Raw genomic sequence first — 56,499 nt, 5'->3', positions numbered from 1 at the left:
TCGACTGTAACATATAACCCGATTTTAAATCATCAACTTGTTGATATTTGTTGTAGATTGTTGTGGCGTTTGAAGAAGATCAACCCGAAGATGTATTTGTGTTGGGACCTGATACCTCTACCCACTATTTCACCGATTTGGAATGGGAAGATAGAAACGATGCAAAGCAATGATTTAAAAACAAGGGAATAGACATCAAATGTGCATTAGTTTTAGGCCGCCATTCAAGTCAAGACCGTTTGGAAATTGTTTGTGAGAGAGGTGGAAAGCGAGAAAGTCACCGGGCAAAGGAAAGATTGTACGTGAAGAAGAAGACAAGGGAATACGTTACTAAATCAAAGAAGTATGGTTGCCCGTTTAAGATTATAGTTAATAGACCCGAGAAACACGACGGTAGTAGGGTTTACAAGTTCTCTAAAGTGATGAATGGTTGTCACAATCATGATGATACGGAATCTCTTGTTGGAAACGCGGCCGTTTGTGGGTTGAAACCACATCAATTGGAAATGGTGAGGTCAATGAAAGCGTGTAGACCAAGTGACATCCTTAGGAAGATTAAGGAGGATAATAAGGATAATTTGTCCACTTTGAGGCAAATTTACACGACAAGAGCAGCCTTTAGGAGGATTTCATGGTATGGTAGAGTGGTAATGAAACAATATCAATGGTTAGCCGATCAACACGGATATACAATAAGGAAGCAAGAATTGGAAGGAAAAGTGACTCGTATTTTCTTGGCGCATCCGGAGATGATAAAGTTGGCACAATGCTTCTATCAAGTTTTGTTAATAGATTGTACATACAAGACCAACAATTACAATATGTCGTTGTTAAACATTGCTTTCCATACTTCCGACAAGCAAACTTTCACGGTAGCATGGGGGTTTATGGATCGGGAGAATGATGCGAGTTTTACTTGGATGCTAGAGACCTTGAAGGAGAGATACCGTGGCGATCAAACTCCGAGGATCATAGTAACGGATAAGGACCAAGCACTAATGAATGTCATTGGAGTGGTTTTTCCGGATGTTAAGCATTTTCTTTGCACATAGCACATGAGGATCCAATCGCTCCTACTCAAGAGAGTGAAGCGCCAAACAATCTATTCGTTCCTTCTCAAGAAAGTCAAGCGAGTACAGCAAGAGTATCAAGGTTACGTGCATGGAAGGGAGAAGCAAGACAAAAGGTTTCTATGGTAACTCTAAGGGCCTCTCTTGGTGATGGAAACACGCCCAGGGATGAACGAGGTAGACCCCATCCAACGTGTTACACCATATTCGAGGAGTTTTACTCTAAACTTCCTGAAATCATCAAGCCCTATGTGTTATCCACCGACAACGTCGATGCGGATGAGAATTGTGGTTATCACGTTGCGACGGAAAAAATAGGCCATATAAGTTTGGCGGACGATGAGAACCTAACCCAATGTCAATACTTTAGAAAGATGATGGCCTTGCGCCTACAAGAAGACAAGGAATTACATATCGATGATGAAGGAAGGAAAAACAAGAGAAGACAAAGAAGTGATTTTTGAAAAAATGGTTGCTAGAGTACAAGGGCCAAAGGGGAATGGACCAATTACCCGAGAGCATTGGATGCATATGCCTCTATGTGGTCATCTCTTGGCGGAAACGTGGAGTTGCGTTGTTCATCTATTTGGTAAGGGATCATGTTATACATACACACCAAAATACACCATTTGGGATGAATCGCTTAAGGATCGGAGAATTGTTTTATTCAACTATAACAACATACATTATATCGGTCTTAGAGTACGTGATGATTGTCCATTACCACCGGTAGATAAGTTAAATGAGGTCTCGGAGTTCACCAAGGAGTGTCTTAAAAAATACGATGCCAACATGAGGCGATGAGGAGAATTGATCGAGCCGGATCAATTCGAGGGTCTCCATTTGTTCGAATGAGTATTTTCCTTATGTTAAAAACTTGATCTATCAGATGCTTATATTTTGTCGCTTTCTTATATTGCATTTTGCAAACTTGAACCAAGCTTAATGAATGAAAGTGGTTTTCTTTTTTGGGAAACTTGGACTCATGAAATTTGTTCCAGAATCGGACTGTAAGTTTATTTATGAAATCCGATTCTTGAAGTAGTTTGTTGAAGCTTTTTCAGAATCGGTTTATATGGAATATAATGTAATCCGATTACTGGATACAGAGATTTTTAACTAAACAATCGGATTACATGTGGTACAAAATGATCCGAACATGAATCAAGAATCGGTTGATTTTTGTGTTAACATCATTTGATTATAGTTGATGTTCATCACATCAACTCAGAATCGGGGTATGTAGGTTCACAGTAAAATCCAATTAGCTTCACAATCGGATTACTGTGGTTTATATATAAACCGATTCTGGGTGATTTTCAGATACCTTGATGAGCGAATTTCAAAGTATTAGAGGTAAATCATTGTAGAGTATCTCTTAGAAGGAAGGGGTTAAAGGGATTTAACTCAATCACTTGAATTGTCTGTTTTTGGTTGTTGTTTTTTTTTGTAAACTAAAAGGAAATTAGATTATAATTGTTGTTTGTGATTGATTAGGATTTAGTTTTCATTTTTTTGGAAGTTGAGTTTTGATTAATAATTTTTTGTATTTGTTAATTAAGTTATGATTTTGTATTTGTATTTGTGTTAGAATAATTAAAGTTTTTTTAAGGTTAATCTAGTATTTTTACACAAAATTAGACATCCCTCATCATTCTCTATTGGGTGGATGAAGAAATCCATAGGCCCCAATTAAGTGGCATATGCCCCAATTTAGCCAGGTTCTACAACCCCACTGCAACCAAATACTTAACGACAACGACTTCTAATACTTAAATCGGAAAATGGGTCATTTGTCCAAATATTTTTAAAACACGGTTTCAATGGACGGGTACAAATTAGTATGGGTGAAATGGAGACAAAAAAAAGCAATGATGAAACTGGATTCATCCTGGCTTAAACTTAAAAAATAGCGAGGATGAAACTGGATGCATCCTGTGTAAATTAAAAATAAAATAAAATATTTGAAAATGGGCAGGATGGAACTGTTTACATCATGGCTATTTTTATATTTTTATCCATTTAAACAATATCTAAATCTAGATGTCTTTTTCATCTAGAAATTGTTGACTTTGGTATTTTTAACCAATTTTGTGTACTTAAATAAATTAAGTTCTAAACAAGATGCTCATCGACAAAGATTAAGCAGGTTGTTTTGGTTGTCCAAGTGATTTTTTTTAACAATGCTAGGGTGGATAGCTGCAACTAGGCAATATGAAATGTAAAAGACCATACTCTAGTAGCTCATATAAGGATAACTGGAAAAAAAAAAAATATCCTAATGGCCAGTTTCCGTAGGGATTGGAACAAATAGTTAAGCCATCATGATAAATTGATTTTGTTAATGTCTAATATGTCTTAACCAAATTTAGCTTGGTTACACTTTCAACACCAAGCATGTGGCCATGTAGAGTAAGTGCAACATAATAAGAGTAACAGTAACACAACGTCTTATCAACATTATCTTTAGGAGCCGATGCGACTTTCCAAATGACAACACAGTGGAGTAGTCACAAGATTTATTTCACAAGTGATTCGGAGCTAACTTTGCTTTTGCCGATAGGAATATATGCGAAAGCTTAACAATAGAGATCCAAGATCAGTGAAGACTTTCACAACAAATAACAATTTGATATATCCAAGACTTTATTTTGGCGAAGAGAGACAATGTGATTTGTGGTGCAAAACTAGCTGATTTTTGTAACAAATATATGATCAAATATAACTGGGTAGATCACAGCCTTTGGGCAATGCTAAATTATCTAAATATTCCGAACTGGAATGAAGATGTAATGATGTGTCGCTGTTCCAACTATGGAAATAATGATACTTTACTATCAATATACTGAGGGTTTCCTCTTTTCAGGAAAAAAAACAACATTATCCTTAGGATCGGGTATACAACAGAAGAGTGATGTTCCACCAGTGTCCAAATCGTGAGAACCATGGGTTTCAAAAATCCATCCTTGTCCAATCCGCCAAGAAATGAATCGGGTATCCATTCGTCAAAAATGTGTGCTTGATTGGGTAAAATCCACGGATTTTGGTATTTTGCTCGCCCCTATTAAATACTCATGAAACATGCCAAAAACAACTCACTAACATTTTTATTATGCGGTAAATCTAGTATTCTGGTAGTTTTTTTTGGACGGTTGCAGGTTATGCACAAACCACTACATTATTTTTTTGGTCCTACCAGTTACCATAGAAGCAAAATCTTACTTTCCCGCATACTACTCTTTCGGTCCCTTTCCAAACCGCGTCGTCTCCTACCTCGAAGGTGTCCGACTCGTTTCCTTTGACCCGAAATGTATTCTTAAATTCTAATAACTCAAAACAAGTTAAAAAACGTGAAAAAAGTCCTACATTTGCACAATACTATAAATTCTAATGCCCCCCTTCTAGGGAATGCACAAAGTTCCCAACTGAGTACCTTTTATGTCACTATATATACTCCAGTCCACCATTACCAAATCCCACTTGCAAGTTGCAACAATAACGAAGAATCACCATTATAAGATCCTTTCTTAGATTTTTGTCCAGAAGAACACCAAAAAAAGAAAACAGAGAGCTAGCATTCATTCATTAATGGCTGGTGTTAAAGAAATGATGAGTGGTGGTAGATCAGTAATGGTGATGAATAAATCATCATCTTTAACACCAATTTCAAGATTTCTATATCAAAATGTTGAGCAACAGTTTTGTTTTAGTTCTTCTAAAAGATTAAATTCAAATAATAAGAACAAGGGTTTGAGAATTAGTTGTGAGAGTATTAGTGGCAGTAGTAGTAATAGTAGTCCATTGGCTGTTATTAGTGAGAATTTGTTTAGGATTTCTTCTAAAGAGAAAGCAGTTGAATTCAAAGTTAGAGGTGTTATAATTGTTAAGAAGAAGAATAAAGAAGATTTTAAAGAGACATTTTTGAATCATGTAGATGATTTCACTGATAAAATTGGAAGGAATGTTGTTCTTGAGCTCATTAGTACTCAAATTGATCCAAGTAAGAACCCTAAATATAATTTCATTTTTTTTTTTTTTTTTTTTTTGAAAATTGATTCAGACCCTTTGTTAAGATCAATCTCAAGAACAAACCCAAGTTCTTAATTCTTCATCCTGGGTCTGAATAAAATTTTTTGTTAGGTTTTTTCTTTAATCAAATGTTTTGTGTGTAATTGCAGATACTAAAGAAGCAAAGAAGAGCAAGGCAGCAGTGATTAGAAATTGGTCAAAGAAATCAAAAATCAAAGCTGAGAGAGTTACATATACAGTTGATTTCATGGTGGATTCAAATTTTGGTGTTCCAGGAGCTATTACAGTAACTAATAAACATCAGAAAGAGTTCTTCTTAGAGACTATAACCATTGAAGGTTTTGCTTCTGGTGCTGTTCATTTTCCTTGTAATTCATGGGTTCAATCTACTAAAGATCATCCTAACAAAAGAATTTTCTTCTCAAATATGGTAAGAATCTTTTTAAGTCAAGTTTTTGATTTTTCTTAGAGATTTTTTTTTTTTGATGAATTCAAGGTTTCAAAGGTCAAACAAAGATCAACTGTTTGATAAAAGTCCTCACAGTTGAAAAGTTTGAACAAGGTTTTATTAAGATGAATTTTTGTCCCTTACACTGAAAATCATTGACTATCATTAGTGTTTGATGAATTTGAGCTTTATTATACTTTCATGATTTAGTTGGTACTTTCATGAAATTTGACGTGCACTCATGAGAACTAGTTAATGATCATTTGTTTGTTTTGTATAGCCGTATCTGCCATACGAAACACCGGAAGGAATGAAAGAACTAAGAGAGAAGGAGCTTGAAGCACTTAGGGGTGATGGGACAGGAGTTAGAAAATTGTCTGATAGGATATACGATTTTGCTACGTATAATGACTTGGGTAATCCAGATATGGGAATTGATCTTGCTAGACCGGAGTTTGGTGGTGAATCAATTCCGTATCCTAGAAGATGCAGAACAGGACGTCTTCCAACCGATACCGGTTAGTTTTCTGTTCTTTCATATCAATTTCTTTAAGTTGCAATTGGTACAAACCTTATCCGGTTTAAACTGTTTGATGAAGACATATTCATGAGCAATTCATAAATATAGTAGATCAAATTGAGAATAGTAATATTGACATTTGAGGACCATGGTTTGCCCACCTTTGTCCTGTTGATCTTTTCATTTAAATGTATTGTAATATAGACCACTTGATAAGGTCATAAAGTAGAAACAATAAATGGACCCTGCTGTTTTCTATCTTTTGTGTTTGGTTGTTCTGTTCCTTCTTTACAACCGTCACAGGCAATATAATAGTATTTGTTTGGTAATAGATGCGTTTACTTATCTGATCTTGTCATATCTTAGATATGTCCATTGACATATAACAAATGTACTGACAACATTATTTCTTTGCTGACCTCACTTCAAGAGTTTGCAAGCTGGATTTCACTTAAGATGAGCTTGTTGAGGTTACATACTACTACCATGCCATAAGTACTAACTTTGATATGTTTAACAGACATAAATATGGAGTCCCGTGTTGAGAAGCCATTGCCAATATATGTACCTAGAGACGAAGCATTTGAGGAAACAAAGAAACACACATTTTCTGCTGGGAGATTAAGAGCTGTTCTTCATAACTTGTACCCGTCACTTGTTGCCAACATTTTGGCTCACCATGATTTTAAGGGGTTTGCGGATGTGGATGATCTTTACAAAGAGGGTCTCTTGCTTAAATTTGATGAGTTTAAGAAACTTCCCAAAATCGTTCACAAAATTCAAGAATCAAGTGAGGGTATTCTAAAATATGATACACCAATGATCATCGCAAGTAAGTAGTCGATTGTATATTATTGTTAATGCAGTTATAGATTTATGGGTTTAAGTAGGTCCATATCACTAAAGATGTTAACAATATGATATTTCGATTTGCAGAAGACAAGTTTGCTTGGTTAAGGGACGATGAATTTGCTAGACAAGCACTTGCAGGGATTAATCCAGTGAACATCGAGAGGCTTGAGGTGTGCAAAGGATGACAAATTTTGTTTTAGTTTCCATGAAGAACTTTCATAATTCAGGATGTTTAACAAATATGTTTAATTCGTCAGGTTTTTCCACCAGTGAGCAAGCTGGATGCAAATATCTATGGTCCACAGGAGTCGGCCTTAAAAGAAGAACACATTCTGCGCTATCTCGAAGGGATGTCCACGCAACAGGTAAGGATCGATATAATTTCAAAAATAAAAAATGGTCGTTGTTGTTTTTTACTTCTAGTGGACTTCAAACTTGCTTTACTGGTACCAGACTGAATTTTTTGTTTTCTCTTTCAACTCTGTTTTCAGGCACTGGAGGAAAATAAATTGTTTATGATAGATTTCCATGACATATACCTTCCATTTGTTGAACGAATAAATGCTCTTGATGGGCGAAAAACATATGCTACACGAACTCTCTTTTTCTTGAGCTCAACCGGAACCCTAAAGCCCATCGCCATTGAACTTAGCCTCGCATCCGAGGCTTCATCAAAGAAAGTACTTACACCTCCTAATTGTGCCACTTCGAGTTGGATATGGCAGCTAGCTAAGGCCCATGTCGGCTCCAACGATGCTGGTGTGCATCAACTAGTTAATCACTGGTAAGAATTATGTTTTTTTGATTAAACATGGCCATCGCTACTTTCAAATATTTGTGATTCATGTACGGCCAAATCACTGCGAGCCAATTACAAGGATATCTTCCTGATTAAGAGAAATGAATATTTTTGGCTGAACAGGTTGCGCACTCATGCTGCCTTGGAGCCTTTTATACTAGCTGCACACAGGCAAATGAGTGCTATGCACCCTATTTTCAAACTCTTGGATCCTCACATGCGCTACACTTTAGGGATCAATTGCATAGCCCGTCAAACTTTAATCAGCGGAGGGGGTGTCATCGAATCTTGCTTCACTCCTGGTCCATACTGCATGGGGATTAGTGCCGAGGCATACAAAACCTGGCGCTTCGATCTTGAAGGTCTCCCTGCAGATCTTATCCGCAGGTTTGTTGCACTCTATCGCCTATGCTCTGGAATTGGTCTTAATGTAGTTTTCGAGCAGGAATTGAACCATATTACTTATCACACAATCTTGTAGTTCATTAGATAATTCATTCCTACGCACTTGACATTTCGTGACTGAAAGGTGTTTAAGTACCGTTTAAATTGTCACTACTAGAGAAGAAGGTCTTGGGACACAGTGATATGCCAATTTTAGCTAAATATGCAGCATTGCTCTATTTGTTGTCGGTTTGGAAAGCTTAAGATTGATTTGAATTTGAATTTTGTCAATGCAGAGGTATGGCAATTGAAGATCCATCACAGCCTCATGGACTAAAACTCACCATTGAAGACTACCCTTATGCAACAGATGGTCTTCTCATATGGTCAGCTATAGAGAAATGGGTCAAAACTTACGTGACACATTATTATCCGGATCCAGATCTGATCCGTAATGATAGAGAGCTTCAGGCCTGGTACAGAGAATCCATTGAAGTGGGTCATGCAGACCTACGGCACGCAGACTGGTGGCCCAAGTTATCCAATGGTGATGACTTAGTGTACGTCCTAACAACACTCATCTGGCTCGCATCTGCCCAACATGCTGCCTTGAATTTTGGCCAGTACCCATACGGTGGTTATGTCCCAAACCGCCCAACACTCATGCGGAAATTAATTCCGGATGAAAATGATCCGGAATATGCAACTTTTCATGATGATCCTCAAAGATATTTCTTTACCTCGTTGCCAAGTTTACTCCAAGCAACAAAGCTGATGGCAGTGGTAGATTCGTTATCAACACATTCACCAGATGAAGAGTATTTAGGAGAGAGGAGTCAACCTTCTACTTGGTCTGGTGATGCTGAGATTGTTGAAGCATTTTATGGGTTTTCAGCAGAGATCCAACAGATAGAAAGAGAAATAGAAAAAAGAAACAGTAACCCGAATCTGAAGAACCGGTGTGGTGCAGGTGTTCAACCTTACGAGTTGCTTGCTCCTAGCTCTGAACCTGGCGTCACCTGCAGAGGTGTACCTAATAGTGTATCTATTTAGATGATCGAAGAATCGGTTAGGAATTCTTTCAGGATCTTAGAGAGTGTTACTGTAAATGTAATTAGTCGAGGGTCGTGTTGTTGCAAGTGTTGTATCATATGCACATATAAAGGAAGTCCGAGTCTTAGCTAGATAATGCTCTTTAGGACTGCTTATTAATGATGTTATATACTACTAAGTTGATAAAGAGAATAAAATCATCTAAATTTTTTTGATATAATCAGCTTTTTCTCTGTGACTGGGTGTCAATCAAAAGACATGAGCAATTCTGAAGAATAAAAGCTAAAATGACCTTAATATGCCGTTTGGAGCTAATTTAGGCTGTTGCACGATGAGCCAGCGACCAAGTGTGTGGCCTGAATTCCCCTGGAGCTGTAAAACAATGGAGAAGCCAAGATCCAGCAGAAGGAAGACTGATACTGAGTTGACAGGAAATACAGAACTAGAAACTAAAAGAACAGCATTCATGGTATTATTACAACTGGATATTGTTTAGATGACATGTCCTGTGGGATTAGACGTTATTGACAAAGTCATACAAGTGTAAAACAATACCATGAAAGATCCACTTGAACAAATTTGTTTTTGAGATGGTAAAACTATAAATGAGAATTTGATTGAAATCTTATAATCAAAGATTTTCATGTTTCAACTTGGCAAATGACTTGATTCAAGTGGGCATTCAATGAGTAGTATGGTTTTGACTTCTGACTAAGTTAGCTTTTGTTTGACCAAGTTTTGACTGATTTTGCAGAAAATGGCGTTTAAAGGTATTTCTTTTAACATGCTGCACAATGAGCCAGCGACTCACATGCATCTGGCCTGACTACCCTGTTCTGGAAGCGAAGATGCAAAGATGCAACACTGGAAGATTGGTATTGAGTGTAAAAGAAGACAATTAGTTGGAATTTTTTACAACTGGACAATGCAAAAATTACGATTCAGTCGTAGAAATAGAATCCAAACTAAAAAATATTAAAACAACGAAGAAGATGAACATGACAAGTAGAAGAACAGATGCTACCAAGCGTGGATAAGAATTACAGTGTTTATACTCATCCCCTCCTTTTCCACCATCTTTCTTTCTTTTCCGTTGATGCTCCTTTCGTGGTCGAAGAGGCTTGTCTCTAAACTGATCTCTCCCCGGCATGATATAGATAATTAAACAGTCCTCTAATTTTTTTATGGGAAGATGAAGACCGATGAATCTCTCCTGTACCTGTTTCTGTCTGAAACAATGCTTTTCTCACTTTCTCTGGCAGTAGACGTCTTCTCTCCTGTTTTGCTTGCTGTACGTAGCGAAAGGCGAAGCTCATCCCAAACAACACTGAAAGACCGTCCGAAGCAACGACGACGTTGACTATTTAGAAGAGAATATATAGCAAATGAGCTTAGGTTATTCAGAGAGAATGTATACTGAAATTTCGTCTCATTTTCATGGTAATGATATATGAATTGCTTTGACTTGACCAAGTTGGCTTTGACTTGACCAAGTTTGACTGGTTGTGCATACTTAAGTGATATGATTCAAATCCAAGTACTTGCTTGGACCAAGTTATGGCTGTGGTTAAGTCATTCACTCAAACTTGATGTCGTCGACTTTGAATGACTATTCAAATCGGATTTGAGGTTGTTAGACTCGCAACAATTAGAAATCTCGTACCAATTTATGACCTTTGGGTATTCTGTCTGTGCTTACCCACTTGTGTCGGTTTTGGGTACAGGTAACCTTTTGTTGAAGCCTTGAAGGTCGATTGTGTTTTCTAGGAGCACGGGATGAGTTACTTCAGCGTAGGGGTGTAAATAATACCCGAAAATACTCGGCCTGCCTGTATTCGTCCGAGCCCGCCTGTACCCGAAGTAGCCCAAAGCCTGTTATGGCCCGTCATGGACCACCCGGTCTGGCCTGGATTAATTTATTGGGCGGTCTCGGGCTTTGCGATTAATTATGATGCCCGGCCTGATACCCGGCCTGGTGCCCGGCCTGAAAGCTTTCTATGTGCCATTAATCATTTAATATCCTCTTAAAAAGACTTAAAAGTTACAATTTTATAATTGTCAATTTTGTGTCAAGAAAAATAAAATATATAATTGTTTTTTACTTATAATTAACCTTTTCAAAACATTAATGGTAATATATTTTCTTATTAGAAAGTTTATTGTACTCTAATTAATTATTTATTATAGGCTAAAATTAAAAATTTGTCAGTGATTTAAATATAAAATAATAGTATCACTTACGATATGCGATGTTGGAAAGGAAAGGATATTGTATTTAATACCGTTCATTTGAAAATTTAAACTTAAAAAAAAAAAAAATCAAAATAGTGGCCTGTCCGGCCCGATCTGGCCTGCCCGTATAAAAAGCGGGCTTTGGGCGGTCTTTGGGTAGCAAATTATCTACTTGTGCCCGGCCTGTCCAGCCTGAATTTATTTACGGGCTCACAAATATTAAGCCTGGCCTACCCGGCCTGTCTTAGTTTTTGGATCGGGCGGCCCGGCCTGCCCGAATTTACACCCCTGCTTCAGCGTCGCGCTTCACCACGGGCTCAAGGCATGTTTTCTAGCCCTTTCTCACCCTGTGGCCTTAAACCGATAACGGTCCTTCTACCAACCTAGTCTCCTCCCGGTGGCGAAACAAAGAAATGGGTATATGATGGGCTTGACAATATATTTGGGCTTCAATTTTTTCTAAACTGGCTTATAAGCGTATAGAATAGGCAGTACAAAAAAGCTTGGTCCGGATTGGTTTGGTTTCCGCCTCATCCGTATCCAATCTGATGTACGGAAAATTTTCATGGGGTTTCCCAGGACCAGATGAGTATCCGCCTGGTTTTTCCAAACACATTGGAATCTGGTTGAAACTGATGTGGTAGATTTCGTTAAAATGTTTTTCCAAACAGGAAACTGCTAGATACATTAAATGAAACTTATATTTCTTTGATTCCTAAAGTGGAAAGTCCAGTTACTCCTGTGGACTTTAGGCCGATAAGTTTGAGCAATGCCCTTTATAAACTCATTTCAAAAATTCTAGCTTTGAGGCATAAGAAGGTTCTGGATAAAATCCCATCGCCTAATCAGTCTGCATTTATACGCAAAAGACAGATTGTAGATAATGTGGTCATGGTGCATGAAATGTTACATAGTATGAAAAGTAACAAATCTAAAAAGGGTTACTTAGCTCTGAAATTAGATTTATCCAAGGCCTTTGATAAAATGGAACGGAATTATATCATTTTCATGTTTCAAAAAATGGGTTTCTCACAGAGATGATATGAATGTATCTCTTTAGTTAAGTTCACGGTCTTATCGAATGGGATTCCTGGTGATCAATTTTATCCTACTAGATGGTTACGTCAGGGAGATCCACTCTCTATGTATTTGTTCATCACTGCTTTAGAAGGCTTATCAAGATTATTCTTAAATGTTGTGAATCAAAAAACTTTTTCAGGAGTCAAAATAAACTATAAATGTCCAACTATTTCACACTGCTTGTTTGCGGATGATTGTTTTATTTTCTGTAAAGCTAGTATTGCGGAGGTTAGAAGTTTGATGAACATTCTTGATATTTTTACATCTTCCTCTGGACATACAATAAACTTTCATAATTCAGGAGTATACTTTAGTAAAAAGGTTCACAGTAAGCATGAAAAAAATCTAGCTAGAATGTTAAGGGTGCAACAGATATCAAAGGATGAGAGATATCTAGGGAAGCCATTATTTTTTAATAGAAGGAAAGCCTTAAATTTTGAACCTTTATTGGACAGGGCCTATACGGCGTTAAATGAGTGGAAAGCAAAACTGTTGTCACGAGCAGGTAAAATGGTTTTGATGAAATCTTCTTTATCTACATATCTTATTTATCAGATATCAGATTCAGTCTTTTGAATTTCCAAAAGTTGTTTTAGATGAGTATGATAAATTGCAGAGAGATTTCTGGTGGGACAAGGATAATCCTAAAAAAGCATTCTACCCGAAAGCTTGAGATAGTATAAGAGTGTCAAAAGCTGCAGGTGGTATTGGAATTAAAGATCCTCACAAGGTTAATATGTCCCTACTTGCTAAATTAGCTTGGAGGTTAATTCATAACCAAGATGCTTAATGGGTCAAGTTACTTAAAGGTAAATATTTTCCTAGAACTCATCCTTTGCACAAAAACAGGGAGTATAATACATCTTGGGTTTGGCATAGTATCAGAATAGGGTTGGAAGTTATTAAAGATAATAGTTTTTGGAAAGTTGGTAATGGTAGAAGCATTAACATAACTTTATATAACTGGATACCATGAATGGGTACTTTGTCTTAATGGCATCATAATAAATTGAAATACAAGGATCTTATCGAAACGCAATAGCTACGGGTGCAAAACATGCATCCTCTATGAGTGTTACTGTAAATGTAATTAGTCCAGGGTCGTGTTTTTGTAAGTGTTGTATCATATGCACATATAGAGGGAGTCCGAGTCTTAGCTAGATAATGCTACTTAGGAGTGTGCTTCTAAATTGGGGGTAAGTTATATCATTCTTATGTATGTTTAATAATAATGTGATGTATATAAGTTAGTAATGATAATAATAAAATCATCATAATTTTTGGATATGATCACCTTTTCTCTGTTAATGGGTGTGAACAGATACAAACTAATGCAACACTGAAGAAGAAAAGCAGTATGATATCTCTGAACAGTCTGATGAGCTAAAATGCAATTTAGAACTAATTTAACGTGTTGCACTATGAACCAGCGGCTAAGTGTGTGTGGCCTGAATGCCACTACTGGAACTGTAGTGTCTTCATAGGAGCTTGCTGGTGCAAAACTAATTATGTCAACAATCTTCAAGATGTATATAAGATGATAAAATCTCCGCAGTTGCTTTATTTCTTCAGAAAAGTGGATGAAAATTGAGTGAGGTACCTGCAAAGACACTCCGATGCATAAGTTAGAGAGAGCTCTACACAGATTTTTAGAAGTGAAAAGTTATTGTGATTGTGTCCCTTTTGAGTTGGATTAAATCTAATTGTTATGATTTGTAGTTATCTCAAATAACCACCAAGATTTACCTCTAGCTTATGAGATTTGTAGTTGTCTTAAATAACCACTTCGATTTATAATTATCATCCCAATATTTGTATACATCCTGGAAAATTCATGCTTATCTTCACTATATTTATACACATCTTGAAAGATCCATGTCTATCTTGTCAATATTTGCATTTATCCAGGAAGATCTATGTCTTATACATCTGAATATTCTCCAGATTTATAGTCATATCTTTTTTTTTGCTAGGAAAAACAGATCTTATATTATATTAAAAGAAAGAGAATTACATTTCAGAGTTGAGAAAGTCAGGCACATTACTCATCCATTCTCCTGAGGTTCTAGACCTCCTACTAAACTTAGCTGCTTGATCAGCTAGAATAATATGATTTCTTTTAAGATATTCAAAATTAACCAATTGAAAACAAGAACTAATTGTTTTACAGTCTTCTAAGACTGATTTATTATACTAAAATATTTAATTGCTAGTGGAATTAAATGCATATATTACTGTTTTAGCGTCACTGATAAAACACACTTTCTCAAGTCTTTTAGCTTTTGCCCATGTCACTGCCTCTAATAATGCTAGACTACCAGCTTCTTCCGCATTCCTCACTGATCCAGCTTTGAGTTTGCATCCAATGAAGGAACCTGCAATGTTTCACATTATCAAACCAATACCTGAAAAGTTAGTATTTTAATCATATGCAACATCACTGAAAACAAGCACACAATCATCTGCCAAGGAATTAGTGATCATGGAAAGATTTTTCTCTTCAGTAGAGACTACAAGGACAGACTCTTGTGAGATAACATCATTCAAAAAGTTCTCAGTGTCTGTGACCAGTTTCATTGCTAGTCTAGCGGTAACATGGTGATTCAAAGTTTTTCCTTGGAAGATACAAGAACATCTATCCTTCCAAATACTCAAATCAATAGTGAAAACAGCAGCAGCCTTATCCTTCAGTCTGTTCTCAGAAATCCATTTGACAACCCAGTTTTGTAGGCTGAGTAAAGAGTTACTATATTGCGCAATAATGTCATCATATGGGGTTAGAGACCAAACTAACTTGGCAAACTGAAAATGTAAGAGAATATGCTCAGGAGTTTTAAGAGAATCAGAGTTACACATACTGCAAGAATTATTATGCCTATCAACAAACCTAGCAAGCACTGAATTGGCAGGGAGAATGTTCTCATGGAACTTCCATATGAATATCTGAACTTTAGGGAGAACTGAGAGACTCCAAAGGGATTTATAGAAAGGATTACTTCTTTGAACATTATTCATGTAAACCATCTGACCAGAAATGACTTTATAAGCAAACTTAACAGTGAAATGGCCATTTTTAGAATTAGGCTAAATAAATCTATCACACCCTGAAAGAGGGATCCTAGAATCAAGTATTTTCTTAGCATTGTTAGGAGTGAAAAAATCTCTAACAAGCTCAGTATTCCAAGATTTAGTGTCATTATCTATGAAATCAGAGACAAAAAGGTTTGGATTAGGATTAGCAATAAACATGGGCTCACAAGAATCAGGAATCCATTTATCTCTAAAGGCAGAAATACTCTTACAATCCTTAACTTCCGAAACATAGTTTCAAAATGAAATCTAGACCATGACTAATACTCCTTCAAGCCCAGGAACAATCATCCTTCTTAGAGTAGTGAAGAGGGTGAATGTTTTTAAAGTATTTGCATCTAAGAATGACCACTCACAGAGCCTTAGGATTGTGAATCAACTTCCAAGCAGTTTTAGATAAAAGGGATAAGTTAACATGCTTAAGATTTCTAAATCTAAGCCACCTTGATATTTATGAGTACAAATTCTAGGCCAAGATCTAAAGTAAATACCCCCATTTTTAAACTTACCCCACCAGAAATCCCTTTGGAAAGCTTCCATAGTATTAATAATACTATCAGGAATTGTGAAAGTATTCATGTGATAGATAAGAGAAGATTTTAGCACATTTTGGACCATGACAGATCTACCAGCCTGGTTAAAATATTTACTTTTCCACTTAGCAACCCTTTTATCAAAATGATCATTAAGATAATTGAAAGAATCAGTTCTAGACCTAGTTATAAAAAGGGGAAGGCCTAAATACTGTTCATTCAAAGAAATTCTCTTGATTTTTAAGTCATTGATAAGAGAGACAGCATGATCAGGATGAACATTATTACTAAAGAAACATCCATATTTTTGAAGATTAATTACTTGACTAGAAGCCATACTAAAGTCCTTAATTAATCCCAACAGATTATTAGCTTCAGCATGAGAGACTTTTGCAAAAATGATGCGATCGTCGGCAAAGAGAAGATGACTTATACTAGGGGCATCTTTACTAACTTTTATGCCATGAATAAGGTTATTCTCCTCAGCATGTATGAGATATCTGGAAAAAGATTCCATGAAAATTATGAAAAGGTATGGAGACAAGGGATCTCCTTTCCTCAGACCCCTAGTTGGTCTATAAAATTTGCATGGAGATCCATTTAACATAATGGATATTCTAGTGGTACTAATGCACTGATGTATTAAGTCACACCAATGCTCAGAAAAACCAAAAGCTTTAAGAATATCTCTTAGGAAAGGCCATTCGACTCTGTCAAAGGCCTTAGACATGTCGAGTTTAAGGCCCATGACACCTCATTTATCCTTTTTCCTTTTCCTTTTCATTGTGTGAACCAGTTCATGAGCAATGATGACATTGTCTTGAATATTCCTATTAGGAACATAAGAAGTCTGGTAAGGGCTTATCATTTTGCTCATAAAAGATTTCATTCTATTTACAATAATCTTAGAAATGATTTTGTAATTAGAATTACGTAATGAAATGGGTCTAAAATCAGAGGGACTAGAAGGATTATCTATTTTTGGAATCAAAGACGAGAAAGTATGGTTCATCTCCTTTAATAGATGTTTAGACTCAAAGAAACTATTGACTGTTTTCCAAACATCATCTATTAAGAGATCTATATTTTCCTTGTAGAACCAAGGTGGAAAACCAACGGGCCCTGGGGAGTCCAGGGGATCATTTGGTTTATGGTAACAATAATTTCCTGCTTAGTAACATGTCTAAGCAGTGCCAAATTATCAATATCTGAGATACAAGGGTCTATGCAATTGAGAAGTTCAGTATTTCTATAAGGATTTGAAGTAGTCCCTATAAAACTGAAATGGTTCACCATGAGGGTTTCAAGATCAACTCTATCATTAACCCACTGTCCATTATCTAATTTGAGAGCACTAATATGGTTAAAGTGCTTTCTTTTATTGGCATAATTATAGTAGAATCCAGTATTTCTATTAAAAGATTTAAAGTACTCCTGTCTAGATTTCTGGGCATACAAGTCTTCTTGAACTTTTTTCCAGTGTTCTAGGTCAAACTCTACTTGTTTAATCAATTCCATATTCTCAGAGGAATGAGGAAGATTAGTCAGATCATTGAGTTGATTATTGAGATTCCTAACCTTATGATCAATATTGCCAAAATGTTGGGAATTCCAGAGTTTAAGATCATGTTTAACAAATCTAAGTATGTTAGCTAATTTGTATGGAGAAGAACCTCTAACACCTTTAGAGTAAGCATTATTGATTACTTCCCTAACAGATGGATCACTGCTTCAACACTTGAAGTATCTATAGGGCTTACTACCTTGGTTAGACATGAGATTAGTCTCCAAAATAATTGGTATATGATCACTGCCTATAGTGTCAATATGGTGAACAACAGAGGAACCATAATGAGTTAACCAGTGATTCTTACCAAGCGCCCTATCAAGTCTGGCGTAAATACAATCATTGCCAGACTGTCTATTGTTCCAAGTAAATTTATTTCCAATGTACCCTAAATCTGAAAGCTCATCATTGTCTATAATCGATTGAATTTCAGGATACTCTAAATTAGTGGTAGTTGAGAAAGTAGATCTTTCATGGGCATGCATAGTAATATTAAGATCACCTATGATTACCCATGGAAGATTGACTCTACCGCCAATTTCTCCAATGTATTTCCATTGTTCCATTTTCTCTTTATGGTATACAGAACCATAGAGAAAAGTGGCTAGAAACAGGCTTACTTGGATTATCAGAAATCATGACATTAATCATTTTATCCGTGTTATGGACTATTTGACATTTAAAACATGTTTTCCAAAGTAGAGAAATACCCCCAACACGACCAATAGAGGGAAAAACCCATGAGTTCGGGTAATTGAACCTTTTAAGATATTGATTCATCTTAGAAGATTCATTTTTAGTCTCACATAGGAATATCATATCAGGGTTTTAACCTTTGATCAAGTTCCATAGAGAGTTTCTAGTAGTAGGGTTGCCGAAGCCCAGACAATTCCACGACAAAATCCTCATGATGGGAGTATTTAAGAAACCAAGACTGCAAATGTAAAACTTGTGACAAAACACTGAAGTTGAACAGGAAAATGTACTGAATTTCACACACTTTAACTAAGCACCAACAAGACCAGTAAACAATGATATTTAGTAAGTAAACAACATGATACACACCAGCAATCAGGTCAAATAGTTGAGTCTCAACAGGCCAACTGAAACTATTAGGAACCAACAAATCAGAGAACCGATTTTTATGAATAATGCAATCAAAAGGCAGGTTAAACAAATGCAAGTCAGCAGAGGAAATTAATAGGCTAGAATCACTCAAAGCACAACTACCCAAGTATGTGAATCTAACCAGAATTTCAACAAATAAATCAGTGGGAAAGATAATCACACAGCACTGGTTTAACAACTTAAACTAAGATATTATGTTATAAGAATGCAGGAGGTAACAATAAAAAGTGATACCTAAGTGATCTAAGTAACAACTAAAAGACCTAATTAGGGTTTGAGAATAACAGTAATTTGAGAGAGAAAGGGATAGACAAAAAAAGAGTTAGGGTTTGAATTTTTAGGGGAATTAAAATCAAAGATTAGGGGTACCTGATTAGCATCCCCCATGTTCTTAATTAGTGCAATTTCTTCCTCAACAACTGGATCTACTTCAATCTCCTCCATCTCCACACCTTCCATTGGTACTGTTTGATTGTTAGCCAACTCAGACTGGTTGTTTTTCATCATTGCATAAGTGAGTTTCAGATTGGCAACGTTATTTGAATTTTTGAGAAGAGTTGGGTTAGATTTCTCCTTGATTATATTGCTTTGAGAAGTTTCAGCAGCTCCATTTCAAGACCTTTTGGTTTGTCTCTCTTAAGAATTATCGATATCATCTCTAGCAGTATCTACGTATAGGGATCCGTTTTCTATATTGGCACCCATATTAGGCATAGGAGCACCAGAAATGTTAAAAGCACCCAAATCTCCATCAGCGGCAGCTACCACTTCATAATCTTCTTGTTCCAGACTCCATATTTCATACTCCTCTTGGGACATTGAATCTAATTGATGTTGGAGTGCAACTTGATCACAATTATCATCTGAATGATCAACAACCCATCATTCATCACATGTATGATATGGATGTTTTTCCCAGTGATATTTAACCCAAGCTTCTCCTCCAGATGTTGTACGTAACTAGGCACCTCTCTTCGATGGGGATGTTAAGTTCATTCTAATTTTGTCCTTCACCATTCTACCAATTCTAGGATGAGCACTAGGAGGATCAATCGCAATTTTCTCTCCCAAACCTTGAATGATCTCGTCTATCAACAACACGATTAAATGTTCCAACTAGAGATTTCTGAACTTGACAGTCCAGTTTTGATGAATGAACTTTGCATTATCCAATGAAACTTTGGGATTATAGATGTACACAAAAAGTAAGTACCCTTTGACAGTCCATGGAGCTTTCATAACTATATCTTCTTGTTCTTTGTCCGTACTGAACTTGCAAACAAAAAGATTAGGACCCATAACTTTGGTTTCTCTGTTTTTGTATTTATTCCAGATAACATTGATCTTTTCTGGAACTTTTCTGACTTCAAAAACTTGAGGGCAAATGATTTTTCCCAATACACTGTTATACCATTCATCAACAGCTTTGTTAACCACTTGAGAAGATCCAAGGGTTCTTCTTTGAAGTTTAACAACCCGGATATTGGTATATTGCATTTGGGAAGTGATATTGGAAACTTGAGGATGAGAGTTATTCTCCATAACAGGGAATTGAAGGTAGAACTGAAAAGTTTGTGCAGAGGTAAGATGCTCTGTATGCTTAGGTTTTAGATGAGGATGAAGAGACGGAGGGAGGGTATAATTTATAGTAGGAATAGGATTACTATGAAAATCTATATTTGCATTTACAAAGATATTTTTTCCCATAAATAATTAAGATATATAGGGAAATGCAGATACTTAGGAGGATTTTCCCACTGTGGCGCTAACAGTTTGTAAGGTAATTCCTTGCAGCTAAAATTATGCTGAGAATATCGGTGAAAGATGTAATCTCTTAACTGCATTGAATAATTCCTGCGACAGCTGTAATCTTGTACCGAAGAGGGGGAAAAATTCAAATTTTGAAATTCAGAAAATCGATCTAGAATTTCTTAAGATGGATCTTGAAACTGAATGAACACCTTGATTGTTGATGAAAATTCTTTATCAATATTACAACTAATTTGATAGGAGACAACTCTGAGTAACCTTGCTGACACCATCTTGGATGTGATGGAGAACACCACTATTGGAATACGCACTACTTCCTTAGAATATACCATGGCAAACATTGAAACAGGAACTAGTGTTGAGGAGGAAACCATCACTGGATCAAACACCACTGCTTAGATTTGCAACTGATTAATAAACATAGTTACTGCTTCAAAAGATTAGTTATCCATGAAACACACAAAAAAAGAAGAAATCTTTAAAAGGATTAGAAGAAAGAAACAAAAAAACGAAGAAAAGAGAAGAAAGAAATTAAGTAATGAAGATAAATAAGAGGTAAAAAAATCTATGAAAAAGAAAAAGATACTAAAACAGATAGATGATCAAATCCTTGTCCATGGAGTAATCTCAAATCATTGTATGTAAGCAGCATGAAGCATTTTTTTTGGTTTTCAACATGCGTGATGTTTACGAGGACGTCAACATTTACGTTACAGATTTACCACCCAAGAGAAAATCTTAGCATCAATTAAGGTGTTACTTACTGTTGATATTTTTGATTTATAGTCATATCAAAAGATCCATATTTATTTCTTTTAAGATTTGTAGTTGTCTTACTGCTTTTCATAATTAACAATTGGGCCCCAAAATAATCCTAATTGGGCTTCCATAATAAGCCAGAACGGGTTTCTATAATAAACCACTAGGATTCCTTAATAAGTCTAGCTAGGCTTCTCAATAACCTAGAATTGATTTCTTTAATAAACCACTGGGTTTACTTAATAAGTTCAGTAGGGCTTCCTTAATAAGCCATAATTGGTTTCTTTAGTAAACCTCTGGACTTCCTTAATAAGTCCGGCAGGGCTTCCTCGATTAGTTATGGGACACTTGTGCACCCCATACGTGCACCATTTTATGAGTGTACGAGTATCACCCCTATTAATCCTCAACTTGTTGATGGGTTAAGAAAGGTGACATTTTATTGTCTCGGAATATGAAAGAAACTCGCAAGCCTGTATACTTAATCCTGGTAAAGTAGCTTTTGCTATCATGGCTATGCCGTGTGTTTGATACTTAAACCGGAATTTATGATGACACCAAACTCGTTATAGAGACTTGTTATGGTGGGTCCTTGGACCGTTCCATTTTCCTTATTGTGTCTACGAAAAATGTACGGGAACCCCTGTGTCTACAAACAATATATGTTCTACGGGTTGACTGTCTCTAGATTTTTGTGATAATTTTGCTTTTTTCTCGCTCATTTCTTATTCTTGAAGTACCTTTATCAAAATACTTTGTCTTTTTTCTTTTCTCTTTATTAAAAAAACATTGCAAGTATTTCCTTAGTAAATACATGCAAAAAGTGTTCCCAATTCTGATTATAACCTTGATTTCTAACATAAAAAATTGGCGAGGACTTACCTCCATAGGCGTTGGTAGGTTTTTGAACCCTAGTCTCCCCCATTACTTGCAATGATATAGAAAAGGATTTCCCCTATTATTCGACTTCTGAAACATGTTGATTTTGGTTACATGCTAGGCGATTCCATCATCTTATATACTCCCCCATGACGTTGGTAGGTTCTTATGGGAGTATATTTCCTTTTGACACAATACCAGTCTTTCTTCAGCATTTTGAGGGGGGTACCTGCAAAGAAACTCTGATGCTCAAGTTAGAGAGAGCTCTAAGAAGGTTTTTAGAGGAGAAAGGTAATTGTGATTGTGTACCTTTTGAGTTGGACTATAGCCTCTAGGAAGAAACCAAATCTAATTGTTATGATTTGTATTTATCTCAAATAACCACCAAGATTTACCTTTGTCTTATGAGATTTTGTAGTTATGTTAAATAACCACTTGGATTTATATTTATGTCCCCAATATTTGTATACATCCTGGAAGATTCATGCTAATCTTCACTATGTTTATGCACATCCTGGAAGATTCTTGCTTATCTTCACTATGTTTGTGCACATCTTGAAAGATCCATGTCTATTTTGTCAATATTTGCATTCATCCAGGAAGATTTATGTCTATCTTTATAGATATGTATATATCTTGGAAGATACATGTCTATCTTCTCCAGATTTATAGTCATCTCAAAAGATCCATATTCATCTCTTTTAAGATTTGTATCTATAAACTGGTTTCCATAATAAACCATTGGACCCTAAAAATGAGTCCAGTTAGGCTTCCATAATAATCTAGAGATGGTTTCTTCCACAAACCATCGGGCTTCCTTAATAAGTCTGGTTGGGCTTCCTCGTGTAGGGGTGAAATATCGCACAATACAGAAATATAAATTCTCTCTAGATAAAACAGTCCTAAGCATGCGGCAAAAGAGATAATAATCATTAAGAGATGGGACGAAGAGTAATCATGCGGCAGAAGAAGAAGGACGCGAAGGGAATATACACGATAAAGAGAAGGCGATGATGAAGAAACCCGAAGAAGAAAGTAGCAGTGTGACAAACAAGGACAACTCCCAAAAGTATGGTGAATAGGATAAACTGATACAAAATCCATTAGCACAGATCCTACACGTGAAACCTAGTTTTCTTCTATTGAGATATTTGCCTATATAAGGATTCAAATATAAGAGAGAGAGAGAGGAAGATTGAAATAGAATTCAGTTGAGTAAGATTAAGTTATCAAGAGAGAAAGTAAGCCTTAAAACTTAGTTTCACCTTGTATTTCCACATTGTTATATAAAACCCACTTCAAATCTCTTGTAATAGCATCATACTGACAATATGTGGTGTTTATAAAGATCATATCAGTGTCAAAGTGGTGAATAATATCATTAATGTTTGGTTGATTCATATAACTTAAATTTTGTGTTATTATCATTACAACGGGTGTAGTTGTGGGGTTTTCAGCAACTACACCTCGATAAGTCAAAAATGATTTCTTTAATAAACCACACCGGGCTTCCTTAATAAATCCGATTGGGCTCCTCAATAAGCCAGAATTAGTTTCTTTAATAAACCACCATGCTTCCTCAATAAGACAGAATTGGTTTCTTTAATAAACCACCAGACTTCCTTAGTAAGTCCGGTTGGGCTTCCTCAAAAAGCCAGAATTGGTTTCTTTGTTATGTGCACCATTTTATGAGGGTACCGTTACGAACAAAGCTTATAGACCCAAGATGAAAAGAATGGAAAGGACAAGATGCATCAAAAGGAAGACTGATATATTGAGTAAAAAGGAAATACATAGATGAAAACTAAGAACAACATTCATGGTATTATTAGCTTTGGGTAATGCAAGACATAACGTTCAGGTCAATCATATATTTCAGACTAAGAAAACATAAACAAAGAGGCAAATGAAGATGATGAGGATGACGAGTACAGACAGAAATGTTGTAGTTGTAGGAAATCCCACAACTAACACCCCTTAATAATTTTTATAGATCTAACATATTGAACATGAAAATGAAGATTAAAGTGCTAGAATTATAAATGGACACAAGGATTTTTTACATGGTTCGTGATGAGTGCCAAATATTGTATATATTTGCACCCTTTTTATTGGCATTTAACTCATCTTTTGTGCACTAACGCTCCATTTTATCCCATATTCTGTGTTTTCGTTGTTTTCGAGAATAAATACTTTTCTCAATTAATATTGCATTTTTAGGTACTAAATAAAGCCTGGTTAACTCACGGAGCGAAAAGAGCAAAGAAACGGCAAAGACTCCGCAGAAAGGCAGCGAAAAATGATGTTTGCAAGAGCCAGATCAACTAGAAGTGGGCTTGAAGAGGAAGAATTGTCCTTAAAGAAGATATGGGCTTGGCATACCCAAGGCCCAAAACCCTTACCCAAATCCATTTCCAATATCCATACCCATTTCCAAGAGAGCCGTCAGATTGGATCCATCACATCATCCAACGTTCTCCTCATCACCGAGCATCAAATCTTGAAGCTCCTGTCAAACATCATAGTACCTAACTCCAATATAAGCCGTCAGAATTGTTGTATCACGCATCCAATGGTCGCTGCAAGTTTGTTCCATCTTAGCCGTTCGATTCAATCCAGATGTGATCATCCAACGTATCATCTTCGCTGGACATTGAATTTGCTACAACCTCTCAACACTACAACACCTAACACCTATACCCGCAAAACAAACGCACCCTTATCCAATTCTATCGATTTAATCTTCTCCCTCACCGTCTGCAGAGAAAACTCTGCCATCACCACCACCTTACGCCACCTCGAGCTCAACCACCACCTTCCTCAACCACTCCATTCAAACAACTACCAAAACCCATCATCACCATCACTTCCACCAACCCTATAGCCAGATATTTTATTTCCTTCTCCTCTATTCAGAAAACCCTAGGTGAGGAGTTGATAAGATAGCTCGAGCTAGAGACGCACATGGAGCAAGAGAAGAAGAAAAAGCATGGGTCAAAGGTCTCAAGTGTTTTCAGTGATTAGGTAAAACTTAATTTCAATTTTTGGTAAACCCTAATTTCACTGTTTTAGGGGTTTTTGGGGGAAAGTTGTTATATGTATAAATTGACGTCTTGGGTGTGAAATTGGGTATGCCCGGATTAGCCGGTGCACCAAGATGTAGTAGTATATTGTGTTGATCATGTTCTAATTACTTTTGCTAGGGTTGAGATGAAACCATTAATTTACTGCTAAGTTTGATTCATGTTTCTGATATTGTTCTTGTTGTGCTTTACTTGTTTAGGATAAATATAATCTGAGCTCTTCATCATTTTACTTTCACAGTGTATGTCATGCATCCATTGTAGTTAGAATACTTCTGTGATGATTGTGCTGCAATTCATGCTTCATTGTCTGTTATTGATCCCTTGACTAATTGTGCCCTGAAAAGACAGTTAGTGCTTTGGAAAGATACCCTAATTGCGATTAGAATATCCATCTTAGGAAAGGTTTAATTATCTAAGTTATCAAATTGATATGTGATTAGTTGTACTGTGAGAAGACAGCTAATACTAGGGATTAGTTAGTTGGCTTAGTTGATATTAATCCATCCATTGAGACCCTGGATAAACGACAGACTTGCATCTTGTCCGGTGTTCATAAAAAGGGACAAGAACATTATTGAAACTGGACTGACTTAGATGAGATTAGGTGGTGGATTCGACTGCCCTAGTGCCCTTTAATATGCATTCTTGTTTTCTATTTTGTGTTACATAACCAACATCTAGCCGTATCGGCAAACAAAATCCCCTATTTGTGTTACTTCTTGTTCTGAAATTGATGGTTTTTCAAATAGTAATTGTAGTAGTGGTAAAAACTGGGTCTTTTCAGATTTGTGAAGAAACCAATTTTTATAGATTTAAATTAAACAGGCAACTAAATAAAATAATTCAAAGTTTTGGAGAAAAACACCAAGACTAGGATTCCACCAATGACCATTTTAATAGTAAACTCTAAATAGTTCTTATGCAATTTTATCTTTAAAATCAATTCTAATATTTGCCTCAAATAAGTTTTTGAAGTAATAATTGTAATTAAAAAGTATAAAACATCAAAAGTTACTAAAACCCAGCATGCTTCATCAAGTCAATTCACAATTACTCAATAAAAACTATTAATTCAATTTTAATTCGTGCAAATAATCAAATAATAATATTGCAAATAAATATAAAAATTAGAATTATACCAATAAATTACCGATGGATTCCTCCGTCGTCTCGGCTAATGGGTTTAGCTCCTAATCCCAAAAACACACTCACAAGATAAATTTATGGCTAAAATAGATGTTTTTATTGATGATTATATGATGAAATAGGAATTAGCAACGCTGTAATGGTGTTACAGCGCCACTGTTACAGAAGAGTATGGTAATTTAAGACTGTTGTAAACGATAACTATCTACTGCTGTGAAACAACGACAGTGGTATGAAAATAAGTCTGCTGAAGAACGACTGAGTCTGCGAGTTTGTTCTTCGTGTTCTTCAGAAGCTTTAATGGCAGCAGCAGCAGCAGCGTTGTCTCCTCTATAATTGCTTCTCCTAGGCTCTCATCGACTCTAAACTCTCTCCTAAAGGTTTCTAACCTTTCTTTAATGTAAACCAACACTTATATAGCCTTCATATTCCCTAGAAACTCGATCAAATTCGAGAATAAATCTCTTATTCTTCACGTGCAGTTTGAACAATAATTCCATCTGTCGATCTTTGTATGCGTCTGTGAGCTATTCTATTGCTCCCAAAATCTTCTCTGACTTGAACTCAACTGTTTTGAAGTATATCCCACGCAAGAATCTCTCCCAAATCTTTCAAACCAATTCAAAACCCTAAACAGGGACCGTGTGCACTGTCTTGACTTTGTGTGGATTTTGTGACTTATCCAGCCCAATTAGATGGGTCTAATCGCTTCTAACAGGTCCCTTATGTCTTGTAGAGTCCGTGGGTATCAAATTTGCCCATTGAATCGCCTGATAGGTCGCTCAAATCCTTGATCCAAAACTGTTGACGCTGCTGCCTTTTTTCCCGCCAAAATTTTCTTTTGAATTTGAAAGTTGACCTCCCCTTATCTGTGGCTGGTCTCCCTTTAGCAGAATGCCTGGAAATGGGTCACCTCTTAGTAATTAGGTTACCCCTTATCCAAAATCAAGGGCCCGTATAGCAGTGCTCTGGGGCATTTTCCGCATTTTTTTTTCGGGGTTCCTCCGGGGTATTTCTGGGATACTTCCGGTACACTTCTGGGCGCTCCGGTACGTTATCAACGGAGGTCCAAATGCCACATTTTAGCCAATTCGCCGCAAGAGATTATTTTCCAAAAACACCTACAAATACATAAAATAACCAAATAAGTACAATATCGAGTACTAACAATATATACAAATGAGCTATATTAGACACATAAATGCGTCTATCAAATACCCCCAAACTTATTATTTGCTAGTCCCGAGCAAATCAAAACTACAAAATAAAATCCTAACTCACTGTCGCAGGCATCGTCGATTGCATTTAGCGTATGCAATAAGCCTTTAAACCCCTAGGTGGCCCTAGTGGCCGAGTTATAGTCTCGGGAGGGCTTACCAGAGATATACCCACAAAACCTGTACTCCAGACCTTAGCTATCTACGCAGAACCTTGGAAGGCACTAAAGAATCTCCTTGGTTGGCATACTTATTGACTACAGGAAGAAGTACCCTGATGCGAAATTCCAATTGCTGTACACGAGTTTGCACTCAAGCATACTAAAATTCATATAAAGTGACAGAGCTCTACTCAGATAGTTGCACTATGGACATCATATTCGGAGTCAAACTAATCACATGGAAAGATTAAGAGATGGATATAGAAAAACATAGATGGTTTTGATGTTTACTAAGTGAACGGCGTTTCCCATATCTGTCTGAAGGCCTCCGCCAAAATGAACCTATCCTAATGGATTGAGATACTAGTCTGACTAATATCAATACACTGGCATATACAAGGGTACCAGTGGTCGATAACCTAACTCTAGGTCAACACAACTGGCATATACAAGGGTACCAGTGGTCGACTTTATTGAATTTATTCCTTTTGGTCAAATGGTCTGGTCTCAATTTCTTTCTTTTCTTTTTTTTTTTTTTTTTTTTCATCTCTTTTTTTTCATCTTTTTTTTTTTTTTTTTTTTTCATCTCTTTTTCTTTTTCAACTTTTTTTTTTTTTTCATTTTTTTCATGGTATCTCAATCACTCTAATTCACCCTAGCATTGGTAACAACTTGAATCGTGGGCCCCACCTATCACTTAGAGAAACATAGTTTAAAAACAAAATAAAATAAAAATAGAAGTGAAAAGGACTCAACGAGATATGGTGAAACTATCATGTTATTTCTAACATCTGAGCTCTGTGCTTTTATGAATAGACTCTTTAGATGTTTCCATCTAATCAGATTGGTTCCTCAAACTCCTACAATCAAAATGCTTCCATCCACTTAGATTAGTTAGTGCAATCCTCAATAGGCATAAATTTCTAGGCTCTGGAGTTTATTTATTGCAACTAAAAGCTAACAAAAAGTGTTTCTTCCCCACCCCCAAACTTAAATCTTACATTGTCCTCAATGTTCTAAGGATGAAAATAAAAGCATGAACAAGGAGAAACTATTACCACTGGAGGGAAAAGAAATAAGGAAGGATATTACCGTATCACATGAACGCGGGAGCCTCCCAGTAAATGCTAAATTTATAGTCATTAGCTAGACATCAAATACCTCAAAAAGAATTTTCACCTTCCAAAGTCGTATACCAATAGTCGAAATAATTGTGGGTCCATAAGACCAAATAGAACTGCCACAAATAGGAGACAAATGCTCAAGATCAGAAAAATGAGCAGATAGAGCAAACCTGATCTAAAGTTTCTCGCAAGACAACTGGATTTATCTGAGGTGCCCACTTGGGCTTCATATGAGTGTCTCGGCAAACAGATTCATCCGAAAAACGGGTCTCTAACATTTGGATTTTCTCCTGGACATTATCAGGCGGATCAGGTTGTGGAGTCTGAATACACTCAAGCGATACCTCAGATGCACTAGGCTTGAGTCCCAAGTTAGGGACTTCTATTGGGGATAATTGACAATCTCTACCCCCAAACTTAGAATTTTGGGTGCCTCTACAATGACTAGTCACAATGTTCCTAATTTCTAGACCATCGGGTTCTTGAAAAAGGTCAATTGCTTTCTCTAAGTCATAATCAGGTGGTTCATCCTCAGCTTGCTTCATATCTTCTATGGTCCACTCTAAGGCTTCCTTATTTTCTTGAAGCACGGTCTCTGGACTACTTTCCTGATCACTATCCAAATCGGAGGCTATAATCACAGGGAAAGACTCGGGTGGGCCTAAAAATGTATAATTAGACTCCAACTCAGGAGGCTCTTTTAAATAAGGTATTAAGATAGACTCAGAAGCTAGTAATGGTTCGAACCTATCTTTCCATATATCAATATCTAACATAGGAACAGAATCCAACAGAGCATTTACTTGTTCAATGTTACTATCATCGTCGAAATCCAGGCTAAAATGGGATAAACAACTCTCCAATGTATTTTCCGGTACGATGTTTGGTAATGACTCCTGAACTAAGGTTCCTATCATGTTCACCTCTTCAATACATGTGCTATCTAGCTCAGAATGTAGCTTGTTTACATTAAAAATATTCAGCTCAATAGTCATATTACCAAAAGATAGATTCATAATACCATTTCGACAGTTTATGATCGCATTAGACGTAGCTAAGAATGGGCGACCTAAAATCACAGGTATTTGGTTCTCTGGGTCGGGGACAGGTTGGGTATCTAGGACCACGAAATCCACTGGATAAATAAACTTGTCGACCTCAATAAGAACATCCTCGATCACACCACGAGGGATTTTAACGGACCTATCAGCTAACTGGAGTGTTATCTGGGTAGGTTTCATCTCACCAAGTCCTAGCTTAAGGTACACATGGTATGGCAGTAAGTTCACACTGGCTCCTAAGTCAAGCAACGCTTTCTCAACACGGTACTTACCTATTGTACAAGAAATGGTAGGGGACCCTGGGTCTTTATACTTAGGAGTAGTGGTATTCTGAATAATAGAACTCACATGACTAGCTATGAAGGCTTTCTTCTGGACACTGAGCTTACGCTTTCGCGTACACAAGTCCTTAAGGAACTTGGCATAAGAGGGAATCTGCCTAATTGCATCTAATAATGGAAGGTTGATATTAACCTGCTTAAAAACCTCCAATATATCATTAAAGTTGGACTCCCTCTTAGTCGGAACTAGCAGCTGGGGAAACGGGGCTCTGGGAACAAAGTGAGGCTCAACAGGACCCTCATTGGTCTCTTTGGAGACTCTATCAGTCTCCTCATTTTCTGGCTCAGCAGGGTGAACTACAGCATGTTCACTATCAGGCATGGCGACCTTGTTGTCAACTTTCTTTCCACTTCTTAGGGTTGTGACAGCATTCACATGATTGTACGATTTCTCTCCTTAGGGTTAGGATCAGTATGACTAGGGAACCTTCCATCTCTCTCTCACTTATAACTTAGCTATTTGTCCTACTTGAAGTTCTAATTGGCAAGACTCTGGGAATTATTCTTCAATTCTTGCCTAGTTTCTTGTTGAAAGCTCATGTGGTTCTTTGATAGCATTCATGGTTACTAACATAGTGAGAGTATCCTCTAAGGTAGAGATCTTTTTCTCGGAAGTGTTCTGAAACTGGGTTTGACCTGAAGAGTTCTTAAAACCAAAACCTGGGGGAGGCTGAGAATTGCTAGACTGGCCTTGACTCTGGCCCTTAGACCAAGAGAAATTAGGATGGTTTCTCCAACCAGGGTTGTAGGTTTCTGAGTATGGGTCAAACTTCTGACGGTTCTCAAACCTAGCATTGTTATAGACAGCATGGGCTTGTTCTTCACTAACCTGACCTTCCCAAAATGAATTATCGGGCTCTATTCCACAACTAGAGACTTGAGAGGCTCTATTAGGTTCAACAAGGGGCCTATTTTTAGACTGACCCATTTCTAAAGCTTCTAACCTTCTGGACAAAGCAGCAAACTTAGCATCTGACGCAAAACTCGTATCTACCATATTGGTGCTACTTCTATTGACCAAGAGTCTTTTAGGGGGTTCAACACAAGATTCCCACTGTTGGGATTTTTCAGCGATAGCTCCTAAGAAGGTAAAAGCATCATCAGCATTTTTACTAGTGAACTCACCAGCGCACATAGACTCAACCATGGCTTTGGTCGAATAGTCTAAACCATCATAAATAATCTGTACAAGTTTCATATTATCAAATCCATGGTGAGGACACTGAGATAGGAGATCATTGAATCGCTCTAAAAACCTATAAAGAGACTCTCCCTCTTGTTGCACACTAGCACTAATTTTCTGCCTAACAGCTGCAGTTTTATGCTTAGGGTAGAATTTCATATAGAAGGCAGCGATAAGTTCCTGCCATGTTTCTATGGATTCAGACGGTAGGTTGTTAAGCCAGGTCTTGGCTTTATCTCTCAAGGAAAAGGGAAACATTTAAGTTTCAAGACTTCATCAGTAAGGTCTTTTATTCTAATTGTCCCACAGATTTCCTCAAAGTCCCTAATATGAAAATAAGGGTTCTCATCATCTTTTCCTAAGAATATAGGGATCATTTGAAGAATACTAGGTTTTATCTCAAATTAGCCGTAGTGGCTGGCAATTTAATGCATGAAGCTCGGTTGGTCCTAGTTGGGAACATGTAATCTTTCAAAGTTGCCATCGCTGGCACAACAGAAGTACTAGGGGTACTTTCCTCACAAAGAGACAGATTCTCAAAACTGAAGTTTCCAAAAACAGGGCTCTCAAAGAAGAATCTTCGAGCTCCCTGCTTAAATCAGAAGAACTACTAGGTTTTTCGCTAATCAATCGACCTAGAGTATCTCTTTTCCAAGCCCTAACAAAATCGGGCATACACTAAAAAAATTCAAAAAGAAATAAAAAATCCTAACAGGAAGGTTCTAGCAATCACACAGCAGGCTGACTCGAATTTACCACAGCAAACCTAAAGATTTCTAGCAAACAACAAGCATGATGGCTCCACTTAGATTGTTTCTAGACCAGCTTCTAATCCTTCGAAAGGGAATTCGTTACAATTTGAGCAAACCCCTCTGGAATCAATCCGAGTTAAGCAAGTTGAATCGAGGCGAGGGAAGCTCAGTGGAGCTTTGATACCCAAAACCTCACCGATCCAATGCGGCGCAGTCACGCATTCAACTCGCAGAAACCTCAAGAACTTCGAGGTGTGCTTAAAAGAGTAACCAATATTTTTCGAATGATTGTCCTGTTAAGCTCGATACCCTATAGGTCTCTTTCTAGTCCAAATTTTAGGCTTAGGTTCGCTTTAGGTTTCGTTTTCCTAAGGCGGGCAAGAAGGGAGCGGTGATGAAATCCGAACCCTTATCTTATATGGTCCAGTCCTTGCCCTTTACTAGGAATTTAAAAACAGTCCATATTCAAGTCCTCAGCATATATTCACCTTAAGGAGTCCAGTAACCCGCTTGCAGGAGATTCGCGGGTGTTTAGAATTTTACCTCCCGTACCAGACGGGCGAAGAACCGCTGAAGTCGACTCGGGCCACGACTCCTATGCCGTGTGCGAACCCGAGGGGCCGAGATATTGTAATCACGTCCTTCCCTGCAAACAGTTTATATTTAAGGGTACCCTTCCGTAGGGTTTAAAAATAAAAATAAAAATGTCCCAAAATTAATGTCCAAAGTCCATAAAAAAAACAAAAGAAAAGAAAGTCTAAAAAAAAAAATTACAAAAAAAAAATGTCTCTCTTTTTTTTTTCTCTCTTTTACAAAATAAAGAAAATCTTCTTCTTTCGCTCCTTTAGCTTTGCTTTTCGCTCCCAAACTTTAAGTAAATCACCACAAGCTTTGGCAAAATTGTCTTTCGCTCCAATCTTCAAAAATCTGCAAGGAAACAAAAAAAACCAAAAACGTAAAGAAGAACAAAAAATAAAAAAAAAAACTAAAAAAAATGCTAACTAAACACAATCCGCGTCGGCGGCGCCAAAAATTTGATGGTTTTTCAAATAGTAATTGTAGTAGTGGTAAAAACTGGGTCTTTTCAGACTTGTGAAGAAAACAATTTTTATAGATTTAAATTAAACAGACAACTAAATAAAATAATTCAAAGTTTTGGAGAAAAACACCAAGACTAGGATTCCACCAATGACCATTTTAATAGTAAACTCTAAATAGTTCTTATGCAATTTTATCTTTAAAATCAATTCTAATATTTGCCTCAAATAAGTTTTTGAAGTAATAATTGTAATTAAAAAGTATAAAACATCAAAAGTTATTAAAACCCAGCATGCTTCATCAAGTCAATTCACAATTACTCAATAAAAACTATTAATTCAATTTTAATTCGTGCAAATAATCAAATAATAATATTGCAAATAAATATAAAAATTAGAATTATACCAATAAATTACCAATGGCTTCCTCTGTCGTCTCGGCTAATGGGTTTAGCTCCTCATCCCAAAAACACACTCACAAGATAAATTCATGGCTAAAATAGATGTTTTTATTGATGATTATATGATGAAATATGAATTAGCAACGATGTAATGGTGTTACAACGCCACTGTTACAGAAGAGTATGGTAATTTAAGACTGCTGTAAACGATAACTATCTACTGCTGTGAAACAACGACAGTGGTATGAAAATAAGTCTGCTGAAGAACGACTGAGTCTGCGAGTCTGTTCTTCGTGTTCTTCAGAAGCTTTAATGGCAGCAGCAGCAGCAGCGTTGTCTCCTCTATAATTGCTTCTCCTAGGCTCTCATCGACTCTAAACTCTCTCCTAAAGGTTTCTAACCTTTCTTTAATGTAAACCAACACTTATATAGCCTTCATATTCCCTAGAAACTCGATCAAATTCGAGAATAAATCTCTTATTCTTCACGTGCAGTTTGAACAATAATTCCATCTGTCGATCTTTGTATGCGTCTGTGAGCTATTCTATTGCTCCCAAAATCTTCTCTGACTTGAACTCAACTGTTTTGAAGTATATCCCACGCAAGAATCTCTCCCAAATCTTTCAAACCAATTCAAAACCCTAAACAGGGACCGTGTGCACTGTCTTGACTTTGTGTGGATTTTGTGACTTATCCAGCCCAATTAGATGGGTCTAATCGCTTCTAACAGGTCCCTTATGTCTTGTAGAGTCCGTGGGTATCAAATTTGCCCATTGAATCGCCTGATAGGTCGCTCAAATCCTTGATCCAAAACTGTTGACGCTGCTGCCTTTTTTCCCGCCAAAATTTTCTTTTGAATTTGAAAAGTTGACCTCCCCTTATCTGTGGCTGGTCTCCCTTTAGCAGATGCCTGGAAATGGGTCACCTCTTAGTAATTAGGTTACCCCTTATCCAAAATCAAGGGTCCGTATAGCAAGTGTCCTCTGGGGCATTTTCCGCATTTTTTTTCGGGGTTCCTCCGGGGTATTTCTGGGATACTTCCGGTACACTTCTGAGGCGCTTCCGGTACGTTATCAACGGAGGTCCAAATGCCACATTTTTAGCCAAATTCGCCGCAAGAGATTATTTTCGAAAAACACCTACAAATACATAAAATAACCAAATAAGTACAATATCGAGTACTAACAATATATACAAATGAGCTATATTAGACACATAAATGCGTCTATCAGAAATCAGTTGTGGTGAGACCATAGATTCAACTACACACACCAAGTCCCTGAGGACAAACCCCTTCTTACCTCACTCACTACAACTGACCATGTATACTTGCAGGTCTAAGTTGTAGGTTCTTTTAAAACCACACCAAGTTTTTGGCGCCGCTGCCGGGGACTTGGCGTTGTGTGTTGAAGTTTCTTGGCTTGTATCTTAGCTATTCTTGCACTTTCTTAGCTGTACTTGCATTTGTCTTTTAGCTTTTTCTCTTGTTGTTCATTTGCATCATCACTACATCTGCATTTCCTCTGCTCTATTAGCATTTGCATTTTGCACCTTCACTACATATTGTTCTTGCATTTATCTTTGCATATTGTTCTGCATCATAACTTGCATCTTTCAATTAATCTTACTGCCTCCTGCATTCACATAATCTCTGCCTTATTGCTGTGCATCTCATTGCATTTCACTGAACTTGCAAATTTTGCTGCTGTTGTGGTGCTGTGGAGCTGGTGTTGCTGCTGCTCCTCTTGGCTGTGCTGCTGCTGCTGGTGTTGTTGCTGCTGTGAACCAAAGCCCAACTGGGCTGTGCAACAAAAGAAAAGGGGACAAAAGCCCAACTGGGCTTCCTCCAAAAATAGGTAAGCCTAACCCATGAGCTAACCCAACCGGGCCTCATTAAAATTCATTTAGGCTTGTAATAATTAAGTGTTTCTATTTTGGGATTGTAATAATTTTTTCTTCTTTTTCTGTGGGCTTGTATTTATTTGTATTGTTATTTTTTTTTTCTTTCTTTTGTGGGTTTGTGATAACTTTTGTTGGGCTTCAAATTCGTGAGCCCAAACCAATTTCAACACAAACTAGGCTTAGGTCAAATAACCCAACTGGGCCTCATTTAACCCAAGTAGTGGGCTTCCTTTTTATTTTTGAAAAAAAAATTTCTCCCGTATTCAAACCAAAATTTTGCTCCTAATTCAAAACCAAAGCTTTGCTCCACCGATGTGGGCTTGCTCCCAAAATTAAAACCAAAAGTTTTCTCCCATTCAAAAACCAAAATTTTGCTCCCATTCTTAAAACCAAATTTTCTTTTCAAAACCCTTTCAAACCAAATTTCAAAACCCATTAAAACCAAATTTTTTGAAAAAAAAAAACAAAAATGGGCGAGTGTGTGAATAAACCCCGTAGTCTCCATGAATACATGTACCCTAACAGAATAAGTCAGTTATCATGTATCGTCTTACCCCAGATTGATGGCCCATTTGAACTAAACGCAAGCATGATACAAATACTTCCTATATTTCGAGGGTTCCATTCTGAGAATCCCTTTAATCATGTAAGAGAGTTTGAACAAATTGTCCGGGCTTTACAACCTGACCATATATCCGAAGACTCTTTGAAATTGCGCTTGTTTACATTTTCTTTAAAGAAAAGGGCTAAAACATGGTTTTACAATCTGAGACCGCAGTCAATCACCACTTGGGACCAACTCACAAATCAATTTGTCAAAAAGTTCTTTCCACATCATAGAACCATCTCTATTCGTCGAAGTATTAATTGTTTTGTCCATTTATATGGAGAAACACTTTTTCATTATTTTGAACGGTTTAATGATTTGTTGTTTGAGTGTCCTCACCATGGCCTCGAGAAGTGGAGACTGGTCGCCATTCTTTATGAGGGACTAGATTTTAAGTCTCGAGCCTTGGTTGAATATATGTGTAATGGTGAATTCATTGATAAAACTGTGGACGATGCATGGTAATTCCTAGCTGAATTCGCAGAGAAAACCCATTAGTGGGAAACCTATAGGGGAACTAGGACCATGTCACATGATATGGATGATCACCATGAGTCAGATGTTGATTTTCCCAATGATCTTAATTCTCGATATAGTGTTTCATACCCTATTGCTGAAAATGTCATCCATATTCACCTATTTTAGAGGCAGATGTATGGGCGGAAAATACTAATGGTTTTGACAAAATAGGATTTTCATGTATTTGTGATGATGATGATTATGACGATGTTATATTAGAAGAACATGTCTATGCTGAAAATGTTATGGAACCTTTGGGTTCAAATACATTAGGCTTTTCTGCCCCGACCTTCATGAATGATGTTTCTTCTAGTATTCCATATACATGTGATGAGGCTACTGATTTAGATATTGTGAAGTTATCCTGTGAAGAGCATGACTTAGGTAATGTTGAATCTTCTGTTGACACTAATGATCCTATGCATGAAAATATAGTTGATGTGTATGATTCCATATCTAAGCCACAATATATTGCTTCTTTTGATGTTAATTTGGATATTTCGGATAACCATGATTCTGAATTTGGACTTGTGAAATTGTTTTGTGATGATGAGCATGCTACACAACTTGATTATGACTTAGAAAATGGTGATGTGACTGATAATATTGGTACTTTTGATCTCATGCATGTGAGAAACTTAGATGTCACCTTCTTTCCTAAGTCACAGATTGAGATTATTCCACCCAACCTAGATTTGGTTTGTAACAAAAATTTTAAACCAACTTTTCTGAAAATTCCCAACCTAGGATTGGAACTGTGTGCCTCTCAAGTCCTCTTGGACTATTTTGCATCTAAATACAATACTTTTAAGGAGCCATAGTTGGAATATGCATGTTTGCCCGTCCCTAACAAAGTCCATTTGGAGTTAGACCTTGTGCATGATGAACCCCCAAAACCGCGAGATTTTGTATCCAATAATATATCTAGTGTAAAATCCAGGTTTAGGGGTAGCTCATTTGGTTTTTCACTCTCACTCTCATTTCAGACCAATTTTAGTGTTTTGAAACTGTCTATGTTTCAACACTTTGTCTTTTGGGTTGATCCTCAACTCTTTAGACTTTATGTATATAGTGAATTTTTGTATATAATCCTGAAGATTCAAAATCTTCAGGTTGAGTCACTTTGACTTGATTTCTTTTTCCATTCTGTATATATTTGGCTACTCCATGGTGATCGCGGCTGAAATATGTTGGATTCTAACCATGAATAATGGAGTTCGGTTTTTTTTCTTTCGTCAAATCGGGTAATCTCTTTCCTTTCTCTCAAAACTTAACATATTCTCCTGTTATGTTAAAATTATAAATCTGTTTATCATTAGAAACATTGAGGACAATGTTTAGTTTAGGTTTAGGGGTGAAAAGTAGATACCGTGATATCATGCTATAATTGAAAACTAAACTCCTCCCTCTTTTTGAAAAATAAAAAATCGAAATAAATAATTAAAAAATTGAAAAAACATAAAAATGGAGCTCATTTACCTTGAAATGTTGACTCTTTTGCATGTATGTAAACATAAGGAATCTTAGTCTAGATATTTAGGCACCCTGATTCTAGCACAATTCACGTCGTGATAAGAAATTCGCACACGCACGATCTACCAATACATGTATAGCCTCAACCTTGAGGTGTTCTATCGGAAGTTTTAGTTGCCAATCACTTTAGAATACTGAACGAGACTTGACTAGCTTGTTCTTTGGTTGGTTGGGATAGAAGGTGGAGGTTACGTTAAGAAAAACAACCATCGAATTTAACTGGGTGCATCAAAAAGGGCTACCTCTTTCTAAGAGTCATGTAATTTTTGTTTCCTTTTGTACATGTATCAAAAGTGTTACCATGTTAAAAAAAAAGAAAAAAAAATGATGTATATATTCAGAAAAATATCAAAAAAAAAAAAATCAAGTATTTATCAATTCCATTCTCTCTTGTTCCAAAAATAAAAGAGAGTAGTCAATGTAAATAAGAGTCATGTAAAGAGTCATCTTTTGTTGTTTTATTGTAATAAGCAAGGATGGGTGTATGTCCTTGATGTACAACGCGAGTAATTGTGAAATACCTCCAACTCATTCACAATTCTCGTAAAGTCCGGACAGCTAGCTAGATTTCGACCTCGGTTCTTAGCCTGAGAAACTATCTCTTGGTGATTAGTAGTCATAACATCCAATCTTTCTTTACACATGTGTAGATACACTTTACACTCTTATCACATGTCTTTATTTGTTATGAGTGCTAGGATTGTGCCTTTGATAGCTAGATTGACATCTCCATTTTGCTGTGAGCTTCTACTGTCTTGCACATGTCACATTTGATGGAATCTGAGCTTATATTTTGTCCTAGAAATTTGTAGGTACGTTCCAAGCAAACCTTCACGAGACTTCAACTCGTCCACTAGGGACACTTAGTGGTTTAAAAGGCTAATTTCATTCGCTAAATGCAATCGAGAAACCAGCGACAGTGGTATAGGTATGATTTCCTTAGTTTTGTTTTACTTGAGGACAAGTAAAATTCAGGTTTGGGGGTATTTGATGAGTGCAAAATATTGTATATATTTGCACCCTTTTTATTGGCATTTAACTCATCTTTTGTGCACTAACGCTCCATTTTATCCCATATTCTGTGTTTTCGTTGTTTTCAAGAATAAATACTTTTCTCAATTAATTTTGCATTTTTAGGTACTAAATAAAGCCTGGTTAACTCACGGAGCGAAAAGAGCAAAGAAACGGCAAAGACTCCCGCAGAAAGGCAGCGAAGAATGATGTTTGCAAGAGCCGGATCAACTAGAAGTGGGCTTTAAGAGGAAGAATTGTCCTTAAAGAATATATGGGCTTAGCATACCCAAGGCCCAAAACCCTTACCCAAATCCATTTCCAATATCCATACCCATTTCCATGAGAGCCGTCAGATTGAATCCATCACATCATCCAACGTTCGCCTCATCACCGAGCATCAAATCTTGAAGCTCCTGTCAAACATCATAGTACCTAACTCCAATCTAAGCCGTCAGAATTGTTGTATCACGCATCCAATGGTCGCTGCAAGCTTGTTCCATCTTAGCCGTTCGATTCAATCCAGATGTGATCATCTAACGTATCATCTTCGCTGGACATCGAATTTGCTACAACCGCTCAACACTACAACACCTAACACCTATACCCGCAAAACAAACGCACCCTTCTCCAATTCTATTGACTTCATCTTCTCCCTCACCGTCTAAAGAAAAAACTATGCCATCACCACCACCTTACGCCACCTCGAGATCAACCACCACCTTCCTCAACCACTCCATTCAAACAACTACCAAAACCCATCATCACCATCACTTCCACCAACCCTCTAACCAGCTATTTTATTTCCTTCTCCACTATTCAGAAAACCCTAGGTGAGGAGTTGATAAGATAGCTCGAGCTAGAGACGCACATGGAGCAAGACAAGGAGCAGGAGAATAAGAAAAAGCATGGGTCAAAGCTCTCAAGTGTTTTCAGTGATTAGGTAAAACTTAATTTCAATTTTTGGTAAACCCTAATTTCACTGTTTTATGGGTTTTGGGGGGAAAGTTGTTATATGTATAAATTGACGTCTTGGGTGTGAAATTGGGTATGCCCAGATTAGCCGGTGCACCAAGATGTAGTAGTATATTGTGTTGATCATGTTCTAATTACTTTTGCTAGGGTTGAGATGAAACCATTAATTTACTGCTAAGTTTGATTCATGTTTCTGATATTGTTCTTGTTGTGCTTTACTTGTTTAGGATAAATATAATCTGAGCTCTTAATCATTTTACTTTCACAGTGTATTTCATGCATCCATTGTAGTTAGAATACTTTTGTGATGAATGTGCTGCAATTCATGCTTCATTGTCTGCTATTGATCCCTTGACTAATTGTGCCCTGAAAAGACAGTTAGTGTTATGGAAACATACCCTAATTGCAATTAGAATATCCATCTTAAGAAAGGTTTAATTATCTAAGTTATCAAATTGATCTGTGATTAGTTGTACTGTGAGAAGACAGCTAATACTAGGGATTAGTTAGTTGGTTTAGTTGATATTAATCCATCCATTGAGACCCTGGATAAACGGCAGACTTGCATCTTGTCCGGTGTACATAAAAAGGGACAAGAACATTATTGAAACTGTACTGACTTAGCTGAGATTAGGTGGTGGATTCGACTGCCCTAGTGCCCTTTAATATGCATTCTTGTTTTCTATTTTGTGTTACATAACCAACATCTAGCCGTATCGGCAAACAAAATCCCTATTTGTGTTACTTCTTGTTATGAAATCAGTTGTGGTGAGACCATAGATTCAACTACACATACCAAGTCCCTGAGGACAAACCCCTTCTTACCTCACTCACTACAACTGACCCTGTATACTTGCAGGTCTAAGTTGTAGGTTCTTTTAAAACCACACCAGTTCGATCAATGTTATCTACATCCACGGTTCTTCACTATGATTGTTGAAATTACATAAGTATTACATTTAGAATCTCCATTAATGGGTTTTTGGTAGAGCTCTAGATCTAGTTTTAGGTGATGGAGGAAGAAGATGAATACAAAAGATAAGACTCATCTCTCTTTATATAGGTGTTTACATAGTGGATGACAGCTAACATGTAGTGGATTACAACTAATATTGTCTCGTGGTCGTGCTACTATTGCCTCACGCTCCTACTACGTTATCTCACGCTCTTGCTACGTTCTCTCACGCTCATGCTACATTCTCTCATGCTCTTGCTGTTGATAATGACACACATCCTTGTATAAATGACGCACACTTGATATGTTGTGCGATATTTTGCCCCTACATTTTGCCTCTTTTTTCTTGAATATTGCTTGTAGAGCGATCTTTAAGAAAAAATACGCTTTGTTGTAGTTGTTGGAGCGAGAAGCGTGATGTTGGTGTAGCCTTTGATCTTTGTTGTTGAAGGAACGAGCGAAAGAATACTGGGCTTGAAAAGTACGTACTTGTCTCTATTCTTTTGTGAAGTTCCGAAGCTTTGAGAAGTATATATGAAGTATCGTTTCTTGAAGTATGCGAAGTATGAAGTATCCTTCCTTGAATGCGAATAATAAGTATTGCGATCTAATCATGCGAAATTATTACTCCATGTTCTCTGCCTCATGTTGTGTTGTAATGCAAATAATAATTTATATTAGTATTCAACATTTCTTTTGTAAAAAATTTACATTTATATGCAAGTTCAAATCGTTTTTTTTTGTTTTGATTTCCTTTATATGACTTGTTTCGTGTCATTTGATAAATACGTCCCATGGAAATGATCCTAATGAGGTCTTATGCAGCTTATTGTTTAGGTCTTACTAGCCTGTTGATGAAGTCTTATTTTGCCACCTACTACTCTCCATGTGAAATACCATATCATTTGAAGCAAAGCAAATATTCAAGAGAAATTCTAATAAATTGATATACGTGTTGTAGGAATATGTGTGGATGGCCACATGTCATAAACCTCTCTTATCCTTGGACACATGTCATGCACCTCCATTCTTATGGACACATGTAATACCACCTCACATGCAAGCTAACACATGTAATAGCTTATCTCCCTCTTGTATTTATATGAGATAGTTAATGAATGGAACTCACTGATTCTCCTTCTCCTCTCTTTGTTTCCATTATGTTTGTCTCCCATTTCCAACATACTTAAACACGTTATCAGCACCTTGTGCTAACCAACTAAGTATTTTTTAATCAATCAAGGAAGTAAATTTTGTTTTCTAGATCAGCTACAATTACTAGTTCCACTAAAAAAATAAAAAATAAAAAAAAATATACTTCATCTCTACTAGTTCTTCTTGTTCTCTACATCAAGTAAGTAAAGGAAAGCTAAAAGAATGTATAGCTAAACTACTCCCTTTTTGATTTGTTAAGAAAATCCATGTTTTCTTTTACAGATGCATTTTTTTCCCTTGATTGTGATATATATTTCTCTCTATGTTATATATATATATATATATATATCACATAATGATATGAAATCTCATGGTAGTATTTTTTTCTCAATCATATGAAAATTTGTTTGCTCCTGATAGGGATAGTTTGTTTTGTATCCATATCACATGCTTGTCTCCTAACTTGAAAAATAATAAATAAATAAAAATCATTATTTGTCTTATCACATGCATGCTTGTCTCCTAACTTGAAAATGACATGTATTGTCTTTCTTGTCTCCTAATAATGATAGATTGTCCTCTTCTATTTTTGTCACGTGTCTTCCCTTTATCACATGAAACGATTTTAATGTCTCCTAATAGACAAAAGTTTATTTACCTTTATTTAAAAGAATTTTTTTATTAATTAATTAATTAAAATCGTTTGTTTATGACCAAAAAAAAGTTGGACTATTCTTTTATTGTACTACTTCCTTTATATTTTACAAGCATGCAATGAACATTTTACCTTTTTCTTTTATCCATCAAATATTATATTTCATGTATGTATGCATGCATATTATTTTTCTCATCATGTGTTATGCTTTACAATGCAATTTTTTTTAGTAATGATGTGATATTATGATTCTTTTAACTTATGACATGTACTTTATGCTTATTTTTATATCTTGGTTTGATATTAATAATGGATGTTCTGAATCTTAACCTAAAATCATTTATAAAATTTTCTTTGAATATTTCCCCCGCAAATGGTCTGCTACTAAAACGTGCAAACGGATTGAAAATCAAATCCTAATAATTATGCGCATGTAAATGATAAATGAGCCAGTAGTTTATTTTTTTAATGGGCTTATTTTCAGTTGACTATTTTGTCAGCCTTATTATCAAATTGTTTGCAATTTTTAAACCATAAAGAAAGTTGGTTAGCAAACGATTGGTCCATGTTCTAACCATAAAGAAAGTTGGTTCGCAAACGGTGCGCTTGTTTTACAAGAGGTTTACACCTTCAATAACCATAAGGAAATTTGGTTTTGATAATCCATATCATCCATAAAGAAACTTGGCTACGGGAAAATGGTACCAGACTTTGTCGTTTTTGGTGGACTCAGAAGGACTTGAGCACCATATTAATGGGCACGGAGAAGTAAATTCTGGCCATAGTGTTAGTGACCCTAAGTTCGAGAAAACACCTAAGAATCCCTCTACTGAAAGGACGTAGATGGAAATGCGCCTTGTTACAAGTACAAATTTACCGGACATGGATAAAAGCAATGTAAGGCTAGTGTCAACGTAGCTGCGAGCTATAAAATGTACCAGGAATCTCTCGAGCAAGAAGGTCATTACACGAACGAAAATAATCTTAAACTGAAGTCAACCTCATAATTTCAGACTTCCTGGGCAATTTGAACATTGCCCCAGCAATTGAAGTACCTGAATTTTCTTGGGCCTAAATACGTTTATTCTCTTGTAATTTATGTTGTGTTAGATTATGGATTTTTTAATGTTGCATGTATATTTTATTTATAAGCACTTGTTTTTTTATTATGTAGAATTTTACTTTGTTTATGATATTCTATTGTTTATCATGTATATTAGAATGAAATGACATCATCTCTAAAGAAAGTGAGATAAATTGTTCATTTTTATAAAATTCCTGCATAATGTACTTTTAGGAATGTATTAAGGAGAAATATAATGTCTAGGTGATAGTGGAAGCACCCACACTATCTTAAGAAATTGTCGATCTTACTCCTTGTAATACCTCTGTGACTACGATGATATGATCATCATAAGTAATAATTGGGCGACGTATGGCTCAATTTTTGTTGCCAAACGGCACAATGATTACAGTCACAGAAGATCTATATGCACCAAGAGCTAACCTCACCTTGTTGACTTTCAAGTATATCCGTGCAAATGGTTATCACTTGGAAACTCACTATGAAAATGCAACTGAGTACGTATATGAGATCTCTAGTGAATGCGGAAGGAAGCTCATCTTAGATAAACTAATGAGTCAATCTAGTGGATTGTACGTCACAACTATAAGGATTATTAAATCACATGTTGTTACCAACGATCAACTGTTGGCCTGTGACTCATATAAGCTTTGGCATAATCGACTGGGGAACCCAGGTCGTGATATGATGATCCGTGTCTCGAAGAACTCACACGGACATCCCTTCTTTAGAATGAACTAGAAAATGGGAATACAGATTGTTACCTTGCAAATTAACAATGTGCTTTCTAAAGTAAATGATGCACAATCTATGCCTTCTAAAGTAAGAGAAGCGCAACCTTCTCCTTCCAAAGTAATTGAAGCGCACCCACCATCCCATTCTTCTTCGATGTCCTTATCAAATGCGCATCATTCATTCTGCAAAGCTTGTTGATTAGCAAATATAGGATCGAGATCATCCTATGTTAAAGATACCAAAAAAAGTATTCCATTTTTACTAAGAATACAAGGTGATATTGGTGGACCTATACATCCAGAATGCGGCCATTTAGTTTATGGTTCTGGATGATGCTTCGACCCGTTGTCACACGTTGCATTGTTGTCCACAAGAAATGTTGCATTCGCAAATCTCCCAACACAGACTATACGATTAAGGGCTAACGATCCTGATTCTCTAATCAAGTCTATCAAACTTGATAATGCTGGAGAATTTACATCTAAAGGATTTAATGATTTCGGTATGTCTAATGGAATTAACGCAGAGCATCCCGTACCCCATGTACACACTCAAAATGGTCTCGCAAAAGTTACCATCAAAAGGTTACAAATGATAAGTAGGGCATTGGTTATGCGTTCCAACCTTCCTATTACTGCCTGGGGGTACGCCGTATTTCATGCAACATTATTTATTCGTTTTACACCCACTGCTAGACAACCATTTATTGCGTACCAGTTGGTAACTGTATATGAGCCTGATATTTCACATTTACGCATATTTAGTTGTGCCGTATACGTGCCTATTATGCCCCCACAGCGTACTAAGATGGATCCACAAAGACGAGTAGGTATTTATGTTGGATATGAATCCCCAACAATTATCCACTACTTAGAACTTTTGACAGGCGATCTCTTTATCGCCAGACTTGCGGATTGTCACTTTGATAAGACAACCTTCCCGTCGTTAGGGGGAGGTATGGGAAAGGAATTCCAAAGGGAACGACATGAATTGTCGTGGTGTGTTCCCACGTTGTCTCATCTTGATCCCGCACTCCACGATGTGAAAGTGAAGTGAAAAGAATTATCAATATTTTTAATGTGCAGATTCTATTGCCTGATGCATTTATTGATACCGCTAAAGTGACGACATCAGGCATACCAACTTCAAGCATGCCTGCAAGGTTAGAAATCCTTAATATAAGATATGCACCATAAACTTAGGTGTTGCATCTACATTTTTTGGAAGTGTGGTTGAGGCCGTGGATCCAAAAAGAAAGTTGGAGAGACCACCAGGTTCGACTAATGCTCACCTAGAAAGGAAGTGGTTGAGTAAGACACAATCTAATGTTTATATCATCCGCAATCATCTCATGATATTGTCTCTAAATATGCCCATGAATCATACTGGAGGACGCTCCGAAGTTTTAGATGATTCTAGAGAAAAATGAAATCCTATTGGATTATGAGAATGTGCATGAGTCAATGAAAGGATCATGCATGGATGTTGATGATATAATTCATACATAGTTCCTCCAAAAGTATATCACAATGAGATCGAACCATGCTCTATATTGATTAATCTCAAAAGAGCATATTTGGCCTTCGCAATCCAGGAAGAACTTAGTTCTTTGACAAATATACAGGTATTTGGTATGGTAGTGATAACCCACCAAGTGTAAAGCCTATGTGATATATATGATTATTTATCACAAAGCGTAGTGAGAGGAATGAATTCTTAAAGTATAAAAGATTCACCTTGTGGCGCGAGGTTTCTCAAAACCCCTGGATCGCTTATTCTCTAGTAGTGAACATCACAATAATCTACTAATTATATGAGCTTGGATGTTTTCAGAAGGGATTGAAATGCAGATTATCAATGTGGTTACATCATATTTCTATGAGGATCTATATAAAGAGATATTCATGAAAGTGCTAGATGGCCTTTCATTGCTCAAATCAAGTAACTCTAAACCACGGAGTGCGTTTGCAATTCAGTTGAAACGCTCACTTTATGGATTATAACTATCCAGTTGGATGTGACATACCCGTCTAAGTGATTATTTGATTGAGAAGGGATATACAATAAATAATTGTTCCCCCGCGTGTTTGTAAATAAAAAGAGTTCCAGATTTGCAAGTATAGCTGCCTATGTCGACGATATGAACATAGTAGGTACTCTTGACGAAGTAAGAGTAATCGCAAGCTATTTGAAATTCGAATTTGAGATGAAAGATATTGGGAAAACTCGGATGTGTCTAGGACTTAAACTAGAACATCGAGCTTGTTGAATATTAATTCACCAGTCTGCACATGTCCATCTGATAGTTAGGAAATTTAATATGGACAATGTGCAGCCGACTAGCACTCCCATGAATGTTCGAAATTTAGATGTACATAAATATCAATTTCGTCTAAAGGAAGGTGACGAAAAGGTATTGGGAGAAGGATGTCCTTATGTAAGTGCAATAGGCATATTATTGTAGTTAGCAATGTACTCGACCAAATATCTTGTTCTCAATGAACTTGTTATCTAGATATAGCTCAACACCAACGCAACGTCATTGGATTGGTATAAAGAATATCTTAAGATACCTAAAGGGAACCATTGACTTTGGTTTTTTTTATCCCGATGAAGACGAAACGAGAGCTGCTAATGTAATTGCGACTCCTTACACCGAAACCTCAAATAATGTTTTGGTTGGTTTTGCTGATGATGGGTATTTCTCAGACCCACACAAAGGTCGATCCCAAACTGGATGCGTGTTCACCATAGGGAATACAACGATATCATGGAGGTAGACCGAGCAAACCCTTGTGGCTACCTCCACGAACCACTCTGAGATCATTGCCCTACATGAGATGGTTCGTGAGTGTATATGGTTAAGGTCTATCATTACACATATTCGAGGGACGTGTGGTTTGAGTTCTACCACAGAAGAGCCAACTTGAATTTATGAAGATAATGAAGCTTGTATCGAACAGATGAAGCAAGGGTACATTAAGGGTGATAATACGAAACATACATCACCGAAGTTCTTTTACAATCAGCAAAAACAATGTCTTCTAAACATTCAAGTCATTAAAGTAAATTCTGAAGAAAATGTGGCAGACTTATTTACTAAGTCATTACCTAAGTCCACATCTGAAAAACATGTGAGAATTATAGGACTAAAGAGACTGTCTGAACTTCCATGACTACATGTGAAAGGCATATGACTAAAGAAATTATCTTAAGCTCGTGATTGCATGCGTAAGACTAACGGAATTGTCTAAACTCCCATGACTGCGATGGACTAAAGAAATTGTCCTACATCAGGGGGAGCGTCCAATGGTATGATGGACTATTTTTCCCTTCATCGAGGTTACTTTTTCCCATAGGGGTTTGTCACTCGACAAGGTTTTTAACGAGACAACAATAATACCATAAGTGCAAATCATGAGGAGATGTCGACATCAAGTGGAGCATCCAACGATGTGATGTTGACATAAATAGGACTAAAGGAATTTCCCAAATGCACCGTACTGAAGTAATTTTCCGGCTACCGTGATTGCATGAATACAAAAGACTAAAGAAAGAGTCCGACCATATAGGACTAATGGAATTGTCCGATCTCCCATAACTGTACTAGACTGAAGAAATTGTCCTATGCCAGGGAGAGCATATAGTGGAATGTTGAACTTTTTTCCTTCACCAAGGTTACTTTTTCCCACAGGGTTTTGTTACTTGAAAAGGTTTTTAATGAGACAACTCTGACACTAAAAATGCAATCTTGGGGATATGTCATCATCAGGGGGAGTATCCAACGAAGCAATGATGACGCAAAAGTATGTTGTACTCTTTTCCTTCACCGAGTTACTTTTCCCACTGGGTTTTGTTACTCAGAAAGGTTTTTAATGAGACAACAAAAAAAATACTAGTAATACACCTCTGGTTGAGGTTGTTCTTTTCCTTATGAGTGTTCAGGTTTTTGTGAAAAATATTTTTCCTGACACGGTTCCACAAAGGAGAAAAGTCTTCACAGGCGACGCCATTTCATAAGCTCAAATGTCTTTCTCCTTCGACCAGTTTTTCATGAACGGATGTTTTCAGGCAAGGTTTTGACAAAGCAATAAGTTTTTAATGATGGTCATCCAAGAGGGAGTGTTGTAGGAATATATGTGGATGACCACATGTAAAGCACCTCCCTTCTCCTTGGACACATGTCATGCACCCCCCTTCTTATAGACACATCTAATACCACCTCACATGCAAGCTAACACATGTAATAGCTAGAGTTATCTCCCTCTTGTATTTATATGATAATAGTTAATAAAGGGAACTCACTAATTCTCCTTCTCCTATACTTTGTTTCCATTATGTTTGTCTCCCATTTCCAACATACTTAAACAATATGCGATATTTTTCTCGGTTTTTTGTAATTGTGAAGTCTTTGTAATTGTGCGATTGTATTGCATTGGTAAATCAAATCAAAAACTTTTTATTTATGGTAAGTAAAATGTTCAAGGAGAGTGGTACTTAGCTTTCATGTGATTTGCTGTTGTTATCAATCTCGCGCGAGAAATACATTGCATGAAGTATATGGTTTGTTGTGCGAACACGTGTCACCGGACCTCCAAGCAGTACTATTGGATTTGTCATTCCAATCTACATCTCGGATAATCTTTTCATCTTCAGAAATTCCATCCTTTCTTCTTAAGCGAATGACCCACTTGGTTGATTCATTCTTCATGATCGCAACATAGTAGTGTTTGAAGAAGTTAATAATCAGCAGGATCGATAGCTTTGTCACGGAACAATTCATTCCGTACTTCATAAGAATAAGAAGTTGCTAATCCTGCTGCGCGACGCGAGTATTCCAGAATTATTCTAATAGCATCACCACTAAGCTGAAATATTCCCCGTGCAAATCGATTATCAGCCAGAATTTCGTAGAACAAAGGTATTTATGGATTATACAATGGGATATTAAGATTATTCAGAAGTTGTCCTAATGATACGATAATCTTCTGATTTTTCCGTTGTACAGAATTGATTAACTCAAAATTGAGTTTGGATGAATAATCAGAATCAGAAGGAAGGGAAAGCGAATAAGCTCTGATATCAAATTCTTTCTTGAGTTTGGTGAATTCGATCTCCATCTTTATGCCAGTAGGAGCCATTTTAAGAATGGGATGATTGGTTTATAAGTAAAAAAAATAAATTTGATCAAGATCAAATCAGTAAGATTATGATCGAATCAGTGAAATTGAGACTAGATTATAAGAAAAAGAGGGGAAAAGGCGGAGAACAATAAAAAAGATGGGAAGAGATGATAGACTGTAAAAAAAAGAAAAGAAAGAGAAGATGATGAAGATAAAAATTGCAGTAACAGGTGAAAAAGAAAGAAGAAGTAAAAATAAGGAAGAAGAAGATGAAGGAAGATATATAATACGATTTACTCTCGTTTCTGGAGGTTTATTTCTTTTAATGCGAAGAATAAACGGATAGAATGGAGCGGTTATAAGGACGTGCCATATGATGAGTAATCAAGAAGACACGCGTAAATTAGGAAAGCTCAGATTCCGGAAGTGTGTCGGCAAGGGAGAATATGAAAAGTTGAACATGTGTGATACTTTAAGATGGAGATTTCTCATGTCGCTCACTTTATAAAGAGAACGACATGATAAGAGGCAAAATGTAGAAGTGAAATATCACACATTCATTATATATGAGAAACAAAGATTATCTAACACAAGAGAAGATCATCGCACATAGCATAATTGAGATGACGTATATGGTGATGTCAGCACAGTCACGAGTAAAGTGTGATGATCTGAGCGAAGTGTAAACTGTGCGAAGTTGAGTGAATATATATGAGCGATTGTAACGCACAATGATTCCGAAAATAAGGGATCTATTAGCTGTCATCCACTATGTAAAATTCTATATAAAGGGAAGGATTATCATGTAATGGGAGAGATCTCAGAGAGTATGTTAGACAAGAAATTAGGAGAGAGAAAGTTTATTCGGAGAGCTAGTAAAGTCATTGATTATCTTGTATCCAATTGAAGATTCTAATGAATAAAAGAATAATTTTCACCATGATTTCTTAGTATATTGTTAGATTCTTGCATGGATGTGGTTGTAGGATTTTCTGCAACTACAACAAAAACTCCATGAGAACTCTTAGTAGGGCGAGATCAGTTTAGAGACAAGCCTCTTCGTGTTCGATCACGAAAAGATCGTCCACGAAAAAGAAAAGATGGTGGGAATGGAAAGGATGAGTCTAAACACTGTAATTCTTATCCACACTTAGTGGCATCTGTTCTTCTACTTGTCATGTTCATCTTCTTCATTGTTTTGCTTACTTTCTTTTTATTCTGAATTCTATGACTCGAACGCAATGTTTGCATTTCCCAGTTTTAATAGTTCCAGTGAATGTTGTTCTTTTAGCTTCCATCTCTGTATTTGCTTTTGCGTTCAATATCAATCTTCCAGTGCCTGCATCTTTGCTTCTAAAGCAGCTCTATTCCAATCAGGCTACAGCCTATGAGTCGCTTCCTCATTGCACAACATCCTAAAAAAATATACCTCTAAACGCCATTTTTATCCCGGCACTTTTATGACCATGACTTCCCTCTAATGATCCGATTACGAGATTTCTATAAATCTTGCCTGTCCTGAAACAACTTCAGATCCGACAACTGTCATTCAAAATCGACTGCTAAGTTAAATGAAATCTTTATGAAAGAACCACATCCATATGACTTGGTCCGACTGTGATTAGCTAGATTTCATTTAAATAATTTCATTCCAAAATCAGTCAAACTTAGTCAAGATAAAGCTAAACTTAGTCAGAAGTGTACTACACATTGAATGCAGTATGTAAAGATCCACTTGAATTAGTCATTTGTCAAGTTGAAACATGAAAATCTTTGATTATAAGATTTTAATCGATTCAATCAAATTCTAATTAATAGTTTTATCATCTTAAAACAAATCTGTTCAAGTGGATCTTTCAAAAGGTATTCTTTTACCCTTAAATGACTTTGTCAATAACGTCTAATCCCATAGGACATGTAATTATCTAAATAACACTATTAAAACATGGTTCAAATGGACGAGTAAAAATTAGTATGGGTGAAATGGACACAAAAAAAAAATAGCAGTGATGAAACTGGATTCATCCTGATTTAAATTTAAAATATAGCAAGGATTGAAACTGGATGCATCCTGATGTAAATTAAAAATAAGAACAGATATTTGAAAATGGGTAGGATGAAACTGTTTATACCCTGGTTAATTTTACATTTTCTTCCATTTAAACAGTATCAAAATCTAAATATCCTTTTCACCCAGGAATTATTGATTTGGAAAATTTCTTGTTTGGTCCTAAGCCCATAAGGTTATTTATAATAGGGTCCAACCGGATTTTATTCTTATCCTAGGGTCCAAAGTTTTTTGAAAACATGGAAATGACTAATATACCCTACTGGTTAAATATGTGTGAAATAACATACTTCTACCAAATCGAGATTTTATTTATCGGGAGGTCCAAATTTAATTAAAACATATAAAATACCACAAATTTGAGTACATATCTGCTACATTTGTGTTACAAATTTGAGTACATATCTGGCACAATGCTTACAAATTTGAGTACATATCTGCCACCATGCTTAAAATTTGAGTACATATCTGCTGCACTTTTTACAAATCTGAGTACATATCTGCTGCACTACTTACAAATCTGACTATATATCTGCCGCACTGCTTACATATAGAGTGTGTATCCATTGGACTTTGGAACCTGTAAATGTGATCAGAATATAACAATATTAAAACACATCAACAAAGCTACCATCTATTTCAGTATTTCGCACACATACTCATGGGTCAAACAAAAAAAAAGTGGCAAAACTATGAACAAAACAGAATCAAAAGAAGTTTCTATCAGTACGTCATATACGTACTGCAGATTCATAAACTAAAAACTCAATTGCATGTCAAGAAGTGATGAATCCATGAATATAACCGAATCAAAGCACATATTTTAGTATCTCACATACGTACTCATGGATCAAACCAAAAGAAGTAGCAAAATTGTGAATAAAACAGAATTAGAAGAAGTTTATATCAGTTTGACATATACGTACTGCGGAGTCATGAACTAAAAACTGAACTTCATGTCAAAGAAGTGGCCAAACTCAATTGCATGACAAGAATAGGTGACAGAACTATGAAAAATAAGAGGATCGAAACAAATATTATAGTATTTCGTATATGTACTGACGGATAAGACTAAAAAATGAGACAAAGCACATCCAAATAGCATTTCCTATCAGTATGCGACATATGTACTGAAGATTCATGAACAACAAATCAACTGCATGACAAGAATAGGTAATAAATCTATGAAAAATAAGAGGATAGAAACAAATATTACAGTATTTTGTATATGTACTGACGGATAAGACTAAAAAAGGTGACAACACTTCAGTATTATACATACATACTCATGGATCGAACAAAAAAAACTGGAAAAACTTCGAATAAAACAAAATCAGAAGAGTACGCCATATATGTACTGTCAATTCATACCAAAAAAACACTGTAAAAAACTGAAACCAAACCTATAGATGCATAGTAAACACAAATGAACAGTACGTCATATACGTAGTGATGGTTAATACACAAAAGCAAATTGAAACCAAACCAAAAGCCAACAAAATGAAACTAAAATATCAGATCTACTAACGAAATGAACATAAAACATGATTTTATAACTAGATCTGAACTATTTTCATCAAAAAACCCCAATACATCATATACGTACTGATGATTAATATACAAAATCAAACTAAAAACAAATCAAAGACCAACAAAATGAAATTAAAATATCAGATCTACTAATGAAATGAACATAAAACATGATTATCTATCTAGATCTGAAGTATTTTTTATCAAAATCGAAGTAAAAAAATTAAAAAATCAAGCATGAATATTGTAAGAACAAAAAATCCACCTACCGATTACACTTTGCAGAGCTCGAACTCATGAATCGAACTCACGAATTGAACAAGGACCTCAAATAATCTTCACTTGCAGAGCTCTTCTCTGAAAACATAAATTAAGAGAATGAAAAAGAAACGAACGTCTCTATCCGTTTTTATATAGTGCGGGGTGTTTTGGGAATTATGATAATACGTCACATGTGTCCCACACGTGTACATGACCTAGGCTTAAAAAATTAGGTCCAGTTTCGTGTTTTCTTTTAATTATGGACCTATGCTTACTGAGTTTTAGTGGGTGGACCTGCCACTAATTAGTATCACTAAACTAGTACCTATAGGTGATTCCTACTATTGATTTTGGTCTTTTTAACGGATTTTGTGTAAATAATATCTTATGTCTATGCAAGACAAAGTCTTACGAGCTGCAAAACTTTCAGAAATCTATACATATATACCCAAGCAATGGCTCTATAATATCATACTTTGTCCATTGCTTAGGTTGATTGGAGAGAAAACCATTGGCAGGGAGAGGGAGGAAAAGCTTTGTCAAATTATCTAGCTATATCATGCCAGGGCGAGATCTCTCTAGGGACAAGCCTCTTCGACCACTCAGGCAACGCAGACGAAAAAGTAAACAAGATGGTGGAAATGGAGGGGACGAGTATGAAAAACATTGCAATTCTTATCCACAGTTAGTTGCATTTTTGGCTGTACTTGTCATCTTCATCATCTTCGTTTGCTCCATTGTTTACATTTTCTTAGTTTGAAATGTATGATTGATTTGAACGTTATGTTAACCAGTTGTAATAATGCCATGAATGCTGTCCTTTTAGTCTCTATCTCTGTATTTCTTCAATATCAGTATTCCTTTTGCTGCATATTGGCTTCTCCATTCTTTTCAGTTCGGGTCTATAACCTATGAAGACTCTACAGCTCCAGTGGCACTCCGGCCACACACACACTTAGTCGCTGGATCATTGTGCAACAGGCTAAATTACCTCTAAACAGCATTTTAGCTCGTTCGGAGATATCTTGCTGCTTTTCTTCTTCAGCGTTGCATTAGTTTGTCTTGGTTCGCACCCGCTTCTACATATATGTAGGCGCGTAGGACTTTGTCCAGAGACAATAAGATATTATTGAGATTATATGTCCTAATGAAAGGTCCACTCAAACAAATTTGGCTTAAGAGTTTTGATTGATTTGATTAAGAATTTTTTTTCTTTCCGTAACAATCAAGATTTTTCATGTTCCAACTTCTAACTTGACATGAAAAATTGAAGTGGTTATTCAAATTGAATGTCTTTGACTTTGATGATTGAACAATGAGTAGTAGTTTTGACTCCTGACTTGTGAGAGCAAGTTGGCTTTGACTTGACCAGGTTAGATTGATTTTGTATAGATAAGTGAATCAAATCTCTGTACTTGCTCGGACCAAGTTATGGCTGTGGTTCAGTCATGAAATTTTTGTTCTCATTTGGAGTAGAATTTGAACGACGCCTCACTCAGTTGGATTTGTAATTGTTTGGCTGGCAAGGATTACAGTTTTTTTTTTTTTTTTTGGATTTTGTGTACAGGTGCCCAGGGGCGGAGCCAGTCCACTGCATGGGGTTGCAATTGCACCCCTTGTCCAGCTGGCTCCAAAGTCTAATTTAGGCCCAACAAGATTTTTTTCATATACAAGCCTATTTTTGTTTCTTTGCACCTTCTTAAAAATATTTTTTTGCACTCCTAGTAAATTTTTGCACCCATCTCGTAATTCCTAACTCCGCCCCTGAGGTGCCCTTTTGTTGAAGATCAATTGAGTTTTTTTGTGAGCATGGCAATTATGCCATGAGTTACTTCAGCCTCGTGCTAGGCCATTGGCTCAAGGCATATTCTCTTCCCAGTGGCAGAATTAAGAAATGGGTATAAGATGGTGGGCTTGGCAAGTTATTTGTCCGTTTTTCTCGAAACTAGTATTAGGTAGGAAAAAGTAAAACTTAGGGGATAAGCAGAGGTGAGCATGGTTTCTATTGTTCTGATTTTCTCTTCATCCACATCCAACCCAATATATGGCGAATTCCAACTTTGATATCTGTCATTGATCAGATATCCAAAAAGTTGGATGTGGATGACCCAACGGATTTCTTCTACAATTAATATTTTAAATATATATGTATATATATATATATAACAAAGTTAATAAAAATAACTTAAGATCTATTACCATTATCGTGATCTCTAATATAAACTCAAATACATGTAATTTTTGCCGACATTTGTTTTACTTATATGTATGATTTCCAATATAAACTCAAATACATGTAATCTTTACTGATATTTGTTTTACTTACCCATCAAATAAAGTAACTCATCTCCCATCAAATATTAGTAAATAAAGCTCATCGGTTTCATTTATATTCTGGTACTTCAACTAACTTATTAATATCAATATTAGTGAAGAAAATAAACATTCCGAAAAAGAATAAATATGATTTTTGGGGATATGGATGTCGAATGGATTTTTAACTCTGCACCTGCATCCAACCCATTAATGTACGACCAGGACGCCCACCAGCAGAAGAACGGATGAGACGGTTCAGATCCGCTGATTCGATCTCAAATGCTCTCCACGAGGATGAGGGGAACAAGAATATTCACCTTTTGTCCATGGACTATGCCACAACATTCATACTAAGTTAAGGACTTAGG

General features: G+C 36.4%; 1 protein-coding gene and 1 long non-coding RNA gene across 2 annotated transcripts; one reads left to right on the top strand and one right to left on the bottom strand.

Annotated features, from left to right (window-relative positions):
- Positions 1-4,482: 4,482 nt before the first annotated feature.
- On the top strand, positions 4,483-9,375 carry LOC113326638 (linoleate 13S-lipoxygenase 3-1, chloroplastic-like). Its single transcript, XM_026574338.1, has 9 exons — positions 4,483-5,070; positions 5,249-5,529; positions 5,828-6,065; positions 6,588-6,899; positions 7,004-7,089; positions 7,177-7,284; positions 7,411-7,703; positions 7,842-8,105; positions 8,399-9,375. Exons 1-9 carry the CDS (start codon positions 4,659-4,661, stop codon positions 9,153-9,155), a joined length of 2,751 nt encoding a protein of 916 aa, XP_026430123.1. The 5' UTR covers positions 4,483-4,658; the 3' UTR covers positions 9,156-9,375.
- A 5,051-nt stretch (positions 9,376-14,426) lies between these two features.
- Positions 14,427-19,412, bottom strand: LOC113326112. Its single transcript, XR_003348305.1, has 2 exons — positions 19,155-19,412; positions 14,427-14,842 (listed from the first exon to the last, which is right to left on the bottom strand). It is a non-coding gene; the product is annotated as an uncharacterized LOC113326112 (long non-coding RNA).
- Between the last annotated feature and the right edge of the window lie 37,087 nt (positions 19,413-56,499).

The sequence above is a fragment of the Papaver somniferum genome, unplaced genomic scaffold, assembly GCF_003573695.1.
Source record: "Papaver somniferum cultivar HN1 unplaced genomic scaffold, ASM357369v1 unplaced-scaffold_10, whole genome shotgun sequence".
NCBI classification, from domain to species: Eukaryota; Viridiplantae; Streptophyta; class Magnoliopsida; order Ranunculales; family Papaveraceae; genus Papaver; species Papaver somniferum.
The sequence above is the reverse complement of the archived record's forward strand: the minus strand, read 5'-3'. Positions and strand labels throughout refer to the sequence as shown.

What these genes read in the sequence shown, in the direction of transcription:
- LOC113326638 (XM_026574338.1), top strand. Translation starts at nt 4,659, where the DNA reads ATGGCTGGTGTTAAAGAAATGATGAGTGGTGGTAGATCAGTAATGGTG. An exon ending in TAGTACTCAAATTGATCCAA is followed by an intron (nt 5,071 to 5,248) that starts GTAAGAACCCTA and finishes GTGTAATTGCAG; the next exon opens with ATACTAAAGAAGCAAAGAAG. An exon ending in AAGGGATGTCCACGCAACAG is followed by an intron (nt 7,285 to 7,410) that starts GTAAGGATCGAT and finishes CTCTGTTTTCAG; the next exon opens with GCACTGGAGGAAAATAAATT.